The 72,089-nt window shown below is 36.3% G+C and overlaps 1 protein-coding gene across 1 annotated transcript; it reads left to right on the top strand.

Annotated features, from left to right (window-relative positions):
- The first annotated feature begins 16,585 nt into the window (after nucleotides 1-16,585).
- On the top strand, nucleotides 16,586-67,918 carry Ube2e3 (ubiquitin conjugating enzyme E2 E3). The gene is made up of 6 exons (XM_090342527.1): nucleotides 16,586-16,810; nucleotides 17,893-18,114; nucleotides 19,866-19,916; nucleotides 63,489-63,621; nucleotides 65,547-65,694; nucleotides 67,283-67,918. Exons 1-6 carry the CDS (start codon nucleotides 16,659-16,661, stop codon nucleotides 67,378-67,380), a joined length of 804 nt encoding a protein of 267 aa, XP_090198653.1. The 5' UTR covers nucleotides 16,586-16,658; the 3' UTR covers nucleotides 67,381-67,918.
- The last annotated feature ends 4,171 nt before the right edge of the window (nucleotides 67,919-72,089 follow it).

The following is a 72,089-nucleotide window of genomic DNA, read 5'->3' as shown; positions in this document are numbered from 1 at the left end:
TGTGAGCCTGGGAGACAATTAAGCTTAATGCTTAATGATCACTTCTTATTCTGACAGCAGCCGGGTTTCAATGGCGGGCCTGAGCCTTGACAGTAGACAAGAGGCTGGCTACTTCAAATATTTCATCATAGATTGCTCTTTGTGAAACTGTGATCAGCCTTGTGCATGTATAATGAGAAATCACAGGCAAAGCCAGCGACACATTGTAAGTGATCGACACAAAAACGGTAGTGTCTCCAAATAAAATGCTCATTTCTTATTAGCATTAAGTGTAAATGCTTTGTCCATAAGAACTTCCTGAAGAATCAAGGGACATTTGGAGCTGCAATGTTATCAGTATCATGAGAGTTCTGATGAATGTTGCTTTTCTCATACAACCACAGAAATTATTTGTTTCCTTTCTTTGAGGTAAGGAGATGGGAACAAAGAATAAAAACTGTGGAATACCAAGAAAATAGGTCATACAACTGAACATATGACCTCTGTGTAGAAAAATTAGAACTTTGGGATTATTGAAGACCTCCATTTACCCCCGGGAACTCTAATGCCTCATATAAACAAAAAAGCTTATCAACCCCCATTTAAAAAAAAGCAGGATTTCTTTACTGCAATATCACATTCAATATGAAAATGTTAACAAAATTTCTGGAAATGTGGATGTATAAGCTCATTAAGACAACTTCAAATTGTTTATCTTTATGAATACATAGTTTTTTCAAACTTAAAAATAGGTGTCTGAAATATTTAGGTTGCTCAAGAAACCTATGATAGAAACAAAAATATAGTTTTCACTAGGCAATACATGATTTTTCATAGAATCTTAAAATGTTACCTGAAAATACCTGGCACTAATCTACTTTAAAATGGGAACTAGCTAAGTTAACATTAAAATAATATCTATAAGGTATCGCTGCCACTTTGAAGTAGTTGCTGAATGTATGTATGCTGGTACACTCCTGTAAACCCAGCCCTTCAGTGGTTGTAGAAGGAGGATCTCAAGCTTGAGTTCATCTTGGGCTGTAACCTTCTATTGTAGAAATAAGATATCACACAAGAAATATAGTAGGGTGGTGTGAGGAACAGCAGGCAAGGCTAGACGATTGAACAGAACGATAGTCTTCTCAGTGTCTCACTTAAGAAGCTTCTTTCCTTGGAACTTGCTGCCAACCCTAAGTGTCCATATTTGCTTACAAGACATATTCCCTTAAAACTGTTGCTGAAGATTAATTTCACTTGTTAGATATAGATTATAGTAATTTATTTGTATAGTCATTTAAAGTCTTCACAATGTTTTCATATCTGGTTTCTCATTCTCCCTTCTGAATCACCCTGTGGAACAGGCAAAATAGACAAGACTGTACTTCTAAGAAGAGCTATACACAAACCCAAGTTTTGGAGTCAACAGTGCATCTTCCAACTAGGTTATCTGAGTACAATTGTTAGTAAGATTCATTCTTTTCATTTATTAATCAGTTGTGTTTCATCCTTTGTAAATTGTTTTCTCTTTGCTTGTGGCAACTTGCCTCTTGAATTGTAATTTCCTCATTGATTTCAATGAGAGTTTGATAATAGATGTGTTAGTCATTTTATATACCCACTACAGCATTGCATGTATGTCCTGTCCATGTTAATGCAGCTTTAGATAGTCTTGTTCTTTTTTTGTGGGTTATGGAGCTTGAACTCTAGACCAGGACACTATCCCTGGGCTCTTCAGCTCAAGGCTACCGCTCTATCTCTTGAGCCACAGCCCCACTTTTCCATTTTCTAGTGATTAATTGGAGATAAGAGTCTCACATTCTTCAGTGCCTGGGATGGCTTTGAACTGCGATCCTCAGATCTCAGCCTCTTGAGTAGCTAGGGTAACAGGTGAGAGCCATTGTGCCAGCTCAGCTTTAGATATTCTTCACTGAATGTCAAAATTTGCTTTTTTTCCAGCTTACATATTTAATCTATTTCTGATTTAATTTTGTGCATAGTGAGTAGGGTATCTACTTACATACATAGATACTTCATACATAGAAAGTATGAAATATCAACGTTGTAAGGTGCTACTATTCAACACAGCATCTGCTTGGCTGTTGCCCTTAAAGCCTACCCTTATGAAGTAAGTACAATCTGAATCTATTTATTGAAGTCCAGGGTTTCTCCTTGATGTGAACAGCTAGCTTGTTCATCCCTACTCTGTTTATGTGGAACAGGCCACTTTATCTATCCTTATATGACACCACATTGCCTTTATAGAGCTTTTAGACTATGTAATTGGCACAGCACATTTTTTCAACTTGCTCATTTTCAAAGTTGTCTTGGCTATTTCTAGTCTGTATAGAAGCAAGACATCGTTTGTCAAGTTACATACCAGGATTAAAGTCAGGATTTTTACTGGAATTGCAAAGAATTTATAGGATAATTCAGGGTAAATCTATATTTTTGCACTATTGAACCTAAAATCCATAAACACAATAAGCCATTTCATTTTACATCTTACTAGTTGTTTCTAGAAATACATACTACTTCCCATAAAGGTTATAAAACAAATTTTAATTTGTTGGTTTGTTTACATACTTCAAAGTATTTACATATTTAAACTAAATTTCCGTGTTGGTGATGCAGTTGTGGTAATAAAGGCCCTACTATTGCCTTTACTTTTCAACAGAAAAATTGAGGCAGAGAGAGTTTAAAAACTTGCCCTAAGTTAAACAGTGAGTTAAATGGCAGAATCACTATTTAAGGTTGAACTAATTGGCCTTGGAGTCTGTGCTCTCAATCTCTCAGTTACCTATGTGTAGTATTGTGGCATTTTTATGTTGATAATTATTGATGAACAAAAGTTATTCCTCCCTTTCATCTCTTTACAGCTTGTATTTCATCGTCTTATGCTTCCATTATCTTCAGCACAACATTCAAAACAAGCTATAATGGCTTGCCGACTTGTCTTGTTCCTGATTTTAAATGAATTAAGTTTTATTGATAAGAGGTCTTATTCCTTGCAAAATCTCTATGAGACAGCAGACAAATATTTTTATTGCCACTGTATAATTACAGGAATCATTGTGGACCTTAGTTAAAAACATCACATAATTCAAGGTGCAATGTCACACAACTCAAGTTTTAGTGCTGGAATTTTATCGAGTCTATTGATTCCAATGCCTGAATTTTAAACTACTATATTTCTGGTGTGCCTTTGCTGTATGCAGGAGTGCATCTGTTTATAAAACCAAGAGCTAAAGTAATTCACGTTCCTTTAGAATTGCTTTTCAGGGCCAGGAGTGTGGCTTAGTGGTAGCGTGCTCCCCTAGCATGTACAAAGCCCTGGGTTCGATTCCTTGGAACCATATACACAGAAAAACCCAGAAGGAGCACCATAGCTCAAGTGGCAGAGCACTAGCCTTGAGCAAAAAGTGTTCAATGACAATGCCCAGGCCCTGAGTTCAAGTCCCTAGACTGTCAAAAAAAAATAGAATAGCTTTTCACTTTTGAAAACAGTAGTTGAATTGTGCTTAAGAACAGAAATTCAGGGGCCAGGAGTTTGGCCTACAGTTCAACAGATCCTCTAGTTGTCTGGTATCAGTTTAGAAGAGGCCTTTCCAGCTCTCTTAAATTACATTTTTTTATGCCTCGGCAATAGCTAATCTCAGGAATAAGCTGCTGAAAAGGGAGGGGAGGGTGCCTGAGCATCTGTTGAGAGATCCTCTGTTGGCCACTCTGCTCTAGCGGTGTGAGTATCACTTCTGCACCAGAGTTTTCAGTGTATGTTTTAAAATTAATGTAGAATATTCAAATAGACTTTATACCATTTGGCCTTAGTCAAACCAATAAAGATAAAGTTTAGAGGGAAATTTTCATACAGAATTCCTCTTCCCCCTCCCTTTTTCCTCGAGGAATTAAAAACAACCATGTAGTGTTAAGAATTATTGAACATGTACTTAATTATCCACACAAACCTTCAGTTTTCTGATCTTTTTCATTTACTTGTAATATAGGAAAATTGACTTTGTATAAGGAAAGGAGAAAGAATGGACCAGAATCAACCTGTAAATACTTTTTAACCTGATGCCTTTTAAATTGAGGCAGAATGATATAGATAATATTCAATGAATTATTTGTGATGCATTTATAATACCACTGTAACTGACAGGGTAAAAGTGTAGATTAAAAAAAAAACTGTATGGGCTGGGTGCTGGTAGCTCACATCTGTATCCTAGTTACTGAGGAGGCTGAAGGATCAAGGTTCAAAGCCAGCCTGGCTCTTATCTTCAATTAACCTCTAGAAAATTGGAAGTAGGGCTTGGCTCAAGGGTAGGGCGATAGCCTTGAGCTGAAGAGCTCAAGGACAATGCCCATGTCGAGTTCAAGCCTCACAACCCATAAAAACAAAACAACAACAACAAAAAAACCCAAAAGCAACTTTATCGGAGATTATCTTTTCCAAATAAAAATTATTTCTTTTTTCTTTCAGTTTTGATTTTGTTTTTGGAACCCTGCAATCTTGTATAAACATTTATCTGATTTGGGGAAAGGAAGGGAATAAGAAACACAAAGAGTGAACCAATGTGGCAGTGATACTAACAAGATACTATGTTGGAAAGGAACTTTACAACTTGACGGGGGAGAGGGAAAGTAGGAGAAAACAAGGGCGTGATTAACACGATTCAAGAAAGAAATGTACTCCCTATCTAGCTTCTCTAACTGTGACCTCTTTCTATATCACCTTTACCATAAAGCAAAATTAAAATTTTAAAAATCCCACAAATAAACAATAGTTACTGTCAACTGAAACGTGGGGGGTAAGCTTATTCAACTAAATACACACTTCTATAATCTGAAAGTTTGCTGTCACACTATACAATGGAATTGAAGTTAGAATTTTTCATTTTTTTTTACTTTCTCCCATTTTTCCTTCTCTTTTTCTCCTTCCTTCCTTCCTTCCTTCCTTCCTTCCTTCCTTCCTTCCTTCCTTTCTTCCTTCCTTTCTTCCTTCCTTTCTTCCTTCCTTCTTTCTGTATCTCAACATGCATTTTTTTTTTGTTTGCTTGCTTGTTTTGGTCAGTGTTGGGGCTTGAACTCAGGGCGATGTCCTTGAGCTCTTTTGCTTAAAGTTAGTGCTCTACCACTTTGAGCCAAAGCACCACTTTCCCTACCTCACTCTATAGTCCAGGCTAACTTCAAATTTAGAATCTTCCTGCTTCAGCCTCCCAAGTGCTGGGATTACAGATGTGCACACATCAGGTTGAAGTCATCATTTTTCAAATGAATCAGAACAAAAGTCTAATAATGTCTTTCCACGTATCATTGCTGTACAGCAAGTTGAACACTCACTATTCCTCTTTAATGCAGCAAATAAATATTCTTTTCTTACTGTATCATTGTCCATTGATTTTTTTTTGGCATCTCTACCACTGAGCCAGATAAATCAGTGTTTCTCAAACTAGACAATTTTATTGGAATTACCTGTGAGAGTTTTCGTTTAAATGCCAATGCATGGATCTGCCCCAGAGTTTATGATTTAATTGATCTGGAGCATTGTCAGAACATAAGGAACTATTTAAAGCTCTCTGGTCATGCCTAGATGAGTCTTACATGTAGCCAGAGTTTAAAACCAATAATACAGTTAAAGACTAGAAAACGTGCTTCTTGGTTTGAGAAACAAGGCTGACTAAATATCTTGACAGTGATACTTTTGAATTAGCTACAGATTTTGATACATATACATATATATACATATATATATATATACTGCATCTTTTCTCTTAATACCATTGAAAATGGAAATGTTGAAAAATAAACAAAGGATTTAGTGATTTCATGAGCCAAAAATGTACAGCCCAATCATTATGTCATTCTAACTCTGCTCCTAAAATAAAATCTAATCCATTTCTGGAATTCTGTGACAAATTTGTGTTTGAAACATAATAGCTGAAAACCTATAAAACTACTCTCAAGGATGAGGAGTAGGAGTGTGTGGTAAAAGCATTTAAAATTTATAACTTGCCATCTTGGCCAGTAATTTTGGCCCAGTTGCTTAAAAGATAATTTGACACACTAATAAAATTTCTGCCAAAATAATCTTCTGCAGAGCCAAAGTAACTTTAGGTATGATAAACCGGTTCCAACAGTTGCATTTATGAAATGCACAATTGTAACAAGGCTAACTGTACTTCTGATGTTGCTAGAAAAATACTCAGCACGTGGTAAAGATGCAGGCAGGCTTCCAAATAGTGACTTCTATCCTTACAGAATTTTATAATTTTTAAGATATCTTCACAATATAGTTCTTTAGTTGGTTTCTATGGTGATTTAAAGTTACTGTACTTCTTGGTAATATACTTTCTTAAATAAATGTTTTCATAGTTCAAGCAATATACTAATATGGTAATTTAAAAGAAACTTAATTGGTTTGGAGAAATGATCATGATTCTATTAAGACAGATAAGGTAAAGCTCTACGATGTTTATATCTAGCATTACTACTGCTTCTAATTAGCATTTTTACATGTGGTTCAACTCTACATCATTTTCCATCTATGTTCCACTTTACAAAGCTCCTTAATGTTATGCCTTTTAAATAGACAATTGTCTATTGCAGGAGTAAACACTCTAAGAGGAAAATATGACCTCTTAAGAGGAAAGTGTCATCTACTGAGACTTGATGTTAGCAAATGAATATTCATTAAAATAAACATCTGCTACTTCTACATGCCACTGCAGTAAATCAGTTCTAAGAATCTGTACAAAGATGAATACCACATCACTTTCCTTCATCCCAAACCTATGTCTTTACAATGGCATCCTTTTGGTTTGTATTTTACTTCACACATATCATGAGCAAACATTTTGTAGCTACTTCACCTAGGCAACACAGAGTCTGTATATGTTGAAGATACAGTCCTTGCTGCTAGTTATGGGTAATATTATATTTGCAGGTCTCAAGTTAGGTTTTCTTATAAAGTTATGAAATTGGAAATATTGTAGTGATGGTTTCCATTTGCAGTTTATCAAGCCAATATTCTTGTAGAAAACTCAATCTGTGTGTATATATTCACATATACATGTTCATGGACAAATGTATTTATATATACATATACATTGCATATATATTTGTATATAGCATAGGTAGGTAGGTAGGTAGGTAGATAGATAGATAGATAGATAGATAGATAAAAATGTTCATATATATACACATACACATTTATTTGCACTTTCCTCCACACAAACACACTCAGATTCAAACATTATCTGCACCTAATTAGGCAAAAATTCCTATGGCTAAAAATTTTTCTTAAGCAACTCTTGACCACTTGTAAAAATGTATTTATACTAATAAATGCACAAATATAATCTATCAGTGTTTTAGTACTCTTCACAGGAACTGAAAAAATTTTCAGCCTTCTAAAAAATATTCTTTAGCCTACATAGATTTCTTGCACCTTATTATAATGTAAAAAAGTCTAATTAATGGTAAAAATGTTCCTAAATCTGAATTTGGAAGTGTTTTTTAAATTCAGAAGAAAGCAATGTTTTATTAAAGAATTCTTTGTATTTAATATTTGGCCAGACCTTCAAATACTGAAGTGATTACCAAAGTATTTTCACCTATTTTTATAGTTCTTTTCCCATATCTAAATAAAGCACTTTGAAAATATTCACACTCACTTACCCATTCACCTTCCTTCTCCTGATGGCTAGCTACTTCTTCATTATGTGTTATGCCTTATTTGGGACATAACCTCTAGCACTGTTTTGTGAGATTTGTTACGTTTTTAAATGGATAAAGTCTTAGATATGCAAATATTTCACAAGTAATTTCTGTATGTATGGATAAACAATAGCCATAAGGTAAATCATGACTATTTTTCCTTATTTTTTGACATAGTCACTTGCTATATAACCAGGGATAGTCTTGAACTCATGCCCAATGCTTCTGTCTCAGTCCCCTGAATTGTGGGTTTGGAGGTTTGTGCCACCGTGTCTGGCCATCAAACTTTTTAAAAGGTACATTTCAAAAAACATGTAGAACAATCACCTTTAGAATTATTCTATCCAGGAAGAAATAATCTCACAAGATACAATGTATTGCAAATGAAAAATGATTTCAATTATTTTCTTTACGATATTCTAAACAAGAATCCCTGGTATATTTTTTCCTATATAAATTGGCAGCTGATTTGGACACACATATTGTTACAGCCAAAGTAACAGAGGAAAGAGAACGGTTGCTTATTAAACTCTTTATAAAGGAAGACATTAAAAATTTTAGAAGGCAAATTGAATTTTATCAGTTAATCCACTCACGTGGATACATCTGGCTTTAAATCATAGCTAACATAAGCCTTGCTATTAAGCATTGTTAGCATGTTTTATAGAAAGCTACTAACCATGTTGGTTAAATCAGTTTATTCAACATCGATCATTTAAGCAAGCGCATGAATCACTGGGATTCCAGCACTTTACACTCCTTCATTTTACTGAGGAAGCAACCAACCTTAAACAAAACTAGCGAACAAGAGGAGGCTTTCTCTATTAGTGACTGGGATGTTTTGATGGAAAACCTAATCTGTCTCTGAAGACATTGTTTTATGCAGATTAGGAAAGTTTTGTTGTCTAGTTGTAGCTTCAGAAATTTTCACAGTCCTTGTTCTTTGATGATAGTGTTATCAGAAGGATGGTAGGAAAATATGTCATTGTTCTCCCTATTGTTAATTTCTGCGGCTAGGATCATATATTATACATTATCAATATACTTGAATCTATAAACCTATTGTTCCTCAATTTCTCTAAATACTTTTCTGGGTATGCTTGGCCTATTAATCTTTTGTCCCGTCCGGCGGGACGTCAACTAGGGCCAAGAACCTAGAGGGAGGAATGAAAGGGACAGGAGACATGAAGAAGGCAGCAAGACAAGTGTTCTGATCAAGCTGCGAATTTTATTTTTCACACAGGAGAGGCAGGAGGGGGTTGGGACACTGCTCAGGGTAGGAGGTCAGGTGGTAGGATGTTTACATATCAATATAAGCAGGCATGAGTTGCTTAGTGACCTTAGGGCAAGGAACTATGCAGGCACATTCTTACGCTAAGAATTCAGGGAGGGGGATTGTCTCCGACAATCTTGCATAAAACTATTTCCATAAATATATCCAGCAGTTTGAAAAGTTATTTTCTTTGCTGTTATTATTCTGTAACAGCTTATTATTGTATACCTTTCATTGGTATTAGTGAGGAGGTAGCACGATCAGTATTCAGGAATGATTATTGAACATTAGGTTCTAAGCACTGTTGTAAGCCCAAAAATGACATATAGAGCTTCTTCTCTGTAGGAGGGAAATCTTAAAGGAAAAAAAATCACACCGATATTTGCTTACCAACTGTGGTAAGAGTTATAAAAATATAATGGTATGATTTTAACAGGCTTACCAAATCAATGCTGGCATTTGAGAGATGGTGTTTCTCAAGTCCATAGGCATTGGTGAGAAAAGACTTAGACTTACAAGAAGTTTTATATAACAGGAACTGGTGATGAGAGATTGAACTCTATGTTAAGTATAAGGGAAAAGGGGAGAAGTCCCAAAATTCTGTCTAATGTTCTGTCAGAAGCTACTTTTATGACTTTAGGGACATCATTTATTGACTCGTATCATCAATTTTCTGGTTGAAAATGTCAAGCATTTCATATCAACTTGAAATCCATGTATTATACACAAAGGTATTTCATTGTCATTACTTTGTGAGCCCAATTTGGATATGTTCCTTACCGGTAGCCCTCACACACTGAATTTAACTTTTCTAAAAATTAGTTAGCATTTTTATTTTAGCCTATTTACAACTATCTGTGAGATTCACTTTTTATCTGAGTTATTTTGGACTATTTCTATTCATATAGAACAATATGCAATTCAGCATTTTAGTAAGCATACATTTGAAATCGTTCATAAGTTATGATGAGTCCCCAAAATGGACTTGAAAAAGATTATAGTATTATTTTATTTAGAACTATTTGGTTACCCCCTTTTTACATTACTATTACAATAAAAATTAAAGCAAAACTAGTTTTTCTATTATAAAGACATTGACAGAAATGTAAACATGTTTGTCCTATCAAAGTAAACTACTTTCTTTGCAGCCTCAAATAAAAGCATACAGTTTCTTATTCTTTCCCAGTTAGTCATTTGTTCAATATAGAAAGAGTAGCAAAAAATCACAGTATGCTCCTTAATATAAAAATATTGTTTGCATATTTCTTCCACATTTCTTTTATACATGTTTCTGGAAAATCATTGTCCTTAAATATTTGTCTACTGAGACAAAGCATATACTTAACCTGATTTTTACCTGAGACACTAGAAAATATCTCAGAAAAATATTTAAGTAAAATGTTAAGAATCAGCTGAACATGATATAGAACATGAGATGATTCTATAAAAAAGGGTTTATCTACAAGGAAGAATTAATGATGATTATAATTTTCACCATTTTATATTCATGTATCATGTCTGTCGAGTGAAAAAAAAACAATTTACAAAGCATGACCTTTATATGGGACAGTTTGAGTGGTTTATGTTTTCATATAATATAAATTACACTGGGATAAACATTGTCAGGTATATGGCATTTTAAAGTATTTTAGATTATTTCTTTAGGATAGATTCCCAGAAGTAGAATTACTAGGTTAAAGGGTATGAACATTTTTATGACTTTGGAAACTCATTGCCAAATTGCTTTCCAAAAGGGTTATATCAATTTACAGTGCCATCAGCAATATAGGAAAATGCCCTTCTCATAATACTCTTACAAGTATTTGCTATGACACAAGTTTTAGATTTTTGAATTTTGTGGCCTTAATATAAATATCTGGGTAAAAATGTGCTACTTCATTTTAATATGTTTCTTATATATTTTAAGGCAGGCATAAATAGCATTTTATTTGCAGTTTCATAAACCTGAAATCTTAACATGTTCCTTATCTATGATGCCTATATAAAACTTTGTGATATAGACTAATAATTTTGTGGTACAATCCCTTTTATCCAGTCTATCTTTTTAAATTTGGTAGTAGAGGAAAGGATTCAAGTTTCATACCTGAAGATTTACGTGCTTTCTTCTGTGATTTTTTTCCTGTTGATTACATTAAGTACCTACATTAAGTACTCAACTACAACTTATGTTGATGTATGGCATAAGGCATAATTCTGAATCTCTTTACACACTGGTGAATAATTACCTCAGAATGATTAATTGAACACTTTATTCTATATTTTAGATGCAGACTTATTGGTTATATGTTAAATTATTTAATTCTTATATAGCCTATTTTTTTTTTTACCATGGTGTTACCTCACGTGAATTTGTTAAGATTTTGGAAAGGTTCTTAACATTTTTTTCTTATATTGATGTTAACATTTTGACAAGTTAGAAAAGTTGGCTTGGATTTTCATCTCTCTCTTTCTCTCTCTTTTATTAGTACTGGAGCTTGAACTCAGGACTTGAATGTTCTTGGCTGACACATTATCACTTGAGCAAGCCATCAATGTATATTTTTCTTGCTGGTTACTTTGGAGATGGAGTCTTACGGCCTTTTTCTGCCTATGACTCACTGGCTTTGGGCTCTTCATTTTCCAGATGTCAGTCCCCTGAGTAACTAGGATTGAACACATGATCTATCAACATCTGGCAGAATTTTAATCTTTCCATTTAAAATTTAATTTAAAATTTGGTTAAAGTCAAGCAGCATTAATTTCCACCAAAGTTGATAGCTTTGTATTTATGCACATCTTTCAGCACTTTATGTATCCCCGTTTAGATATGTTTTGTCTTGCAAGTTGTGAATGTGCATTATCATTTGATAATGTTTGTTCAGCACTTGTGTTAGAGTCCTGATTTCACAGTGCATGAACTAGACAAAATTCTACATGTGATCAAAATTCATTCTTAGACTTTTGCCTCTATACTTGTATTAATTTACTGCGAATCTCATTGTATTAGTCAGTGTGAGTCTTTTCCTCTAGTTGGACATTTCCAACTTTCCCACATTTACAATGTTTCCTTGTGGTACAGTCTTAGCTGGAGGCAGCACAGTGATTCAGTACAATGACCTGAGCCTGTCATCTCAGTGATACAAAGGGATGGTAGTCCAGATCAATGCAGGCATATAAGGAGATGAAAAAAAAAAAAAACAATACAAAAAACGGCTGGTTGAAAGCTTTAGTGGTAGAATACCCTTGGCAAGTGAGAGGTGCTGAGTTCAATGGAGAAATTTGGTTGATAAAAGTTCCAAATTACCTTTCCAAAGGATTGTACTAACATTTACTATCCCTGAAATGGACAAAGGGAATCTGCTTGCAATGATTATAATCATTAAAAATGTTTTCTTTTAAATTGTGGTGGGTATTTCAATTTGGTTCCTTTCTTCTCTTTCTCCTTTTTTCTCTTTTCCCTTCCCTTCCTTTCTTCCTCTTTCTCCTTCTTTTTTCCCCTCCCTCCACCCTCTTCTCTACTCCTTCTCTGTTTCTTTTGTTTTGTTTATCCTGAAACTCTATATAGCATAGGCTATAAACTCTCAACCCTCCTGTTTGAGAATGCTGGGATTATAGAAATGAACCATTACATGTGACTTTCTTTTCTTTTCTTTTTTGTGCCTAGTCCTAGGGCTTGTACTCCAAGCCTGGGTGCTATATCTCAGCTGTTGTGCTTTACCACTTGAGCTACCACTCCACTTCTGGCTTTTTGGTTGGTAATTGAAGTCTCAGGGAGCTTCAGGCCCAGGATGGCTTTGAACATGGATCTTCAGATCTCAGTCTTCAGTCTAGCTGGGATTACAGGTGTCGGCCAGCAGCACCTGTCTTCTTTTTAATAAACATTTCTTTCACATTTCTCCTGATCATGTATTTTACACTTACTGCTCATTTCTATAAATTCTTTATTAAAAAACACATGAGCCTTTTTTCTTGTTCCTCAGCATTTCCTCTATCAAAGGTATGTCAAAGAAGAAATGCAAGAAGCGATTGCTGAGAGACCTGTTTTGAAGCTCATGATGTCAAACTAAGGGATTTGAATATTCCTAGTAAATGCCCATTTCTTTTCTGGCAGGGTATGCAGTGGAGCTTCACACAGGATGTAAAGAAGTTACACCTCAAGGGTAAGCAGCAGTATAATGGACTTTGGTGGAACAAAGCACTGGAGCCATGGCAAATATCAGCTTTATAATCTAACGTAGGGCTCAGAAATGGATTCTTAGTAAACCAGAAACAAACTAAAGCACCCTAAAAGCCACAAAAGAAATAACTTTTTATTCTACATCTATTACATGAGAGGTATGTTGCTAATCATGTGGGGTTTTGTAGCTTATGCAGTCACATATTACTTGTCATCTTCTTAGGCAATTCAAATTCTCTCTCGCTCCCTTTCTCTCCCTCCCTCCCCCCCCCCCCTCTCTCTCTCTCTCTCTCTCTCTCTCTCTCTCTCTCTCTCTCTCTCTCTTCTTAGGCAATTCAAATTCTCGCTCCCTTTCTCTCTCTCTCTCTCTCTCTCTCTCTCTCTCTCTCTCTCTCTCTCTCTCTCTCTCTCTCTCTCTCTCTCTCTCTCTCTCTTTCTCCCTCTCTCTTCCTCTCTCTGTATTCCTGTATAATTAACACCACGATGCACTGAAAGGCCTGTGGAAAAGCATCTCGTACACCATCCAGATGTAAAGGTCCGAAAGAACTGCTTCATCTCTATCTGCTTTTATTAAGTATAATTTTATTGTTAAGGTGAAGTACAGAAAGGCCACAGTTATATATGTAAGGTAATGAGTACATTTCTTGTCAAACATTGTTACCTCCTCCTTCCTTTTTCTGCCAATCTCTCCCCCCCCCCCAAGTTCCATCCCCTGCTGTTATAACACAATTCCTTTTGGTTACATTTGGCAGAAAAGCAGAATGGAGGGAATTGTGGCAATATCTGTTGCAATTGGATTTAGTATCTTTTCTCTTACTCTGGTCTCAAAATTGTGAGATGCTGGCAGACCTCATAGCAACAAGAGAAAAAGGAAAGATGGAAACAATATTCTTGTGGCAGCTGGTGTCTGTTTTGTTGTACTATTTTCAGATGTCTTTTGGGAAATTTTTTTGTTACATATTTTATGAAATAATTTGTATTGGGTTAAATTTTATATTCCTCTAGGAATGCCAATAAAACATAATTTTTAATTTCAAAGATAACAAAAAGCAAGAGATAAAATAATTATAAAACACAGTGTCCTATGAGAACTTCAATTCATAACCTGCAACTTGGTTCTGTCAAGACTTCGGTGTCACTTCCCCTTAAAGAAGAGGTGTGCACAGTGATCAGTCAGGTGAATCGAGGTGGAAATAGAGGCACCAAAAATTGTCAGGGAAGACCACTACTCTCCCTAAATTTACAAAGACATTTGTTCTCTTTCTGGTGACTTTGCCAGTATGTTAGGTCTGATACTTCATTACATTCCAGGTATTTTGCCAAGAACGTTATCTATGTTGTCTGCATTCCAACTAGGCCTATTGGTCTCTCCAGGCCTAGACCAGTGTTCCTTCTTTGCCCCCTGCCCACAACTCTAAGGTGAAGTAATAACACTATCACTGGTGATTAACCGATGGTTAATCATGCTTGGTTGCCATTTTGCTTCTCCTTCAATGCCTCACTACTTATTCCATAGCCTATTGGCTGACTGCCCCATCACATATTGTTTGGCAGTAGCATTTTCCATTTCTCAAGTATTAAGCACATCCTAAATATTTTGTTGAGTGGAACTGCATGATTCTCAACATCCCAAAGAATTGTGAAATTTTTGAGAGTGAGAGCAAGAGACTTAGAACTTGTGCTACCCTGTCCTTTCACAGAGAAAAATGATGCTGAAGGTGGGAGGTCATATTAGTTTGACAAATGATGCCAGAAAATAAATAAATCTCTCTCTCTCTCATCACCTGCTTATTCTATACTGCTTCTTCTGTAGAAGATTTGGTTGAATAACAACCAAGTGTCTTTATTTCCCCATCTTCTGGCCCTGTCCAAATCTTCCTAGCATCGGGGGATCCTGGGCTTTCAGGCTATTTTGCCTTATTACATGTCCTAAAAAGAACCCATCTTTTAACATATAGCCAGCTCAACATTCCAATCGGATCACTGCATGAATTTCAAATTAGCCAGCCATTGCTTTCCTATCACCTAAGTATAAAAGTGGGAGAGTTTTGTGTATATCTTCAGCAACAACTTCTCACATGCACCCTTTACCAAGCTAAAGCAACATGTATACAGGCATACACATTTTCTTTTTCTTGGGACGGGAGAGACCGACTTTCTGGTCATTCTGACAGACATGTCCTTCCTGCTCATCGGCCTGTCATTTGTGGACTGGGCTGTCACCGCAGGAAGTAGAGGCTTGGCTTTGGTCACACAGCAATTGCACAAATGAGTGTCTAGCGTCTGGTCCCCTTCGAAGTTCACTCAATGACCGTGTCTTTGGAAAGTTACAACTCGGTATCTCAGAACTGCAACCCAAACTTTTCTACGTGGAGGGAAAGTCATAGCTGCCTCACTGGGTCTTCTTTATGTGGTGGCTCCTCCAGTTCCCTCTCCCAGCACCCCTTCTCCTGGACACCTGCGGGAGCGGAAGTCACCGATTCCTGGGGCTCAGCCGCACCTCGGGACCAAGTTCCCAGCAGCCAGGGCAGGTCTTGGGCCGCGAACAGGAAGCAGTTTTTGTACTTTTATCTACTTTGAGCCGAGGACTGTGCGACGGGGCTGGCAGAAGCGCAGCCGCCCCGGGTGTTCTGACCCAGCTCCGTCAGCACTGGTGTGCGCCCCGCACCGCGGCACCCGCCGGGAGCGGAGTGGGGATGCTGACCCGCACCCCGTCCCGCAGCCCCCGCCTCCCCTGGACAGGCTCTCGGCGGGACGCTGGAGGAACGTGTTTGACTTTCAAAGCATCCCGGGCGGAGGCGGTGCGGCTCAGCCCCGCGGCGGCGCGTCCTCGGCGCGGGCTCCCTGGAGCCGCTTCCTCGAGCTCCCGCGCGGGGCCACGCGCAGCCCTCCGGGCCCGGGCCGGCGAGCGCCATGGGCGGCCTCGCCCCGGAGGCGGGCCCAGGCCCCGGCGCCCCGCCCGGGCCCGCCCAGGGCTCCGGCGCCCCGGGGTGCCGGGAGCAGCCCCGCCGGGTCCCCGTGGCGCTCTTTGTCCCGGCCGCGCGCGGGCGGACGCGTGCGCTTCCACCCCCCTCCCTCCCGCGGGGTGAAAGGAAGCTCAGAGAGAGAGGGAGAACCGGGGAGAGAGGACGAGAGCGAGAGGAGGGCAGAGCGCGCGAGCGCGGCCGCGCGCAGGAGCAGCGCGCTCCCGCGGGGCGTCGGCGACGCGCGCCCCTCGGCCGGGCGAGCAGCGAGCACGCGCGCCGCCGTCCCCGCCGTCCCCGCCGCCGCCGCCGCCGCGCCCGCCCCTCCCCCGCTCGGAACTTGCTGACTGCGCGGCCGGGAGGAGCCGAGCGGGGCGGCGGCGGCGGCGGCGGCGGCGGGAGCCACAGCGCGCGGGGGTCTCCCGCGTCCCTCCGCCTCGCCGGGAGCTCGCGCCCTCGCCCCAGCCGAGCTCCCACCCCCTGCCTGGCGGAGGCGCGGGCGGCGCCACCCTCCGGCCGGAGCCGGGCACTGCACAGCGCCCTCCGACTCTCGATGTTCCACGCTCCCCGGCCGGAGCCTCCTCGGCTTCTTTTTTTCCCTCCCCCCTCCCCCCCGGCTGCCTCCATTTCCTTGAGGAAGGGTTTTTTTCGCTCTCCCTCCCCCACAGCGGCGCGGCGCGCGAGCGGGCCGGGCGGGCGGCCGAGGTAAGCGGCGGGGCCGGGGGCCGCGTGTGCGGGGGGGGCGGCGGGGCGGCGGCGGCGGCGGGGGCCGCAGCTTTGTTCGCGCCGGGCGCTCGAGCGGCCGCCGGGGTCGGCCAGCCGGGGGCCGCGAGCCGGGGCCGGGGCGGGCCGGCTCCCCGCACCCCCGGGCCCCCGCGCGGCCCTCCCCACAAAGGGCCGCGGGGCTGCGTGGCCGCCGCCGGGCGCCGCTCGCCTCGCCGGCCGCGGAAATGGGTTGCACTTCTCGGGGCTTTTGTTTGTCTGTCCGTCTGTTCCCCCCGAGCTGCTTCTCCTCCTCTTTTTCTAATCTATTGCCCTTCCCTCCCGCTGCACCTTCTCCTCCTCTCCGTAGATTTTGGACAAAATGTCGGTGCGCGGTGTGGAATGGGCGCGGGGAGGCCGGGCGGCGCGGGGAGCCGCGCGGAGGGCGCAGTCGGCTGCCCGCCGTCCCCGGGGCGGCAGCTCGGGCTGGGCCGGGGGGCGGGAAGCGTCCTCGCCGCCGTGGAACACGGCCGAGGCGGCGGCCGAGTGGACGCGGGCGTCAGGATGGCCGTGCCCAGCGGCGTGCGCACGGCCGGGGCGCCCGCAGCGGGAACGGCACCGTCACCGCGTGCGGGCGGGAGCAGGGGGCGAGCGGGGTGCCCGGGGGTCGGGCGGCCCCGGCCCGCGCTGGGAACACCTAGACGCGGTCAGTGACTTCTCCTGAACGGCCCCCCCCCCCCGCGAGCCCGGCTGTGGACGGCGGGCCGCCTGTTACCCGTGCTGCTGCCCAAGTTCCCTGGCAGATCCGTGTCACGCCTTCGGAGAAAGTGGACGGCTGATAGATTGTCCCAGGGATGCGAGTGGGTTCTGCTGAGTTGCGTTGGGCAAATCGCAGCAGGCTGGAAACGTGGGGCAGACCGTCACCTCCCTCCGTCACCTTCCTTCCCAGGAGCTGGTGGGAGAGCCTCGGCCGAGCCTTCACAGTGGGGACTGCAGGGAAATAATGGCTCGGTTACTGTCAGGTAATAGGAGCCAGGCTGGTTTACTTCCTAGACTGAACACCTCCCCTCCCGCTGTCCCTTTAGAAGTTTTCCAAGAGATCACGTCGTCAAAATGTCCAGTGACAGGCCAAGGTCCGATGATGAGAGCCCCAGCACCAGCAGTGGCAGTTCAGATGCGGACCAGCGAGACCCAGCCGCCCCAGAGCCCGAGGAGCAGGAAGAGAGAAAACCTTCTGCCACCCAGCAGAAGAAAAACACCAAACTCTCCAGCAAAACCACGGCTAAGTTATCCACTAGTGCTAAAAGGTAATGTGTGAAGCGAGAGTTAAACACGTCTGCTGGGTTGTCTTCAACCCGTCGGTCCCTTTCCCTGACCTCACATTAGGAGCGGTCGTTCAGAAATACTTCTCCATTAATTTTATGTGTACTTGAGCGAGTTGTCATTCTTTAGGTGGCATATAGCGACCTCCATAGAACTCCACTTTCAAGAAACTTATTCTGTGCTTTGGTAACATGATAAAGAGTGTCTTCCAGTAGAGATTAAATTGACGTTCTGACAGATGAAGAATTGGCAAAGAAATTTCAGTCAACCCCAATTAGATGGGGCCATTGGAGATGTTTCTTTCTGTAACACTCCCCAAAGAAATGGTCACTTTTAGAGATCAGTAATATCTCTACATAAAACTTAATGCCTAGAAATTATTACGTTTGCCAGAAAATTTGTAAATGCCAAGCCCGTGAGTATATTTGAAAGCACACTTTCAACTGTGCTTGAAATTTGCCTACATTTCTACAAACAAGGTTTTAACTCCTGCAATACAGGCAGACCTTTCTGTACCTAATTTACAACTAACCTGTCTCATTGTTGGGAAAATAAAAGTGAAAAGTAGCCATTAATAATTTTAGATGTCACTTGATGATTGAAAACGTACATTGTCTTTATGCCTTCCTCTTTTCTCCCAAACTTGTGGATATGCTTGACACATTAATACTCGACAGCAGGGAAAACATATTTTGTTGGGTATAAGTGAAAGATCATTTGTTTCCGGTTGACTTACTCTGAGTGTTGACAAAAAAAAAGTGTCACTGGGACCCCTTCAGTGGTAGTGTTGAAGTGTCTAATAGCAGTGATTGTACATGAAGTATGTCTACAGCATTAACTACTGTCCACTTTTTGTGTTTTTTTTTTCTCCTGATAACTGAAAAGAAAATACAAAAACTGATCAGATAGCTCATTATACAGTGATTCAGAAATACTCTTGCTATTATTTTGTCCTTTTAATCAGTAATTAATACGAAATCCGTTGAGCAAGAGCAGTATTCAAAGTAGTTAAAGTCCTTAATTTATTGTAAATTTGTGCATGAATGAATTAAATGAGTCTTAAGTTTTTAAAGCATAGTAAGTTTGAATAAAACCAGAATAGCTTTTGCCCCTTAACTCAAGGCTGTATATCTTATTTCCTTCTCCCTCAAATTTATTACATTTGAATGGTGCACCCAAGGTCAAAGAAACAGTCATAGTGAAATAAGAGTACCAAATAGTCTGGCTTTTTTTTTTTAAATATTGGTAAAGATATTTATAAACTTCAAAGTTTTTTTGACAGATAAAATATTGTCAAAACCATTAGTATGTTCTCCAGTAGCTTGTTAATTTTTACCTCTGTAAAAGTGACTTGAAGTCATTGTCAAATACTGTAGTGTTTTCCCTCCTCCCTTTTTGTCTCATTTGCATATAAGCTTGAAAAGAGAATTTCTTTGGTAAAAAGTGTTTTAAAATAGATTTTATACCCTTTATTGAGTAGTGATGGTGGGCTATTTCTTAAATCAGGTGTAAATGACTTAGTTTTTTACAGTAGCAACTGAGAAAAAAGCTGTAAAGTTTCTGTTAAGGGATTTGGGTTATGCCTCTGAGAACAAAGAGGAAGCAGCCATGTTAGCATTACTGAAGGCAAAGCCAGCCTTGCATTTAACTGCTTGGTGGTAGAGGGCAGTGTGATTCTCCGGTTATTCTGTAGACTATCTCACATCCTTTTTGTCTGTTCTCATTTCACTAACAGAATTCAGAAGGAGCTAGCCGAAATAACCCTTGATCCTCCTCCTAACTGCAGGTAAAGAAATGGATCTTTTGTTTTGATTTCTAATTGTGAGAAAAATATTAAGAGATTGATTGCATGTGCATGTATGCATAGCAGGAAAAACTAGCTATGTTTGCTTCCTTACAGCTTTGCAAGTGCACTAAACAAAAACTGCTTAGGTGAATTAAATCAAACGGAAAGAAACATTCTTTAAGTCATGTGCTGTAGAGTTGTGAATATAAAGATTTTGTGTTTTTTAATGACAGTATGAAATGCTGCTGATTTTCTTTGTAGTTTTGTGGAACATGTATGTATGCTCACAAATGTATTGCAGTAACTTCCAAAATTTTAAGTTTTAAAGTAACTCGTGTGCAACTTTTAACTGAATTTCCAAATTTAGAAATTGCTGAATGTGATGTTATAAAATGTAAATGCAATGAACAGGAGTGTAGTTGTTTTACTTCGATTTATTCAGAAACTTGCCTTAAGGACAAATTCTATTTGCTAAGTTAATGGCGTTGTTTTCTGGAGTATGCAGTGTTGAAATTATTTAAATTTTCGACAATTATTATAATTACTTGAGAAAATTCTTAGTAAGCAGTAAGTAGATTGAAATTATAAGAAGGAGAGAATTCTATTGAAACTCGAGTAGAGTAATTGTAGATGGCTGACTGGCACTGGCATAAGATGCATTAAAATATTAGTTGTTTTTTTCTCAATATATTTTTTCATTGTTTCTTTATAGTACACTGGGTACTTTTGCATAGTGACCGTGTAACTTACAAAGCTACTCAAATTTAGAGCAATATGGTAAATAATTTGCCTAGAGACAGATACGCAAAAGTGAGAGTGGTTGCTAGTTAAGGCAGTGTTATGTTTGCTATCAGTAGTTTTTAGGTGTCTCAGGTTTTTCTACAAAAATGTGTTCACTTGTTGTTAATCAGACTCAGCTCTGAAGTCCACTTGAAGACATAATAGAGTGTAATCTATTTGTGTCTTACTATGTGTGGTAACCAGATCTTCAGATGGGGTGATCCAATCCTGAGTTCATAGGGAATTAGCAGCTTTGCTTATATTGTAGTCACAGCTCTTCAGCCCAGCAGACATGGTGGTGAACTAACTATAAACAGATCATGGTATGTCAGATCACAGTGTTACCTAGGAATGGTGTGAGTTCATGTCGCCTCTAGCCACATCTGGCTGTTGACCACTTCTGTTGCGGCTAGTCTGAAGTGATATGGGCTGAAAATAAGAAGTATGTGTTGGATTTTGAGAATTCAGTGCAATAAAAAGCAAGAAGAAATTTGGTTATATATTGAAATAATGATACCGTGGAATAAAATTGTGATCTTGTGTTTTTAAAATTGGTTTTTCCTATTTAACCATTTTAGTTTAGTGTCTAGAAAACTGAAGATCACGTGTGGCTGCATTCTATTTCATGTAAGAGTGCTGCTTTACAGGACAAGTAAATCAAAGTACTTTCTTTCAGTCTTCTAAATGATATGTCAAGTCTGTAGTCAAGGAGGTCAAGTTAAATTTGCTTTTTGGAAGAATCACTTACCTGCAAGGTGTATTCTGTTTCCCATTGTGAAAGATGTAAAGATATATCAGTTCAAAACTCTCAAATATTTTAAAATTGTGTGTGATGTCAAACATGTTTTTTTGGTTGATTTTTTAAAAAATGGTACAAATAATTGAATTGACAGAGCAAGGCGTATGTGAGTCCTGAGCCGCTGTCTTATGATACAGTTTGTGAAGAAATCTGCTCTTACTGTTTAGGAGCTTTTCCACAGTCACTGAGAATTATTTTTAGAGGAAGTAGAATCTTATTTTGTGATAGAAAGTTTCACTCATCCTGCACTTTTTACTTCATGTACCAAGTTGCATTTCTATCTGTGAAATAATGTGATTAGAATAGTGACATTATGAGACTGGGATTACTTCTGCACAATAACCTGGATCACTCTTCTCTTTTTCTTTGTCATACCTTTGAGGATTTTCAGCTGTTGCTGTTGATAACCTTTCCCTTCTGCAGTTCTTTAGTAACTGAGTTTCTTTGTTGCTGTCTAAGTGATTAAAAAACAAAATATAAATCTTAGTAAGGAATTAGAATTTCATATTATTTTTCTGGGAAGATAGGCTCTTTTGGGGAGGATACTTCACATGTAAATTTTTGGTAGAAGATTTGGTTCTTTTTCTGAAGAGTAATTTGTAATATCGGATGGGAAGCATTTTATCATTTTGACAGATACACTTTGTATTTTTGCCTTCACGTGAGATCTGTCATAGATTGTGGTCTATGTTCTTTTACTTGAATGAAAATTCTTAGTTTTATGGTGATCATATAGTTAAACTTATTTAGGCTGTAATTAAAATGGTATTTCACTTTTATAAGTGCATTTAAAAATATGAATTTATACTGTATATGATCTGTGAAATGTAAGACTTTTGATTTCTATGCAGTTATTAACCATAATTCCATTATGGTTTTGGATAGCAATTTTACAAGGTGGTTAAAGTACAGATGAACTTAATTTTTCCTTAGTGAACAAATGTAAAGTATATCTACATGTACAGGAAAGTATTGGATGATAGAGGAAACTAAGCAGAACTAATATTACTGGAGTAGAAAGATTTCTCTCAAATAACTTTGTTTTAATTAATGTTCTTTAGCTATATTGTTCTTATCAACTTGGGTGATCTTAGGATAGATTTGATCTTAAGATGAGTTTGTTGGGTTAACTATATGGCCTTAAATATTTTGATTATAATTTGATAGGATTATTTCTTTTCCTAGTAATAAAAAAAATGATAAAGACATTCCATCCAATTCTTTGATGCAATTTCATGTTTTATTGGAGAGCCATAGAGGCCATTGATCCTAAGCATAAGCATATAATGTCTGTCTGTCTATTTATATATTTATTGGGAGTGCTCACTAGTGCAGGCATGCCTGGAACTTGGAATCCTTCTGCTTCAGCCTCCCAAGTGTTAGAATTACAGACATGGGCCACAGTTCCTAAGCATAAATTTTACTTTTGTGGTCTTTCCACCTTGTGTGTTGGGTTAGGATATAGATGACTGGTCTACCATTGAGTGAAGGGAAGCACTGTTGTAGGCATTTCTCTGACAAACTTATTGATTACAATTGTTGAATAATGTATTTTAAGACATTTGTGTTATATCAGTTTCCTAAAGGATATCCTTGTCTCTTTTATCAGTGTGGAAACTGCAAAATTTTAGCAAAATGCTAGATTTCTAATTTGACCAGATTTTCTACGTATATGAAAAGCCACATGTGTAGTCCTAACGTATTCTTTAATGTGTTTTGATTGAATCTGTGGTAAGGTGTGGAGGTCCAAAAGTATTTAAAAACTGCTCTTGGATATGGGAGGTATTACCATTTTTAACTCTAGAATCAATAATACATAAACAAGTATATTTGCAAATTTTGTACTTAATCCTTTAAAGGAAAGTGTAAGTTGTAAACAAGAAGTTATCTGTACCATAATCTTAATTGAAAATGAACTCTCCTTTCTGAAAGTATCTTACAGTGTGATCTGAAGAACAGCTAGACCTGAATCACCATGAGAAAGAAATACAGTATAAAATTCCCCCTAACCAGTACTGAACTCTTGGATTTTACAAGACTCCCACTTATATAGTTTGTATATTAAGATTTGAATTTCCCGGAGCTGGAGCAGGACTGTCTGGGTTTATATACATATTTACTACTTAGTTATATGTTGCTTTACATAATTTGGGGGACACTTTAGCCCTTTAGTTTCCTTAGTTGTTAAATGAGGGTTAAAATGATAGCCGCAAAAAAAAAAAAAAATGATAGCCGCTTCCCCACAGGATTGTTGTGAAGTTGAAATGAATATATTTAATGTTTTCTGACTGTATAAATTGTTAGCAAAGTAACCATAGCAATATAAAAGGTGAAGAGGCAGTTTAGCAGCACGCTGTCCCTTTCTGGTTAGTAATTGGTTGATAGCCAGTATGATTTCGTCTAAAATCAATTCTTCACATGAAGTGAATATTTATCAAGGAGTTTGTTTTTTATATTAGTGAAGCTAGTTCCTTGTAACTAAAGTGAAAAAAAACAAAAGTGGCCAAAAATATTGGACATAGGTAACAAAAAGAAATAATCCCTTAAAATATGCATAACGTTGGCTGGTAGTGTACTTCTGTTACTCTAGCTCTTGGGAGGCAGAAGCAAGAAAATTATGAGTTTAAGGCTAATAAAGCAAAAAAATAAAAAGCTTATATGTGAGGTTAATGATAATTATTAAGGTATGCAAGGACTACCCAGTAAATACAACATAACATTTTTAGGTAGAGCTGATGGCTGTTTTCCTCTTTTAAATACCTATTGTTAGAATACCTGATTTTGCTGAGATTGGGATATATCAGTTTGTAAAATTTATCTGAGGATGTAGCTTTATGTTACCTTAAAGTATCGTGGAATTCCAGGTAAAACAATGACTATATTAGAGCAAATTTATTAAATACCCATATATTCTTCTGCATAATTGTACTATCTAATCTATCCTGCTATGCATATAAGAGAAAATTGATAACACTAATTCTGATTATTTTCCTCGTATGTACCAATGCAGCAGAAGGGCCCAGTACTTGTATCTAAAAACATTTTCCAAAGTAGTGACTGATTGAAAGTAATATTCTCTTCAGTGCAAAATGGTTACATTTCTGTTAACCATCTATTACATTCAATATAGCTAAAGAAAGTAGAAAATGAGTGATAATATGTGCTTTTAAAAATGTTATATGGTGGGCCGGGAGTTTAGCATAGTGGTAGAGTGCTTGCCTACCATGCACAAAGAGTTGGGTTTGATTCCTCGGTACCACATACAGAGAAAAAGCTGGAAGTGGTGAAGTGGCTCAAGTGGCAGAGTGCTAACCTTGAGAAAAGCCCAAGGACAGTGCTCAGGCCCTGAGTTCAAGCCCTGCGACTAGCAAAATGTTATGTAGCTATCTTGCAGCTACATGCTGCAAATTGTGTTCTTTACTGTAGGTAACTAGTTGGTATCTTATTCTCTCCTTGATTGCGCTGGTGTAACCACAGATGGATTCTGTTACCAACAGGAAAATCAGTATGTCTTGGTTAGAGTACAAGGGCAATCAGACTGGGAAGAGAGAAATTGCCAGGTGTGATGCTTTATGCCAGTGCATCTTGCTGCTCTGCAAACTGAAGAGGGATCATCAGTTTGAGTCCACCCTGGGCAAAGTTACTCAGAAGCGTGGATCAAGTGATAGTGGTTGGTAGAGAGCTTACCTCTTACGAATGAGGCCCTTGGTTCTGTCCCCTTTATCACAAGAAATTAAAAATAACACAAATGAGAATTTTATTTTTCTACAACTATGAGAGTTAAAAAAGTTACAGGTATAGAGAAGTAGAAAGTGACTTTTTCCATATCTTTTGAGGTTTATGTTTGGACACATTAGAATTTAGAAAATGGAATGTCTTTATACTTTCCGTTGTTCATTTGTATCTGGGTTAGTAGTTCTTAAGTAGGGTGATCCCCTTTCCCTCCTGTTAGCTAGCAGTGCGTGGAGACATTTTTGCTGTTCAGAACTGAGGGAGAAGTAGGCTACTGTGCTTGGTGGACTGAAGTGAGAAAGGCTTCTCTATGCCCTACAATATGTAGGTCAATCTCCTCCCATGACAAAGAAACTGACAACAGTAGTTTACTAGTACTGAGATTCGGAAATAATACTTCTGTACTTTGCCTCTTGAAGGTTTCCGTTGGCTCCTTTGCTGTTTAATTAGTGATGCCTAAAAACAATTTACACCTCTCTCAGCTGTAGTCTCCGCCCCCCACCAGACAAATGCTACACGTAATGTATGTCTTAAATTATCTGATGTATGCATTAATTTTGGGGTGAAAACATGGGTATATTGACTATGAGTACTTGCTAAAGATGATCCTCTGAGGCAGAAGTACTTAGTTTGGTATTTTTATTCCTTTTAAGTCTTCTATTTGTAGTACCTTTAGGATGATCTGTTTAGATTGATTGTATCTATTATGAATGCTGAAATGACATCCAAAAGAAATAGTATTGTAAGATAATCATCTGCATTGATTGAATTACATACTGACTAAAAAGCCATGCTCTTCATTTTTTACATTTTCATCAGTCAGTCAGGTGTGGTGTTGTATTCATCTAGCTACTTGGAATTTGAGGGCAGAAGGATTCTATGTTCGAGACCAGCCCAGGCAAAATTAGCTAAATAAAAGCAAAGTAAAAACAAAAGAGAGTCATAGTTCAAATACTAGAGAAGTTTATCCTTTAAACAAACAAAAAATACAGAGGTTTCTTTTTTCTTTCCCCACAGTTCTTTAATTCTTTATTTTAAACTTTTAGGGACAGATACATTTCAGAATATAGAAATTTTCAGATTTAATTTTCAAATGTGATTATTGTATTTTGTGTGGTACCTGCTGCTCCCAATTCCTGTTCCTAAATCGAGAATTTTTGACTGGTGTAGTGGCTCATGGCTGTAATCCTAGCTACTCAGGAGGCAAGATCAAAGTTATAGGCCAGTCTGGGGTAAAAAGTTACTGAGACCAAATCTAAGTTAATAATCTGAGTCTGGTAGCATGCACTTGTGATCCTTACTATGTGGGAAGCTGTAGGTAGGAAGATTGTAATCTGAGGCTGACCCCAGGCAAAAACCTTTAGAACCTTACTTGAAAAAAATGCTCCCGCCTCTCCCCCCCTAAAAAAGGCTAGGGAACATGTTTTAAGTGGCAGAGCTTCTGCCTACCAAGCTTGTGGTCAAACCTTACTACTGTCAAAAGATTCCGAGTATACATCTTAAATGAGACAGGCGGTACAAATAGTTTCAGTTCCGTTTAGTTTTGATATATTTTGTGTCAACATTAATTAAAAAATACCCTGATTCTTCAAGCTTTTGGGATTCCAACACTGTAGTGATATGGCAACTACTATTCAAGGTGAAAGGGCCTTTGTAGTCAGGCCCTGCTTTCCTTTTCACCTGTTTCCTAATAGCCAATTTCAGTTTCTCAGTTGTTATTTTTGGATCATTGCCATTTTGATTGTTTGAAAAAACTTTTTTGTCAAAAAAAGTTAAATTTTTGGTTTTCTAGTTCTTTTCTCTTAGGTGAAACTGTAGTATGAGTTTATTTTATTTTTGTTATTTTGGGGGGCGGTCAGTCGTGTGGGGCTTGAACTCTGGGCCTGGGCACTGTCCTTGAGTTCTTTAGCTCAAGGTTACTGCCTTACCCCTTGAGCCACAGAACCATTTCCGGTTTTCGAGTGATTAATTGGAGGTAAGAGTCTCACAGACTCTCTAAGCCCGGGCTGGCTTAGAACCTGGATCCTCAGATCTCAGCCTCCTGAGTAGTTAGGATTACTGGCATGAGCCACTGCACTAGGCACATCAGTTTATTTTTAATGTCTATAGATTGGATTACTATTCCACTCTGCCTTCGAAATGTTTCTTAACTCTCTTATTCTAGATACACAAAATTATAAAGAGCTTTTTAATACTTTGATATAAGATGTGTCATTCTATGTATGTAATATTTAAGGGCAATTAGGCTGTAAAAGGAGACATTTCTCTTTTTTTGAAACATGGTCTCTTTATGGAAGCCCAAACTGTCCTTGAACTCTAGATCCTCACAAACAGACATTAAATTTTGCTGAGCTATAGAATGACTTTCTGCCTAGAAGAATTAATGGCTAACATTTAAAGGTTTATTTTATTTTTTTCTTTATATGCCATCCCCTGTGAGTACAGGGACTCCTCTGGATAGCTGTTTACATAACAGAGCTCCATGCTGATTCTTTCTATTTTGTAGCTCAGACATTCTGAGCTAATACCCAGTCAGAGCTGAAGGTTCATGTGCCAATTTTAAGTGCTTTGGTCAGGAAGTAAGGTGTGAATTAGTCAAACAGCCTTGACAAACTACAAAGTGCCTAAAAACTGAAGGAGAGGGAGTGTATGAATATATTCAGCAAGAAAGCAAATTTTCTGCTACAAATAATATATATTTCCATGAATAGGTGACTATCTCTCTTTTCCATAGTAAAGAAAAAATTGAGTACCAGCCTGGCATTTATGCTAGGTTCCAAATATCGTAACCTGTTAATACAGTATTTTGTTTAATTCTCAGAACAAACCTATAAAGGGTATATATTTTGTTTAGATTTCAAAACTGAATTTGAGATTAGAGACTGGCTAAATATTCTCTGTAGTATCTATATGTGACAGATTTTATATTAGATGTGAAAGAATTACGTTTGGAAAACTGTTTGAAAAACCTGGTGAAAGTGTTAATTGTAGGTCTTTGGTATATGCTTAGTGTGTTCCATTAGTTTGCTTATCTCTGGAAGGATCCAAAATAATGTTCCTGGACAGATTTTAGAATCTGTCCAGTAAGAGTCTGTGGTGAATTGGAAGAGAAGAGAGTTCTTTTCTTTCTCCTTTTCCTCTCTGCCCTCCCTGCCCTCCCTGCCCTCCCTTTCCTCCCTTTCCTCCCTTTCCTCCCTTTCTTCCCTTTCTTCCCTCCCTCCCTCCCTCCCTCCCTCCCTTTCTTCCTTCCTTCCCTCCCTCTCCCTCCCCTCCTTCCCTTCCTTTCTTCCTACGTTGTTGTGTTTTGTTTTTGTTATTGAGAAGCTTTCTTTCTTTTTTTTTTTTTCAGTCAACATTTCTCAAGTTGTCCGTGCTTCTCTTTCATTATAAGGACAGAGTTAGGAAATTGAGTATGTTCACAATAGAAAAGTTTGCTTGATGCCTTGTTCTTTATGAGTAACTTTATTGTGCATAATTTGTGCTTTGAATAACTTGCATTTTCCTTTTTTTTTGGTTAGTCCTGGAGCTTGAACTCAGGGCTGAACTTTTGCTCAAGACTAGCACTCTGCTGCTTGAGCCACAGCACCACTTTGGGCTTTTTATATGTATGTAGTACCAAGGACTTGAACCCAGGGCTTCATGCATGGTAGGCAAACACTAGGCCATGCTCCTGGCCTATTGTTTACTGGATTTGACAAAAAAGGTTTATAGAGTTTTAGATTTAATTAACTAATGAATTTTACGACTAAAATCTGAACCTTGCATCTTATCTAAATTCAGCAGTAAAATTGCATTGCGCATCTTGTTTTTGTCTCTGTTAACATGTCATTGGCTTTATAACGGTATATGCTAATGCATAGAACTATGATAGTTGGTAGTGTGGTTAACTTTAAGGCTAAGGTCACTAGTAGAGGGTTGCCATTTCTTACTAAATTTTTAAATCAAGGGTCTGATGCTTAGTGTATGTACTACTTTTTTTTTTTTTTTTGGCCAGTCCTGGGCTTGAGCTTAGGGCCAGAGCACTGTCCTTGGACTTTCTCAAAGCGAGGACTCTACCACTTGAGCCACAGCACCACTTCCAGATTTTCTCTATGTATGTGGTACGGAAGAATTGAACCCGGGTCTTCGTGCATGCTAAGCAGTCAACCACTAGGGCAAACTGCCAGCCCTGTACTACATTTAAAAAAAAAAAAAATTGGCACTGGGGTTTGAACTCATGTTAGCTAGATTAGCTTTCTAACACTTGAACCAAGCTTTCAGTCTTTTGGCTGGTTATTTTGGAGGATGGAGTTTAGTGAACTTTTCTGCGTAAGACTTGCTTTAAACTGTGATCATTCAGGTCTTAGCCTTGTATGTAGCAAGAATTGCAGACTGAAACCCATGGATTCCCACAATAATTGTTTTTTTATAGTTACTTGCACTAAGCAAAACTTATACAAATTATATTTCAGTGCTTAGCAGCTGAGATTTAGCTAGCTAGTGTCGAGAGGATTGCATCCAGGTATGTCATTCCAAAATTTCTTGATTGTTTCAGTCCCAGAGCAAATGCAGTTTATCATTTAACTTCTGGCTGCCTGGGGAAAGATAAAGACATCTCTAGTCTGAAATTGCTTTGGGAAGTATAGCTTCACATCTTTTGGTGTGAATGAAAAGCCTTAGAAGACAAAAATTGTGTTACTTCTTTATTTTTCTTTATAAATTATCATGATTGTCTTCTCTTTACCTATGTCTCATTTTTTATGCACAACATTCCTTTCCTTTTTGAAGATTATTATTTGTAGTTTTTTTCATTTAAAATTTTACAAGTCCCTTAAAATGGGATCATTTTTTCATATTACTTTTAGTAAGTCAAGAAACTATTTATTTAGAGTTCCCAAGAGAATGGATTTCAGAAGGTTATGGCTACATATTTTTATGCCTTCCTATTGCTTTCTGCACACTTCCCACAAAAAAATTATAGAGGGCATTGTAAAGCATCAACATGATTTTCTTTTTGCTTTACAGCAGTTACCCAGAATGTTGTCATAGTTCCTGAATTTGTGATAATATATATGTACATATTAAATATGCATAAATATATATGCTTGTATATATATCAAGCATACTTGCACTAAGTTCATCTGCTACCACAGCAGGGTGAAATCTGGCATTTAACAACTTAATGTTGTGAGTGCCCCCCCCATCTCCAGTTGTTTGAGTCAGGATCCAAATAAAGTAGGCTTATTGTAATTGATTAATTTTCAACTCTCATAAATTGTAAGCTTCTCAATTATTTTTATTATTGAATGCATTTATTGAAGAAACCAGGCTAAGTTTCCTAGAGTCTATTTTTTGCTCATTGGATTGGATTCCTATGGTGTAGTTCAGTTTCTTTTCCCTCAGTATTTCTTGTAAATCTCAGAGTTAAGTCACCAAGCTTAATCAAATTCAAGGCAGACTTTAGGATAGCTACTTGCTTTCTACAGACCATGTACCTGAGCCACACATGCCTGCTAGGCTTCCAGTACTTTTGGGGAACACAGATGCATGCAGTGGCATCCAGTTTCTCTTCATGAAGATGAGTCTTGGAGACTTCTTGGCCTTGAAAGTAAGATTTTCCAGATCTACATCTCCTTTATATCACATATCACATAACCAGTGATGGATTGAGAAAGGGCCCTCAGAACTTCTCTGTCCACTGTAGCCTGGGATCACAGTCTTCCCTGCTCAGACTCCCAAGTAACTACTAGAATTGTATTATAAGAGTGAGTCATTGGCACCCGGCTTCCTTTTCTTTGTTGTGACAGAACTGCTTCCTAGGTGGGTCTAAGGACACTTCTGTGATGATACTAGTAAGTTTCTAAGGAGACCATATCTTTATCTTCTGTTTTGTTTCCCAGTCATGTAAATTACATAGTAATGTCAGTGTGAACATATTTTTCTTTTCTTTGTTTACTTGGTTTGTTTTTCCTTTAAAAATAATGAATTTTTATTTAATACCCTTTTTAGAACCTTCAACTCATACTCATACTTGTGTTTCAGTACATTTCAGTACTTCATTAGTTTATCAGTGTGTGTGTGTGTGTGTGTGTGTGTGTGTGTGTGTGTGTGTGTGTGTGTGTATGCATGAATGCAGATAGAATTAATTTTAACAGTGTGTGCATGCATACATGCAGATAACTATGTCTCTGTAATCATACTTTTTTTTAGACTTTTTTTTTTTGCCAGTTTTGGGGCTTGAACTCAGGGCCTGAGCACTGTTTTTGAGCTTTCTTAAGCCTAGAGCCCTACCACTTGAACCACAGCACCATTTCAGGATTTTTCCATGCATGCAGTACCAAAAATTTGAACCCAGGTCTTTGTGCATGCTAGGCAAGCACTCTACCACTAGGCCAAACTAGTGGCTCTAATCATAGTTTCTCATTTTCATTTATCTTAGAAAAGTCATTAATAGTCATAGATGCCACTATTTAGCTCATGTCACTTTTAATTTTTTTTATGTATCCACTTTCTTAAGCATTTTTAGTTTTAGCTTTTCTGATAATTCTGAAATCTTTATTCCTCATTGCTTTTTAATATTTACTGTTGCCCAAAATGTATAATATATATTCTATTTTCATTGTTGTATCTTTTATTTATCCCTTCTCAACTGTCAGCATTTACATCATGTTGTATCACAGTTGCCTTTGAGTGTGTAATTTCCTATTATCTCAGTGGTTATCCATTAAATTTTTCTGCATTTGGCCCTTCTCTTCCAGTTTATATAGAGATTGGTGCACTAACAAAAGTGTTTACCTTCTGGGAATAACTTGGGTTTTCTAAGCTCTGCATCTTTGCTTATCTTTTTTTTTTTATTATTGTTCAAAATAGCTTATAGCCTACAAACTAGTGATACTGCAAGGATTACTTCAGTCCTGTATTTTGTTATGAGCCTTTCCTCTTACATACATCTGATGAGACTATTGTCTGGTATTTGCTGTTGCTTATCATATTCCTGTTCTTTCCACCCAGATGAGGCCTTGTGTTCGTTGTTTTGTTTTTTTAATTGCTGTGAAAGCATGTATGGGAAAATAGCTTCAAGGAGGAAGGACTCATTTTAGTTCACAGCCTCCTAAGTTTCAGTCTGTGGTTGGCTGATGGCATTGCTTTGCACCTGAAGTGAAAAGGAACATCAGAAAGAGCATCATTGTGTTGGACAGCTGCTCACCTTATGACAGCTAGGAGGTAGAACGACAGGAAATGCCAGGGGTATCATTGCAGAGCATGTCCTCGGTGGTCTGTTCTTCCTATTAGGCTCACCTTGTTGTTTCCACTATCTTCCAATAATGCCATCAATAATTCGATTAGAGCCCCCAGGATGCAGTCTTTTCCCAGCAGCACATCAGGTAGCAACCTTTAAATAAAATCTTAGCCTTCAGCAGACATATCCATTTCACAGTATTACACACTAGAAATAGGTACAGATCTTCTATTTTTCTGTATTTATAGCTTTTCATGTTTTTTTTTAAGTAATGGCTTTATTTATTTATTTATTTATTTAGCCAGTCCTGGGCTTGAGCTCAGGGCCTGAGGACTGTCCTTGGATTTTTCTCAAGGCTAGAACTCTACCACTTGAGCCTCAACACTGCTTACAGCTTTTTGCTATGTATGTGGGGTACTGAGGAATAGAACCCAGGTCTTCTTGCATGCTGGGCAAGCACTCTACCACTAGGCCAAACTCCCAGCCCAGCTTTTCATGTTTTAAGTTTGCACTAATAGTTTAAAACTTAGTTGAAGGTAGTTCTGAAACAAGTACCAAGCGACCCTTGCTTCGACCTTAGTATGTATCTATTTTTCTTGGTGTAAATAATGCAATTTTTCTTACCTTCAGAAAATATCCAATGTGTGATAAATTTTAAAGTCCCGCTATCCTGGTGAGTAGTATTCTGGTTGGGCTTGTTGAACCAAGATTGTTGTAGTCAACAATTACCCCGAGCAGAGATTACGTCTTAGTAGGATAAGAGATTATGATTTAGTGTTTCCCTAAAAAAGTGTGGTTTAGTAAAGATTACTAAAGATATTTCTAAAGTACAAGTGACCCACTAATCATTCTTTTAAAAAGTAGTACTCTGAAGTTTGCAGGGTTAATTGAAATTAAAAAAATAGGAAGCCGGGCACAGTGGCTCACACCTGTCATCCTAGCTACTCAGGAGGCTAAGCTCTGAGGATCACAGTTCAAAGCCAGCTGGGGCACTAAAGTCCATAAGACTCTTATTTCCAGTAACCACTAGAAAACCGGAAGTGGTACTGTGGCTCAAGTGGTAGCCTTTAGTTGACGATCTTAGGAACAGTTTCCAGGCCCGGAGACCAAGCCCCACGACTGACAAAAAAAAAAGAAAGGGAAAGGACGGAGAATAATAATCAACCATTTATTTTCACTGAAAAGAACAGTTCTGATCATGTTTCTTATTTGATTTTAATGGCTAGCTATTTCTTAATCTATGCACCCCTAACTCTGTGTCATAATGCAGAAATCTGTTTGCCGGGCACATGAGGAAGAGGGGCAGAGCTTAATGTTCTCTGGAACATTAAAATTACATGTGTTTTCATGGAATGAAATTTAATATTGAACAACTGAAAAATGTCAGAACTTAAATGTAGCATTAGAAAAATGAATTCGAAGATCTAGAGTTTATATTCTTGTTATCTTCTATCCTAGAGTTTATAGAAAGATGGAATATTATGTTAAACTAATTTTGAAGTATTTATATTCCTAAGTATCATGCCAGTACTAAATGGCAGCTGTCTAATCTTACTGATGGATAAAAAAAGTTGTAAGTGCAAGTAGAATTCATCTATTGTAAGATAATAATTTATCTCCTCAAAGGAAGTTCATCACAAGGTTGCAGAGTATATCAATCTCTAATACTTGCACAAACCATAGCAATATGTAAAAAAAGAGAAATTGTTGAGCAATCCAACAAATACCCATAGCACCAAAAGCACTTGGTATATTATATCCATTCATCAATCTGATCATTTGTGCTATTTTTCACCTTTCGGCCGTTTCTACCATGTGGTTTTGGATATTTCTGTATGGATGTTTGAATATGTGTTTTTATTCTTTGGGGTCTTTTTCTAGGAGTAGAATGATTGCTGTATGCTAATTTCTTTAACCTAGTGAAGAATCACAGAAATAGTGCCATCTACTTAATATTTTGATAACTATAAAAATGTTTTTCTGCCTCTTTGTGTTTTAGTAATGGGAGTTTACTAAGAACCGGTTGCTTTTCCAGTGATTGTACTGCATTTAGAGACTTGAATGTCATACAGTATAAGAACTGGGTTGACATTAACTAGAAGTGCATGTGATGTTTTAGGCTTACCTCGCTAGCACTTGGCAAATTAAGTTCTAATGATTTAAGAAGGTCTACCAGTAGTCTCTTGGAATGGATTTAATGGATTTTTATTTTAATGAAAGTATGTTATTTAAATGTTGACTGTGTGATTAAAGCACTTAAACAGTCTTAATAACATAACCAACTTCTTATCTATTTTTAAGTATAATCAATACTTATTACTGTTTATTTTGTTTTTTTTTAACTGGTAGACTAGAAATTAAAATATATGGAAGGGTGACAGGCTATGTAGAAATACAGAAATTATTAAAACTGGCTGTTATATGTCAATTTGCAAAACTTTTTATTAGGAATTATTACAAGTGACAAAAACTCTCTAATGTCTTGTAGACCATGATTTTTAAGAATGCTTTCCAGAAGCCACATTAGGAAGAAGTAAGCTGGGTGTTTTTTGGCTAAGACCTATAATACTTAGGAGGCAGAAAAGTTTGAAAGATACCTTCTGAATCAAAACAGAGTGCCTGTTGTCCTTGCTAGGACAGAAAGTCTGACAGATTGAGCCAACATAGGAAATTATTTCAAAATCTACAAAAAGCAAAAAACAACAAACTACATTTGAGGTATGGCTCAGCAAGAGTACTTGCTTAGCCAAGTGTAAAGCTCTTAGTTCAAATCAGAGTACTGCTTACCCCCTTGTCAAATTAATTTCAGCATTTTAAGTCAAATATCCGGAATTATTTATTTGCTAATATTAAAGATTAGTGCCTTTTTTACTGTAAGTTGTACAATATTTCTGTCTTCCTTATAATTTACACTTAACTTAGGGCTTAAAATAGTCACAGGTATCTAGTAGCTACTCTTATTTGCATTTCTGCCCTGTGTTTTTCCACCTATCATGATTTGTCTTTTGTTCCCTTGTTGTTCTTTATTGGGCATAGAGTTGAAGAACTGGATGGCTCCCTGATTTGTAAAAGGAAAATTAATGACCCTTGACTAGAGATAATTAGATGTGAAATGTTCAAAGCTCAGTACCCAACACAGAAATGGAGGTTGTGAAAGTATTTTGTTTTGAAGCATGCATCCTTTGTCTGTGAGTCTATTATTTGTGTGTTTTGTTGTATGTACATACGTACATTTTGATTGTTTTGAAAGTTTCCTCTCCTTTTGGAATTGGAGGGTATATCTTAAGGTATCACTTCTGTGATAGGAAGTATATTTGGCTTCGGCAGATTTCTAGAATGGAAATTCATTTAAGAGCAAGAAGCTTATACTTCAAGTAAATACTTTTATTGGTATTCTCAGCTAAATGTCGTTTTATGAACTTAATTTTTATGGTAATACATTTTAAGTAAATGTGAGCTAATAATATATTTGTAACTGTTTTATTATAATCTGACCATTAGTGGTATTCTTGTTTCAGGCAACTAGTAACAAGTAGATGTGATCTCTCTGTGAACATTTCTAGAAGTACATTGTGAATAATTTTAAATCACATTATTTGTGTCTTTCTAAAAACTCATTTGCAGGACAAATGTTACTGCTTCAGCATGTGAAGTTAATAATCTAATTATAATTGGACTTTATCTGATATAACTAATAAATTAACTAATAAATATATTAGAAATGGTTTTGTTTTGGGGGTTTTTATTTTATCCATTACCTGAATACCATAAATCTGTTTATTATCCTTGAACACTAGTACCCTTAGAAAGTTCATAAAACAAAATTTGTTTGTATACATTATTAAGCCAGACTATACTTTCTAATTCTTTGTGTCTTTCAAATTTTTATTGCCATTTATATTTTTCTTCCTTTTTCTTTGTTCTTTCGGTTTTTGTTTTTGTTTTTGTTTTTTTAATGCTGGTCCTGGGGCTTGAACTCAGGGCCTGGGCAGTCAGCTTCTTTTTCTCAAAGGTAGTAGTTTACCACTTGAGCTACAGCTCTACTTCTGACTAGTAGGTTTTTTTTAGAAATGAGAGTCTCACAGACTTTTTGGCTTGGGCTGGCTTCAAACCTCAATCCTTGGGTTTCAGCCTCCTGAGTAGATGGAATTACAGCTATCAGCCAGCAGTGCCTGCCTTAAATTTTAATTATATCATGAACTTTGACAAGTGTCACTGAACTGTAGTAGTCTTTTTTTTTTTTTTTTTTTTTTTTTTTTTTGTGGCCAGTCCTGTGCTTGAGCTCAGAGCCTGAGCACTGTCCTTGGACTTTTTCAAGGCTAGAACTCTACCACTTGAGCCTCAGTACCACTTCCGGGTTTTTCTAAATATGTGGAACCGAGAAATTGAACCCTGGTCTTCATGTATGCTAGGCAAGCACTTTAACCACTAGGCCAAACTCCCGGCCCTTGTAGTAGTCTTTTTAAGGTAGTTTCAATTGTATTACTTATTGAGTTTGCTACATTCTAGTAATATACTCTCATTCAAGTTTTCTTTTTAGAAATGAGAAGAGTAAATCCTTGAGCAGTTATGAGACTTGTGTAAAGATATATACCAGTATGCAGTGAAACAAGATTTATAATAAAATCATTATAGTCCTTGATTACGAAGAAGGGAAGTGAGATATATAATATTGTAAGTGACAACTAAGGCCTTTGTTGCTGCTTGGTCTTTTGCCAAAGGTAGTTTTGAAGGCTAGTGTGCTTACATTAAATCTTAACGGCAGACTATATCTTACAAAAATTGTTTTGAAATGATTTTAAAATACAACTTAAGACAATATTTGCATGGAGTAGCATACCATATTTCAGAAAAACAGATCTAAAGCAAAACTACCTCACATAACTGAGAAGTTTAGGAAATTAGGCCTTATGCATTCCAGTCAGTGTCTTCCCTTATCATCTGCTACGTGTCCTTCATCTTAGTTAACTCTATTTAGACAGGCATTCTTTTTGCGTTAATAACTGTTAGTACTAGCTGTATCATTCAGAGTGAAATGCAGTAGTGTTAGTCTTGGCCTTAGGTTTTCCATCGGAAGTTCAGATTTCATTACACTGTTATTAAGTTCATCACTGACCATTTTCACTGGGTTTAGTGAGAATAGAATGTTTTGTACATGTGGCCCATACTTAATTTTTCTGTCCTTAACATTGAGATGGCATTATTTCTACTGATAGCATGTGGGTTATACGAAGAGGTTCAGTTGTGAAATGGGTTATCCACCAACTGAATAAAGCCAATGTAGCTATATATCTTTGTGTGTATGTCATTTCACTATAGTAAAATAAGAAACTTGTTTTTTATTTTGCTAAAATATTTATCACTTATTTAACCAATTTGCATTAGTATTACATACTTTGTGATTATATATTGTGATAGCTTGGTTTATAGCTTCCTGTTGGCAGAACTATGAAAGAATTTGTTATGATGCAATGTGCAGTTTTTCTATTTCATTTAATAAATCTTCCGTTTATAGGTTTAATAGTTTGGGGGGTTGAGTATTACGTGTTTTTGTGAATATGTTCGAGTTGTGAAATGCAAAGTTGTTTATAAAATGTCAGGTCTGGTTCTTTGATTTTTTTTTTTTTTCAGATGACTTTTCCAAAACAAGTTTACTTTCTGGTTAAACTGCAGCTGGAAGTCTGTAACTACTGTAGGAGAGCCTGAGGCTAAGATTATACCTCATGTATAAAACCCACTAAAACCAAGAGTAAAACCAACAGCTAAAATAAACAACCACTAATCTAAATACTAGAATGCTTAGGGATAGAATACTGCTATAGCTGGCACAGAGAAGGTAGGAAGTAGAGTTGAGCACTGTTGTAGGGAAAATTACTATAAGATTTTGCGCCGGCAGTAGATTTAAAGGCATAGGCTTTGCTCACTTATTTTACAGATATACCCCTCGCCTGATGATTTCAGAGTTTGTTTCCTTTCTCAGAGTTCATGAAAGCTACAATAATAGGTCTACAATAATATGACTACCTAAATATTAAGGGCCTATTAAATATTCCTTGCTGATTTGAAATTAAAATGTAACTATATTCTGGGTTTTTCTTTTGATTAAAGTTTTGAGGTAACTATAGATTGAAAAGCAATTGTAAGAATGAGTTCAAAGAGATTTTTCTGAACTTTTATTTATTGAATTTTGTAATTTTTGCTGGATCTTTTCATATAAGGCAGCCAACCCCAAAACAGTTTGTCTTACAATAATAAATGTAACTTTTTAGAAGCTTTCTGATACTTCAGAGAAGACTGATTTTACTATTTTTTATTATTCCTTTTTTATATTGGAACTAAGATATTACTAAATTAGTTGAGGATTTTAGAAATTTCAGTCCATGATTGTTTAACTTCTTTCAGGGCGCTAAGAAAAACTTGCTACTTCTTTGGGTCTGGAAGAAAGAGGAGATTATAAAAGGCAAGGGCAAACTATCCCCTTTAGTGGCATGCCCTTTGATGGCATAACTCCCACCAGTCCCATTTCCTTTAATTTCTATCATCTCGCAATATTGCCACCAGCTGATGACCAAACCTTTAATCAGTGGTTAGAGGCCCCTTAAAATCTAATCCATAACACAGGAATACCATTTAGAAAATATATATTTGAGTAGAGGATGTGTGTGTGTGTGTGTGTGTACTGTCATTCTTGGGTCTTGAATTTAGGGCTTGAGCACTATCCTCTGAGCATTCTATTACTTAAGCCACATTGGACTTCTTGATGGTTAATTAAAAATGAGAAGTTCATGGATTTTCTTGCCTGGATTGGCTTTGATGCTCAGATCTCAGGCTCCTAAATAGCTAGGATTATGAGTGTGAGCCACAAGTGCCTGGCTTGTAGTAGATTGCATTCCTTTTTGTTTTATCCTTCTTTATGTAGTTATTTTTATTGAGAGAAATTAATAGAAGACTTTATTTAAGGTATGTCAACATATTCCTGGCAAAATACATGTTTTCTTATACTATTCCTTGTTTGTTCCATAGTGAAGAGCTACTTGTTGACATGATTATTTTTAGCTAGCTTGCTTCCCTCCCTTACCTCTTCCTCTTCCTCTCCTCTCCTCTTCTCTCCTCTCTTCCCCTCCCCTCCCCTCCCCTTCCTTCCTCTCCCCTCCCCTTCCTTCCCCTCTCCTCTCCTCCCTTCCCCCTTCCTCTTCCCTCCCTCCTTCTTTCTCTTCTCTTCTGCCTTTACCTCCCTACCTCTCTCCCTACCTCCCTTTTTTTTTCTTTCTTGCCTCATTTCCTTTCCCTTCCATTCCTTCTTTCCCTTCTTATTTTTCTTGCATTCATTTTTTTCTTCTCTTCCCTCCCTCCCATTTTGCCTTCCTGCCTAATCTGTTTGTACTCTCCAGATGGGGAGGGGTGATCTTTAAAGAAAGTGACCTGTTTGAGACTATATTTCAAAGTTTTCCTATTTTTATCAGATTGGAAAATATTGTTGTGTTGTAAAAATTCTCGTAAAATTGGCAGTTTTAGTTACACTTTGGTAATGATTTTCTGGCAAAAACTGGTTTGAGAAGTTACATATGAAAGTGGTTTTATAATTTTATTTAAAAGAAAAACAGTATTTAATAGAAAAATTTTAAGTAATGTCATAAACTTTCCTTTTTCTTTATTAATATCAGGTATTTTCTAGAGGGATTTCAGAATAAATCTATGACTGATAAAACTCATTTGGGAGAGATTTGCTAAAACAGTTATGAAAATAAAGAAAATTGAAGAATAAATTTACTTCTAGTTGATTGTTTGACTTAGAGCTTTTTGTTCCTCTATTTTACATTCTCATGAATATGTATATTGGCAACATTCAGATCCATATTAATTTTTTATTTGAGACATGATCTCCCTTTGTAGCTAAGCTGACCTTGAACTTTGATACTTCTGCTTGTGGAGTGCTGGAATTACAGTATTCTACTAATACCCAGCTTTGTATTATAATTTTTGAATGTGTTTTGAATATTTCTATGTAAAAATGAAGATAATGATTTCTTATACTATGTGCCTTGAGTTAAAACTTTCTACTGATGACTTAAAGTTTCCAGCAACAGGCGGACACTTTAGAGAGTCATCTACTGTAAACCCAACAGTAAAAGTAACAACAAAATTAATGAGGTGGGTACATGGTCATTAACTCTATAAGAAAAAATCTATATGTCTACTAGTTCTTAGTCTACTTTGTACTAAACTATCTGAGGTCACCTAATTACTAATCAAAGAATTTATTGGCTCAAAGGTTTAGAGCCAGGACCATGGTGCTAGTCAGGATCTTACTTTTTTTTCTGATGAATGGGTATATGAGGGGATGGAAGTGGAGAGGGAAGAAGCATGAGAGAGATATTGGTAGACATAGTAGCATTGTGGAAAGAGCAGGACAGAGTATTTTATCAACAACCCACTTCGAGAATAATGACATTAACCCATTCTTGAGTGTAGTTTTCCACAGCAATCACTTCTCAAAACATACTAAGGCTTAGTACTGTGATTGAGTTAAGGGTCTTGTTATGTACCCTTGCTTTAGCACCAGATTTTTCTTTCCAGCAATGGATGACAGTTTTGAATGGTATAAGTAATACTTGCGTAATTAGTAGTAACATGGATAAGTTTTAAGATAATTTAGTTTAAAGAATGTAAAGGACCTTTGTGATGAAAACTTTAAAACCCTGAAAAAGGAAATTAAAGCAGAACTGAGGAAATGGAAAAACCTCCCATGTTCCTGGATTGGAAGAATCAACATCGTGAAAATGACAATCTTGCCAAGAGCTATCTACAAATTCTACACAATACCCATCAATTATTCCAATGTCATTCTTTAAAGAAATAGAAGAGGCCATCCAAAATTTCATATGGAATAATAGAAGACCCTGTATAGCAAAATGGAAAAAAGACAGCCTCTTCAACAAGTGGTGCTGGCAGAACTGGTTAAGCACCTGCATAAAACTAAAGTTGGATCCTTCGTCATCCTGCACCAGGATTAACTCCAAATGAATCAAAGACCTCGAGGTAAAAGCAGATACACTGAAAACTTTGCAAGAAAGAATAGGAGATACAGTAGGCCTCCTTGACACAGGTTGAAACTTTCTCACTAAAGACCCCAAAACACAACAAATCAAAGACAGTTTGGATAAGTGGGACTGCATTAAACTACAGAGCTTCTGTATGGCAAAGGACATAGCTAGTAAAGTAAATAGAATGCCCACAGAGTGGGAGACGATCTTCAGTAACCATACAGCAGACAAAGGCCTCATATCTAAAATATATCAACAGCTCAAAAAATTGAATCATTCCAAAACTAATCTCCAAAGAAACAACCATCCCATTAAAAGATGGGCCAAAGACCTAAAGAGGGTCTTCTCTGAAGAAGAAATAACAATGGCCTAGGAAGAAATGTTCAACATCTCTGGCCATAAATGAAATGCAAATCAAAACAACTCTAAGATTCCACTTTACTACAGTTAGAATGGCTATGATCAACAAATCTAATAACAACAGATGCTGGAGGGGATTCAGCCAGGAGGGATCACTACTGCACTGTTGGTGGAGTGCAAACTCGTTCAACCACTATGGAAAGCAGTATGGCAGTTCCTCAAAAGACTAAACATAGAGCTCCCCTACGACCCAGCAATTACACTACGTGGCATTTACCCACTTGTCCAGAAACAAGGACATACTAAATCCACTACCACAACAATGTTCATTGCAGCACTATTTACCATAGCAAAGATATGGAACCAACTCAGATGCCCCTCAGTTGATGAGTGGATCAACAAGATGTGGTATTTATACACAATGGAATTCTATGCTGCTGTCAGAAAGAATGACATCGCCCCATTTGTAAGGAAATGGAAAGACTTAGAAAAAAATAATATTAAATGAAGTAAGCCGGACTCAAAGGCACATAAGCTCAATGGTTTCCCTCATTTGTCATAATTAGTATAAATCTGGGGCTCTTCTAGCAGAAATTTAAAATAGAATAAACCCTAGATACATAAGGCCATACAGGATGAGAGGCTAAATGAAAGGACCTCCAAGATATAGAAACGAGAACCATATAATTTGTGACTGTTGTTCTTAATGTTATCTCTCATCTGTTTTGTTGTCCCTTGGCTATCTCATAGTTACAGTATCTTACCTTGTTATCTGGTAATATATATATATATATATGTATGTTTATTTGAAGTAGGATAGGGAAGGGGAAAACAAGATGAGGGAAGAGGGTGGGGGAGGGAAATGGGAACAAAAACATGAGAAGGGATAGCAATGATGGTTAAGGAATGCACCATCTATCTGGGGAATATAATGTAACCCTTCTATTAATTATAATAAAAAATTAAAAAATAAAATATAAACTAAAAATAAACTTGCAACTAAACCAAAAGAAGAATTGTGTGAGCCAGGCATTGGTGGCCCAAACGTGTAGTCCTAGCTACTCAGGAAAATGAGATTTGAGGATAGTAGTTTGAAGCCAGTAGGCACAGAAAAGCCTATGAAACGCTCATCTTCAGCAAACTACCAAAGTGCTGTAAGAGGTGCTGTGTCTCAAGTGATACAATGCTAAACCTTGAGCAAGAAGCTCAGAGACAGCGTCTAGGCCCTGACACGCATGCACACATTCACACGAAATGGTAAATAACATACAATCCTGGAGAAACAGTTGGGAGAGCTGGAGAGTCTTTCAAACTAGTGGTAGCATTAAGAGACAATGTCAGAATTGCTGAGTAAAAGAATTTCCATTAAATGATAAAGGCTAGACAATTTTTTCACTTATCATATCAGCAGATAATAATGGAATTAAAGCAGGTTAATTGGTTTAAGAAGTCCCCAGAAATAATAGACACCACAAAAAAAGATACTACAAAGTTTCATTGAAGTATAATTATAGCAATAAATTGAAATGCTTTAAACAATATGAGAACCAGGAATAAAGTATAATCACTTAGGAACACAGGATTTTGTCATGAGAACTTCAGTCATTAGTACAGTGATTTGTTGTTACATAAGAGCCTATGCTCATTACTTTTATTATTGTTACGATCAAATGCCTGACAGAAACTTAGAGAACTAGTTTCAGATATATGAGTTCATCATGGCAGGGAAGATACGTTGAGTAGAGAATTTCACATCATGGTTATAGAAAATGGGGAAAGGGATTACAAGATGGGTCCCAGCAAGATACACCCCTCAGGGCATGCTCCCAGTGACCCATTTCCTCCAACTGGGACCCATGTCCTACCTTTCACCACCTCTCAGTAATGCCATTGCATTATGAATCCATCAAAGGATTAGTTCACCCACTAGGTCAGAGTTCTCAGGATCCAATTACTTCCCAGAAGCCCATCATCTGGCAACAAAGCCTTCAATATATGAAGTAATGGTAGGCAATTCATATTGAAACCACAACAGACCCCTAAGACCCTAGCTAGAAATTCTCTTGCACTGTTACCAGCCAGTATGTTCCTGTTGTACACATTTGAGTATGTTAGAGCTGTGAGGCAAAAGGCTGAGTAATTATCAAGGAATATTACAGTTTGACTAAATTATTGGGAAAGTTTACAAAGGTTAAAAAAAAATGTTGTCTCCAGCATCTCTAGTGTAGATTTTGAAGTGTTAGTAAAGAGTGTAGTGTTCTTGATATTGAAGTGATTGAGGGATTTGTATTATTTTATTTTCTGCCAGATCTGGGGCTTGAACTCAAGGCCTGGGCACTATCCCTTAGCTTTATTGCTCAAGGCTTGTGTGTAGCACTTAAGCCACAACTTAACTTTTGGCTTTTTGTGGTTAATTGGAGGTAAGAGTTACAGACATTCTGCCCAGACTGTCTTACAACCATGATCCTCAAATGAGCTCTGCCTCCTGAGTAGCTAGTGTGAGTTACTACTACCTAGGGGGACTTAAGCATTGGTCTCAAATCTTTCACAATATATATTTGACAATTTAGACAAGGCCTATAGCTTCTCTTTTTTGCGTCTTATCAATAAAAAATGATGAATTTAGAGTCAGACTTTTTTTTTCTTAGTCCCATCTGTGTAGTAGGTTGTATCTTTTTGCATTTAATTTACAATTTAATTTTCACATTTAATTTACAAGTACCCTTTGAGTGATTAAAGCCCAATTAACTGTTTACTTAGGCTAGGTAATTTGAAATATTACCTGGCTAGTAAGCGATTAAGAGATAAAGGTATAATTCTAACTCTTACTTGTTGATATATAGCAGCAATAGTGTCTGAAACCTCACTGTTTGTACCATTTCAACTGTATTCATATACTTAAATCTATGTCAGAAAGAAGGAAATTAAGATCAAGAAAAGTCAAGATCCTCCCTCACCCCCCAAAAAAAAATAAAAGAGGATATGAAAATTTGGAAAACCCAAAAGCCCAAAGAGAAAATATAAACTTGTTGAGCTAGCGATCAGAGCCTGGAAATGCTGTAGCAGTTCATGGCTGTGGGCTTAGTATTTACACTCTGTCTGGATCTCTTCAGATCAAGGCATAACTGTGTTGTTGTTGTTTTAATGTTTAAATGAATTATTGACTACATCCTCCCTCTCCCATTTCTCTTCATTTGTCTACCTTTTTCCTCTTGACCCTACACTACTCCTTTCAATTTACCTGTTTCCTGGTGTTGATTTTGTTGAACTTTGACTTGGTCTTTTTAAGGAATTAAACTATTTGAGATCTCTTTTCAATCTAAGATCACGGCATTTGTATAGTAACTATTGTAGACAAGGAAATGAGGCATAGATCTGATCTAGAAGAGAAAGCTAGGTGTGGGAGATAATTGGGACTGATGAAACCCGTATTAATAGAGGAATCTGAGATTGTTCAACTGCTGCTCAGAATTTACTGTCTAACGAAATGTCATTCAGGAGCATACTACTGTTGCATTAACCTCTTTTTTTCTTATGGTGTAAAGTTTTCAACTTTAAAAATAGAGTATTCAGTGTATTTTTCTTTCATATATTTTTGTTTCAAGTATAAATGGGTTGGCTTTGAGCATTAATTTCTTGCTTGATAGAAGGATCTGAAGACAAGCCATTCTCCATTGAAAGATGTGGGCAAGGTCAGGCTTCCTCTGCACTTTAATTATTTGGTTCGTATAATTGTGATATTTTTAGGCAATATTTGGCATTTCTCTTTTTTTTTTTTTCTTCTCTCTCAGTTCTAGGCTTAGCCTTAGGCACTGAGCACAGTCCTCGGGTTTTCTTAAAGCTATAGCGACCTCTACCGCTTCAGCCACAGCACCACTTCTAGCTTTTTTTTTTTTTTGATATTTTTTTTATTGTAATTAGTAAAAGGGTTACATGATATTTGCCAGATAGAAGGTGCATTAATTCACATACATTGATACCCTTTCACATGTCTTGGTCCCCATTACCCTCCCCCCCACCCCATCTTGTTTTCCCCCCTTCCCTATCCAGCCATATAATGAATGATTGTTGTCCTTAAGGTACTATGTTATCTCTCAGCTCTTTTGCTGTCCCTTGGTTATCTCATATTGTTACAGTATCTCACTTTGTTATCTGATATATCGGATATATTTGTATTTGGTTACTTCTAGCTTTTTTCTATGTATGTAGCACTAAGGACTTGAACCTGGGTCTTCATCATGCTAGGCAAGCACTCTACCATTGGGCCAAACTCCTGGCCCCAATATTTGGCACTTTTTTTACTTAAAGATGCATCATTCCAGTGTGTGTTTTTAGATACAAATCTGTTTTCAGAGATGAGTGTCTTTGTGTATCATCCTAAAAGGATCCAAGCCCTAAAGGATCAATGGACTATTACCTTTTAATTATGTCTGCAAGGGCTGTTTTCTTGTCTGTTTATATTTGAGCTTCTAGAGGTTAGGTAGCCCAGTTTAACCTGTTAAAGTTAATGAAAAGATTTGGATTGTAAATTATACTATACTAAAACTTGAGTCATTGCCTGCCTCTTGCTTCATAGATCTTTCAGCACAGCCACTACCTTTCTACCTATTGAAAAGATACCTCTCCTAGCCGAGAATTATAATAGCTCAAAACCTAGATACATTAGGCCATATAGGATTAGGCTAAATGAAAGGACCTCCAGGATATGGAAATAAGAGCCATATAATGTGTGGGATTGTTGTTCTTAATGTACTATGTTATTTCTCATCTCTTTTGTTGTTCCTTGGTTATTCTCATATTGTTACAGTATCTTATCTTGTTATCTGATATATTGTACATATATTTGTTTATTTGAAATAGGAAAGGGAAGAGGGAAAATAAGATGAGGGGAGGGTGGGGAGAGGGAAATGGGGACAAAAACTTGAGAAGGGGTATCAATGTGTGTGAAATAATGCACCTTCTATCTGGCAAATATAACAGCTCTATTAATTACATAAAAAATTTTTAGAAAAGAAATCCATCTCTCCATTGTTCTGTGTGTCAGGCATTAAAAAACAAAATCTAGAAAACAAAACAAAACAAAAAACCAACTTAGTATAGATCCAATGGGAATGCCGTAGACTTCATACAGAGCTAAGAAAAAAGGTGAACAGTTAAAGTGATCTGCATATGCAGTGAATTAAAAGATAAAACTACATTGGTATAGAAAGTGGACAACTTTGACTTCATCTTTTTTTGCTTCATTTTAATAATCTGTGGATTTCTCTGATAGGAATGTAAAATCTAATGATATAGATGACTAGGTAAACTTTTTAATTTTCATATTTAAGAAAACAGGGGACATTTCTTTTGTGCAAATGTTTTGAAATGCTTCAGTATTTATGTGCTAGGAACTAATAGAAGCATTATTGAATACTTTGTCAGTAGTTTCATATAATATGAATATACTTGAAAAACAGTTTTTTCAGGAAAAGTAGTGTACAGAAATAGTGGTGGAAGTAATTGCTACAACTGTATGCCAATTATCGTGAATTGTACATATAACATAACTGATGGCTAAATATCATAAGATTAGTCAGGATTATGATATTCTAGCAAGCAAAATATTAATCTCAAGAGTAGTATTTTCCTCCTGAACTTATGTATTCATTTAAATTACATTTTTTCATTCCTTATGTTTAAAAATTATCCAATGTTATAAGCCTCCCCTACTCCCACTCAAATTTTACTTTTAAATTTATGATAATGATTATAGTTATGAAAACAAGTACAGTAATTCGGTAGTGTTTGACTAGTGGAGTTCTGAGTGTAATTGCAGGCTAGTTTGTTTCTGCTAGTTTTTTCATCTTTTTCAAGAATGACATGCAGGTTGGAAAAGTGTTTCTCGGTTTTAATTCTTAAATTTAAATGATTTATAAGTGCATCTGGAAATTTTACATTCTTAGAATCTATGACCTTAGTTTTTCTAAATGTATGAAGCCATTGATTTTTCCCCTATTTGAAGTGTTTTTTTTTTTAATACTGTTGAGTAAAAAATAATTATCCTGCCTTTTGATTGAAAATATAAATTTGAAATTTAAAAAAATGAAAGACAAGCTGGGCACAGTGGCTCTCTCCTGTAATCCTCGGTACTTAGGAGGCTGAGATCTGAGGTTCAAAGCCAGCGCAGGCAATAAAGACCTTGGGATTCTTATCTCCAATTCATCACTAGAAAAAGGGAAGTGGGGCTCTGACTCCAGTGGTCGGGCGGTAGCCTTGAGCTGAAGAGCTCAGGGACAGTGCTCCAGCTCAGAGTTCAAGCCCCATGACCCACAAAAAAAGAAAGGAAGGAAGGAAGGAAAGAAGGAAGGAAGGAAGGACCATTAATTGTATATTAGAATTTGAATATTAAATTTAGGTGTCCTTTAATTAAGATTGTTTACTATGATAACTGTAATTCTAGGAACCTTAGATTTCTACTTATCAGATGTTTAGGAAAAGAAAGTTGATTGTTATTATTTTCCCACACAATGAATTATACCACTGAACCATTTTAGATGAACTACAGAGGATTCCTTTGAGCTTATATTTAGGTACCTTGTTTTATATGTATTGCAGATTCATAATACTGAATTATATTCCACTCCACTGTTTTATGGAGGGATAATGTTTATCTAATGTATGCTTTTAAAAATAAGGCACATCATAATCTTGCACTAACAATAGATAGTACAGTAGCAATGTATTGGAGGGTGTTTCACATTTCAGGTGAGAATTGAACCTCAGCTGGGACTTAAGTCTTTTCCGTCCTCTCTGAATATGTATGTGCATGACTGTAAAAGCTGTTTTGGAAATGAGCTAGGTTCCATCCAATTATGCAGTCCCAGCTTGTGTGTCTACTGTCTCTGTCTCTGTCTGTCTCGCTCTCTCTTTCACACACACACATACACACACACAGTTTTCAGTAAAATTTAAATGTTTTGGAAACTGAATTACCCTTACCATAGAGTAAACAAGCAGTAACCAGATTTTATAAGGCTTAAATAAAATAGAATTATAGGAAAACTATATCTTATACCCTATTTTTGTTGTTTCTAGATTTATTTTCAAAATAAAATTGATATTTTCAATAACAGTACTGTAATGATTGAATATACATAACTGCATATACATATACATGTATACATGTATGATATGTAATGATAAGTAATGTTACAGTGATCTATTATACTTTATATTTTACTATGAGTATTTTTTTGAGATTTTACAACAGTATTAAAACTGAAACTGTTTACATACCTACATTTCATTAAATGATCTATTTTTATAAAGTAAGGATGTTTTATTTTTATAATACTGCTTGAATGGTAGTATTTTACATGTAATACTTTCTTTTTTGATGCCTCATGATACTGTTTTACATAGCTTTATTAATTAAAAAAACACAATAAAATAATTCTGATTACTTTAACATGTTAGAAAATTCTAAGTAACATTTTAATAAAGGTTTTTTATATCAGCAAAGATTTTCTTATGGCTTTAGTCCCTTCTCTCATATGGGTGGATTCTGGGCCAAAGTTGGAAAAACCAGGCTTAGTGTCTTCTCTAACAATCTAAAATCCAGGATCTAAGCATCTACAGTCTCCAATATGCAAATATGTATACATACATATGCATGTATGTATTATATGTATATATATATGCTATGCATGCACCTATATGAATATATGTCTGTATGCATGTTATGTATATTTATATATACACATATACTATAAGTGAACTAAGAATTTATTTTGTGCATTTTGGGAATAGTTATTTAGGGTGAGGTGTATCAAATAAACTCAAAAAGTTCATTTGGCATATTTTCATTTATTGTATATGTGCATATGTTTATGTATTGCAAGTACATTTGCACTTTTACTTCTTTATATGATAGGATTCCAGAATTTCAAATCCAAAACAGTTCTGATTCTAAGCATCTTAGATAGAGCGTTCTGCATCTGTATTGTGAAAGAGCTAAGTTAAATCATTTCCAGAAGCACTAGTGTTTTGAGGCATGCATTAGAATTTAGGGTGGATTTGGCATTTGTCCAGAAACCAGATACTTTGGCCAATGTTCTTAAATTTCTAAATGTGTTTATTTAGCCTAGTCACTGTTTTAAGTCCTGAAACCCTTCTCTTACTAATGCATGACATAGCAAAGTGGTCCTGCTTTCAGTTTTGCTATCAATATTTTATTTGCAATAAATATGATTTTCAGTGTTATAAAGTTGATTTTGTCATTAAAAATATTGCCAGGTACAGTCAAGAAAGGCAAAGCAGAGCTAAGGAAAAAGGTACATCCTGCAGTGGTAATTCGACAACGAAAGTCATACAGGAGAAAAGATGTTGTATTCCTTTATTTTGAAGATAATGCCGGTGTCATAGTAAACAATAAAGGGGAGATGAAAGGTTCTGCCATCACAGGACCTGTTGCAAAGGAATGTGCAGACCTGTGGCCCAGGATTGCGTCTAATGCAGGCAGCATTGCATGATCCTTCAGTGCATTTGTAAAAAGTCAATACCCTATTAAAAATTATTTGTTCTCAAAAAAAAGTGCCAGGATTTTTTTGTCTAATAGTCATGTTGAAATATATTTGTCATTCTTATACAAGGTAACTGATTATTTTTCCTTCTGAATTTATTGTGGAAGCAGTTAAATTACCTGAGACATGCCATTTAAGAATAGTCTTCATTAGAATATTGTTTGAAATGTATTTAATCATAGTTTGTAAGTACCATGTCACTTTTTTCTTTAGATAAGTATTATTGAACCTTATCTCTATAGGGAATCAGTAGCTAATAGTAATCTTTGGTAGTCATTAATATACTAGCAGAAGAGATTTGTTTCAGTGGCAATTAGATAGGCTTAAAAGGAAAAAAATGAAAGTTTCCCATCTAAAAACATTTTAGAAGTCTTTTGCATTCTGGACATAAATCTTTCTGGCAGTATGGCATATATGATACAAATTTTATAATGGGGTGTCCATAATTGTGGATACTGGAGCTTAACTTACAGCCTGGGCATTATCTGTACTTTTTTGCTCAAGGCTATCGCATTACCTGTTAAGCCACAGCTATATTTCATCCAACTTTTTTTTGTGTGTAGTTAGATAAGTGTCTCACAGACTTTCTTACCCTGGCTTACTTCAGATTGCAGTCTCAAATCTCAGCCTCTTGACATAGAAGGTTATATGCATGAGCCAGCTTCTGGCTCAAATTATTATTATTATTATTATTATTATTATTATTATTATTATTGTTATTATTATTATTTTGTGGTTCATGGGGCTTGAACTGGACACTGGTCCTGAGCTCTTCAGCTCAAGGCTGCCACCCTACCCTTGGAGCCACAGCCCCACTTCCTGTTTTCTAGTGATTAATTGGAGATAAGAATCTCTTGATTTTTTTTAGTGCCCTTGGCTGGTTTTGAACCTGGATCCTCAGATCTCAGCCTCCTAAGTAGATAGGATCATAGGCATGAGCCACTGTGCCCATGTCAAATTGATTTGTAATGATAATTAGTGCCAGTAACATCACTTACTAGTTATATTACTCATGATATATACTGATATATTGTCATATGTAATCTATTGCAGTATATTGCCCTTTTAGCAATATTACGTAGTCCCTCTCTGTATGTTCCCAGGGTTGTGCTGTTACATAAGAGTTCAAGATTTGGGGCTGGGAGTTTGGCCTAGTGGTAGCGTGCTTGCCTAGCATGCACAAAGATCCAGGCTCAATTCCTTGGTACCACATACATAGAAAAAAGCCAGAAGTGGTGCTGAGGCTCAAGTGGTAGAGCTCTAGCCTTGAGAAAGTCCAAGGACAGTGCTCAGACCCTGAGCTCAAGCCCAGGACTGGCAAAAAAAAAAAAAAAAAAAAAAGTTCAAGATTTATGTGATCTTGAACTCTGTAGGTATTTATTAAAGTGAGCTTTCAATGGGGTTGTACATTTTTAAAGCAGTAGTAATTTAATCCTGATATTTCTGGAATGATATCTGGGAAATGTTTCTCACTGAAATGGACAGAGTGAAGGAAATGTATTATTGCACTTAACACATTCACCATTATAAGTTTGGAATAAAAAGAATGAAATTGGAGGACTCATATTACCTGATTCAAAGACAGATCACATGAAGCAAATTAATCATCCTTGTGTGGTTATTAACATAATGCTGGATATGGAGATTTGGGGAAAGAATAAAGACACTAGTAATAGATACATACACATTTTGTCAATTGGTTTTTCCTTCATGGAAGTATTAAGGCATTTCAGTACCATAAAGAAAAGGTTTTGGAATAACTGAGTGTCCCTATACAAAATATTGTACCATGATTGTTTATTCACATGCATAGGCCATCATGGCATATATGTCCCATATTTTTAAATCCATTCATCCAGTTGTTGGGCACTTCCTCTGACTTCAGAGTTGGCCATTTTGAAAAGAGTATAGTAATAAACATGGATGTCTGGTATTTTTTTGTACATTGATTCACTGTCCTGTGTCCAGCAAGTAATATGGTGGGGTGTTTTTAGGTTCCTTTTTTTCTGCATCCCCAGTCAGCATTTGTCATTTACATTCTTGACCGTTGCCCTTCTGACTAACGTGAGATGGCGTCTTAATGTAGTTTCTGTTTGCATAGTAATAAACATGGATATCTGATAATTTTTTTGTACATTGATTCACTGTCCTGTGTCCAGCAAGTAATACGGTGGGGTGTTTTTAGATTCCTTTTTTTCTGCATCCCCTGTCAGCATTTATTGTTTACATTCTTGACCATTGCCCTTCTGATTAACGTGAGATGGCATCTTAGTGTAGTTTCTGTTTGCATGTTTCCATTTCCTTTATGATTAAAGATATTAGCATTTTATCCTGAATTTGTATTTGTATTTATTCCAATATGTAAGAACTGTCTTTTCAGTTCATTCGCTTATTTATTCTCATATGTTCTTTTGTTGTATTTTTTGTTCTTTCTATATTTTGGTTATGAATTTTATTTTTCTTGAATAGCTGGCACAGATTTTCTCCATTGCTGTAGGTTGTTTCTTGTTTTTGACATTTGTTTCCTTGAATGTGCAGAAACTTTTCAACTTGATACAATTTCATTGTCACTTTTTGTTCTTATTTTTTATCAATTTGTTTTATTTAGAAAATAATTATCTGATAATATCTTCAAAAGTATTCCCTAATTTTTTAATAAATTTTGAAGTTTTAGATTTTATATTAAGATTTTTGATCCATTTGGAGTTTATTTTTTGAATTTATTTATTGTTATTGTGAACATAGTGTACAGAGAAGTTATAGTTAGATAAAGAGTACATTTCCTGGAGCCTGGTTTCAATCTTGTGTTGCAGGTAATCAGATTTCCATTTCTTGAAAAGGACTTCTCCCGTATATATTTTGGTTGTGATTTTATTTCTGAGTCTTCTGTTCTTCTGGTCTTCATTTTGTTTTTTGGATTGAATTAGTACATTTTAGAAATGAAATTATTGAAGCATTTTTTTCTTTTACCTAAAAAATAGGAAAGTAAGTAAAATTCATATGATTTTCACCTGAATAACATACATCACAAAATATTTTATGTAGCCATATGTGTGCCTATGACATTCCATTGAGTTTTTTTTCTGACTTACATTTTTGCCTTTTCTAGAATGTCCTATTAGTTTAAACTTTTAGTATATGTATGTGATTGTGACTGGTGGGTTTACTCAGAGTAATACTTTTTAACTTTCCCATTTCTTTAATATTCCTAAAATTTTATAGGATTGGCAGATGCTTATTGTTTTGTTTCGTATATTTGAAGTGGAAGAATTGAGATTGGCTAACAGTAACATATTCACAGAGCTTCCTGTTTTACCTACTTAAGCAATAGTGGTGCTTTTTTTTTTTTTTTTTTTGCCAGTCCTGGGTTTGAGCTCAGGGCCTGAGCACTGTCCTTGGACTTTCTCAAGGCTAGAGCTCTACCACTTGAGCCTCAGCACCACTTCCGACTTTTTTTTTCTATGTATGTGGTACCGAGGTGTCGAACCCAGGTCTTTGTGCATGCTAGGCAAGTACTCTACCAGTAGGCCAAACTCCCGGCCCTAGTGATGCATTCTTCATGGGACATTGAATTGACTTTAGTTCTGTAAATGTAATGCTATTCTCCATTGCATTTAACCATTTTGACTTAATCAACTGAGGTTTATCCCTTTATCCTCACAACAGTTACAATATTTTGATGTGCAGACAATAAACATTAGTGGGCAGGAAATTTTTTTATGAAGTCAATTTTGTGTCATGATGCATTTTATTGCATTTGACATTTATTCAGCAAGCATTTATTGAGCAACTGGTTAACTTGGTAAGCATTAACTGATTTGAGGGGTATTAAATGCTGTAATGTACAAACCTTTCATTTAGATTAAAATGTAATTTCTATTTAGTGTAAAATGTATTATAAACTATGAGAACAAGTAGCCATCATAGATTTCAGGTGGATTACAGGTTAAAAATATTGGGAAAACTGCTTAGTCTGATGATGTACTTCTTAGTAGCAATTATAATAAAAAGAATCATAATTTCAAGTCATCTATCACAACAGTTCCTAAGATTTTTATATATTGCTAGGCTCATTAAGAGAAACTAGTAAATGAAGTTACTTTATACATTAGAAGAACAGAAGACTTGGATTTTGCACTTAGAGGGTTTTTTCTGTTGCATCAGCAAATTTTTTCTCTGAAGACATGAAATGAAGACTAAGAATTCAAAGATTCACCGAGCTTAGTTTTCTTTTTCTTTTTCTTTTTTTCCCCTAGAGTAGATTTTAGCCTTCATGGGCTGTCAAGTAGCACTTGAACCTTATAAAGACATTGAACAGTAATAAAAGCTTTGACTGCAATGTTTATGTTCACTCTAGCTATATACTAATTATTAGATTGGTTATCAGGTTGTTTCTTTAACTGCTATGCAACAGAAGGATTATTGATGCTGCATTTGTTTTTTGGGGGGAGTCAGTCCTGGGCCTTGAACTCTGGGCCTGAGCCCTGCTTCCGAACTCTTCAGTTCAAGATTATCACCCTGCTCCTTGCCCCACTTCCCATTTTCTGTTGAGTCTTACGTTACATAGTGCCTGGGCTGGCTTTGATCCTTAGATCTCAGCTGCCGAGTATCTAGGATTATAGGCATGAGCAACCAGGCCCGGCTAATGCTACAAATTTTAGTAAAGTTTGTGAAATAGAATTGTATCAATGATCTGTGCCTTTGAATGATAGTACACAAGGTTCAAAGGACAGTATGATATGGAAGACTACTAGTATGTGAATAAGAGACCTCTCTTCCACTGTCATGAAGTGCTAAGTATTTGCAGACTTCTGGTTTATAAACTAGTGTTGTCTTTCCTTCAGAAAATAAGAGGTAAGTGTAGATGATGAATAAGTTGTGAAATCTTCGGCAGCATTTGTCAAAACGAAGAAAATAATGTTGGCAAATTACTGTTAACTAGACTACTTGTTATTTAAATCTTACCGTTGTTTTCACTAATATTTCTTTTTCCGAGATCCATTCTGGGGGTTACATTGCAATTTAATCATCTCATTTCTTTAGTCTAACACATTAATTTTCAGTCTTACTCTAACTTTATAATTTTTTTTAAATTAATTTGTCTTAGTAAGTAGGAATATGTGTTGAACATGGCTCAGTCTTTTTCTGTTAACTCGGATTTTCTGTGAAAATTCCATCATTGTCTTATGCTTTCTGAGGCTGTTTTTTATATGCTTCATGTCTTCTGACTTGACTGTAAGCTTCTGTGGTCTCTAGCTGGCTTTCTACCAATGAAATCTTCTCAAATAATGAATACTGGAAGAGGCAGGAGAAAGAAACATAACAGAAAAGACTCAAGGAAATTTTCAAAGATACTGGTAAACAGTTATGACTCGAGTCAAAAAGCAGATCCGAATTCATGTCCTGTCATGGCTTTGAGCAAGTTCTGGAGATGAGTTTCTGAGTTTATAAAACCATGGACTTAACACTAAATGGTTTCCAAAGAACTTCCCATTCTATAACCTAATCCTAGATCCTGGTTGGAAGCTGAGCTGCTTTCTTGTAATCATACCAGACAAGGGAACAGTTGTCTAATTTGCCTGTGTCACAGGTATGGTAAATGTAACCACATTTTAGGATTTATGTGATTTCCAAGCTTTTCTGGTACAGTTGATTCCTTACCTTCTTATGTTACAAGGTTATTCAGAGAGTATCAGCAAGATTATTCAGAGATTAGGGGAGGCAGCAAAGAAGAAATATTAAAACTCATTTTTTATGCCTGAACAACTGGAACAAATGAAGTTATCACATAAAAATGTTTATTGTTCTAATGTGCAAATATCATGGGATATCTGATGCTACAGAAGAGCAAAAAAATAAAATCAGTTATATCAAAATAAAAACATAGCCACTGTTAACATTTCCCCTTTAAAACATGATATACAGAAATATTTTTAATAACTATGATATAAATTTTTTTGCCAGTCCTGGGCTTAAAGCTCAGGGTCTTAACACTGTCCTTTGATTTTTCTCAAGCCTCAGCAGCACTTCCAGCTTTTTTGTATGTATATGATACCGAGGCATCGAACCCAGGTCTTTGTGCATGATAGGCAAGCACTGTACCACTAGGCCAAGCTCCCAGCCCCACTATGATATTAATTTTATAATCTGCTTTCCTCCTTTAGACTACATGAAAATTTTTCATATTATTAACTGAAACACTCCATTTTTAGTGGGTTCATCATAGTTGGTTGAAAACTCATGGTTTAATGATTTGTTGGACATTTGAGTTACTTAAAAGTTTCTCCGTTGTTGGTTTGCATTGAGCCTCCCAGTGTAAAACTCAGGCCACATCTGTCTATTCCCTTAGGACAGGTTCTTGGAACTGAAATTACTTGAGCCAATTGTTGTAAATCCATGTGGCTAGACATCTCTCAGAAAAATGCATTATTTTCTCCACCCACCAATAATTGGAGTGTAACTGTCCTTCCCCACTTTTGCCTTCATTAAGTCCTACAATTTTTTGGCTTGGGGAAAGACAAGTTTTCATGTTCAAGAGTATTTTGATTTGGTTGACTTTGGACAGACAAGTATGCTGTCCAATGAGTACCAAAAAAATTAAATTAATAATGGATAATATGTAAAGCTACAACTGAAGATTTAGAAATTTACCTATATGTAGATTTTGTAAAACAAAATGAAATGTCTTAACACACCTAAAGACTTATGTGTGACGGTGTCCCTGGCATCATATATAGCAAATTGTAATGTGCTGAAATCTCAACTTAAGGGGAAATCTAAAACATAGGGTAGAAGTGGAGAAAGTACAATGTTCAGAGATGCTACTAAAGGTGATAAATGAGCCCTTATTGACAAAATTAGTTTCTCTTCTATGATAACAGTTGTAGAATTGTGTTCACCTGAAGGTATACTTGCAGTGAGTAGTGTCTACTGTTTATGAAGGGTTTCTCATGATTACACAGCAGTAGATCTGTGTTTCCATGACGAGTGTTACAATAAGCTGTGAAGTACTGATAGTTCTGAAGAAGACTGCAGTAGTGATGAACATCAGAAACCTTGCATCATCTACTGCAAATAGAAGAAACGTCTCTCAGATCATTTCTGTCCTTCTCTCCTGCCTTTTCCTTCCTACTCTCTTTCCTTCCTACTCTCCTTCCTTTTTCATTTTCCATTTCTTGCTGTTTCTATTTATTTCCCTCCCTCTCTTCTTTCTTTCATACCAGTGTTTAAACTCAGGACCTTGAACTTGCTAGGCCAGTGCCCAAGAACTTTAGCCACATCTACAACCCTTTTGTTTTGCTCAGATTATTTTTTAGATAGCTTCTTGGGACTTTGCCAGGGATGGCCTCCACCATCCTCTTTACCACTGACCTCTTATGTCGTAGTTGGAATTACAGGTATGAATCACCAGACTCAGCTTATTTGCTGAGATGGGGTCATGTTAACTTTTGCCCTGGCTGACTTCAAACTACCACCCTTACAATCTTTACTTCCCAGATAGCTGAGATTCTAGGCATGAGCTACTCTCCCTGTCCCAGAGAAACCTATTCTGTCATGTCTAATAAATTTTTTGAGTTCATCCTTTTGATAAGGATATTCATTAACATTCTTGCTGACATTTTGTAAACTGATTTATGTATACATGTCACATTATCACATGCTGCTTTTTTAGGAATATGTTCTGTCTAACATATTAAGCAAGTTAATGATGGTTCAAGAATTTTTTAAAGGGACATAGACTATTTTTTTAACACAAATCTTACTGAAGAATGTACTCTTTTACAGGACAGTATTCTTAATCATAGTTTTCTGGAAATGATTAAAAATGTTCCAGAAAAGAATTACAAACCAGTATGGATTTTTTTAAATAGATAAATTGCTTTTGTTTGGAAGGTGTTGTATATTTTTTCCTTGTCCCCTAAGCTCTTGAATTTAACCATTTAGTAGTTTTCCCTCTCCCTTGTATTCTAGGCAGTGAATATGAGAGTCTAACACTCATCTTGGTATTGTCAGCAGGTTTTTTTCAAAAACATCTCCAGTGTGGGGAGGCAATTAAATAAAACTGAGATGGAATTAGATTATGTAATGTTTAATGTAGAATTATTAAATAGTCCTTACACAAGGTGCTGCTACATAGCCACTTTGATATATGTTATACTTTTACAAACAATAGATATTTTGACATCATCTGTCATAATGTAAAACCTATGTGACTTTAGATAATTCTAACTATAGAACTGAAATTGACCATTTCACAGAGTTGAGAGGTCTGTATTTTAACTTCTTTATTAATTATCTTAATTAATTTTACCTAGCTATAGAAAGTATAGAGAAAAAAATGATAGCTGGGACCCAGTCACATCCTGTATGAACTATGAAATGAGTGTCGTGGATAGGTGTGCTCTTGTACAATGGGAGATTCTTTTTCTTGTGTCTTTGCTTTGTATCTTCTGTTCAGAGCAAACCCCTTTCTCCATTTTCGTACTTGCTTCCTGGTCACTGTCCTTCCTTCTCTTCTGTGTTAGGCAGAAAGGCGGTTCATAGGCCTCCAAGTGCATAGTATACCTATCCACCATTTCAATAGTCCTGTTTCCTCTGTCCTCCCTCTTTCAGTCATTTTGCCTCCCTAAGTCTCCAACAGTAATCTTTTCTCTTTTCTCTTGGCCTCTTACCCTTTTTTTTGGCCCCTCATTTTTCATCTTTTGTGACCAGAATTTTACTTTCACCCCTCTTTTTCACTTTGAATAGGAAAGATCATAGGTCAGAGTGATTACCTGCCAACTTACTGAATTTGGGGTCAGACTGATGAAGCCAAAGACACTGTTTGTTATTATTTTTAGAAAATACATATCAGGATTAATCTGATAACATAATAAATAGAATATAGCATTACTTTTTAGTACTTTTACTGGGAAAAAAATTGAGTTTCCATTCATATACTTAAACCTTATGAAGAAAATTGGTTTAACATTTGTGTGCCAGTATTGAAATCACTATTTGTATTACAATGATTAGAATGTGTTACATGTTCTACCTATAATGTTGTCACTATCCCTAATAACATCTAAGTTTTCTTTTATTTCCTAGGAGCTTTCCAGTTTTTCACTTTTACTCAGGTTTATGACTCATTAACTTGTAAAGAATGTAAGCTTGGTGTTGAGATTATTGTTTTGTATGTTACTATCCAGTTCTTAAACTGTATATGTCATTGTATTGTTTTGCTTTCCTGTGAAAGATTAGTTCATTGTACTCACATTTGTCTTTTTTGGACTATCTGTTCTGTTTCCCGACCTGTCAGGCTTTTTCAGCAGTTTCACTCTGTGGTGACTTTAGTAAGTCCTAAGGTTTTGACTGCTGTAACTTTGTCCTCTCCTTCCTGATTTAGCTATTCTGAGGTATTTTCTTGTCTATATAAACTGTTAAATTAGTTTGTTGATAACCATAAAGTAATTTCCTGGGTTCCTTCTTGGAATTAAATTGAATCTAGATGAAGTTGGACGAATTGGCATCTTAGTTGTTAGTGTGCCTTTGCATAGACCTGTGAAATAGGTTTTTTTAATTCTTTTATTTTATTTTCATTGTCAGTAAACTTAATGCTTTAAAATTTAGTAAAAAGGGCCGGGAGTTTGGCCTAATGGTAGAGTGCTTGCCTAGCATGCACAAAGACCCAGGTCCAATTCCTTGGTACCACAAAATAAAAAAAAAAAAAAAAAAAAAAAAACTGGAAATGATGCTGAGGCTCAAGTGGTACAGCTCTAGCCTTGAGAAAGTCCAAGGACAGTGCGCAGGCCCTGAGCTCAAGCCTAAGACTGCTGATTATTTTTTAGGCCATTCAAGAAATTTCTCTTGGGGTAAACCTTGAAACACAATAAGGTCTCAGCTATTCTGTAACACCCTGCTAAGGTTTATTTGATTCTTAGTAAAAGATATGCTCTAGATGACTGATAGTAGGTAACTTGAGGATTTGATTTCTTTGAGGAAGAATTTCCAATTACTAGTGGGCTACAGGCAGATATTTACAAAAATTGGGAGATTGGAGAATTATAAGAGGAAATTCAAGGAAAATCCTTGAAAAGCCTTACGTTTGAACAAAGTAACATACATAGTTCATTTAAGTTATTTTCTTATTTTGTAATTCTGGAACATAAGAAAAGTTATTTAATTTTGTGCCTTAGTTTACTCATCTAAAAATGGAAAGATAGCATTATTATTCACTTCAGATGTGTCTTAGGAGAATTAAGTGTATTGTATACTATGGTAAAAGTGCTTGGCTTATCATAATTTATATAGACCATAGCTAACATTGCTATTATTTTTACTGGTATATAGAATGTATAGTTTAGAAACACTGTGTATATATGTGTACATGTGCATGTGTGTGTGTGTGTGTGTGTGCGCACACACACACACACACACACACACACAGGTCCTGGGGCTTGACCTCAAGGCCTAGGTGCTGTCCCTGCATTGATTTGGTCATGGCTTAGCATTTTTCTGCTGAAGTTTCAAGCTCCACTTCAAGCTTTTTGGTGATTCATGGGAGATAATAGTCTCATAGAACTCCCTGCCCCAGCTAGCTGGAATGGGTGACCTTCAGATCTCAGCTTCCCAAGTATCTAGGATTATGAGCATGAACCACGGGCGCCTGGTTTAGCTTAGAAACATTTTACAAGAGCAACTATAACTATCAAAACTTGATATTATAATTTTATAATGATTAATTTGAACAAGTGGAAACATGGGAAAGGAATGCAGTTCAATCAGGTTGAAGTTTGTTTTTATAAAACTAACATTTAATTTTCTAGGCTGGGAGCGTAGCCTAGTGGTAGAGTGCAGAGTGCTTGCCTAGCATGCATAAGACCTGGATTTGATTCCTCGGTACCACATACACGAAAAAGCTGGAAGCGGCAGAGCACTAGCCTTGAGCAAAAGTGTCCAAGGACAGTGCCCAGGGTCTTAATTCAAGCTCCAGGACTGGCAAGAAAAACAAAACAAACAAACAAACAGAAAACTAACATTTATTTTCTTTGTGTTACAATGAATTTCACTTACAGAATACGCCTAATTCTTAAATGATGAACATAGGAAGTATTTTAAAATTTATTTTAAAATAGTTCCCTAAATAGGCCAAAAGATTAAGATGTAGTGGGGGAAGAAGGAGTACATGTACATGCACCTGTGTGCCTTTAAGATAAATCAACACAATCTGCAACTACTTTTATTGTATTACTAAGTTTTCTATACTCTTTTTGTATGAATCATGCTTTAGTTCTTCAGATTCTTTAGATATATTTGATAATGGATACTATCATTTATTTGAATTTTACTTACAGTATGTTTTACAAAAGTAATACTATGTGCATAAGTTATATTAACTAATGCTTCATTATTTAAAAAAGCTGGTTTATTACATACTGTTGTTTATTTTAAGTAATACCTATAGATTATTTCTAAGATGATGGACACTAAAAAAACAGAAAAAAAGGCAAATGTACTAGCCTTTTACACCCATTTGTTCAGAAAGCCAAGATAATCTGTGATAGAAAAATTAGAATAAAGTAGAAGTCTTTGAAGAGATGTTTGAAGAGAGTGTCAGGTAGGAAAGTTGCTTACAAGTATATAAGTTTACATTTTATTGAATCATTTAGTATGTAATTTATAAGTCAGATGTGATATTGAGCACATTACAACTTCAGTTACATTACAATTACTTTAAGTATGACTTTGCAGCAACTAACACTTAGATCTTGGTTTCTGACAACATTCTCCTAAAGGACCCAAGTGTATACAGGCTATATAAGCTTATTGGCAGAGATAGTCACTAGCCAAATATGGCATAATTTGATCATCAAATAATTAAATGTAGTAGTGAATGTAAAGCATTAGGGAAAACTAGGAATTAATGAGCCCATGCAAATAATGCTAGGTGTACATAAACACAAGCAGAAGACAGGACCCAAGGGGCTCAGGTGTGGAAGAAGTACTGGACTTGAAAATCATGACTGTGATAGCATTGTAGTTCAATTCAAAGAATCACAAATGGAGGTTAGATCTGGGGAGGAGAAATTTTGATGAACAAGATATTTACATGATCTTAAAGTATATTCCTAAAGATTAACTTAGTGGTTTCACAGGGGAAAAAAAAAAGATAGCAACTACCCATGAGGAAAACTGGGCAATATTTTGTCTGGGTGGTGAAACTTAATATCACAAGAACATGTGGACCGTGGTACCTCCAGATGTAATATCCTGAGAAGGGCTTATCTCTTACCTATTGGAATGGCCAGAAATTCAGTCCGTGAATCTAATCATATGCAAACTCAAGAAAAGCTCAAAGTAAAACCCATTCTTTTTTTTCCCTTAACAATGCAATCTGTAAAAATGTTAGTGTTACAACTGTTGAATGCTGAAAGGACCACTATTAAAGTAAAGACAAGACATTGCTGGACATGGTACCAGGTACCTGAAATCTTACCCATTACAGAAATCAAAGCAGGGTTGATAAGTTTTGAGACCAGTCTGTTAGAGTAAAATTCTTCCTCTCTGGTCTTAGAGAAAGGTACAAGGAGCAGAATGGAGAAGTGAGAGGAACAGGGGAAGGAAAGAAAAGAGATTTTCTTGATTTCAAGAAGGTCTTTTTGTCCAATGGGAGAGAAATACTTTTATGCGTATGTTTCTGTATTAGTCAACTTTATCAGGAAAATTGTAGATTGAAAGTATTGTATTTACAAAAACTGTTTTGAAATTATAAGTGTTAAGATGTGTAAAATATGGAAATTATTTTATAGAAAGATCCAAAATGTGTTCATATATTGTCATGTGTGTGAGTGTGTGTATGTGTAGAAAATGAGCTCAAATGCTACTAGGAGGTTCTGGGTTAACCTATGTAGGTTTTCTTACAGTTTTTTGAAGTTTGAAGTATTTCTGCATTTATATGTACATGCATGACATATTGGGGCTTCATTATATTATGCTTTTCCTTTGTTGTCTTAGGTTGCTGATTTATCATTGCTATAAGGATTGGCACTCAGTGCTTATAGACATACATACTGATTCTTAATTTCTTCTAAATAGTGCTGGGCCTAAAGGAGATAACATTTATGAATGGAGATCAACTATACTTGGTCCGCCAGGCTCTGTGTATGAAGGTGGTGTGTTTTTTCTGGATATCACATTTTCATCAGATTATCCATTTAAGCCACCAAAGGTAAGAAACTAAAAGTAAATTTGTTAATATTTATCCTTCTTTTAAATCAGATATTCTAGAGCTTAAATATGTATTAATGTGCTCATTATTATTTCATTGAATTCATGAACTCTGAACCAAGGATTTTGATACAGAAAGTAATTTAATTGACTTTTGCTTCTTACAATAACTCATTCAACAAAAGGGTTAATTGTTCATTATAACCAAACTATTCTTTATTCATCATTAAAATATTTTAGATTTAGGATGCAAAATATCCTATGAACCTTAAGTAATAGAATAGAAAGCAAACCTGTTTGACAACTTCTAGAAACAGCAATTTAATAATACAAATTTGATCTTTATCATTACAGATAAGCAAAATGAGAAAACTCACATGTAAAAATGAATAATATTTAGTAGATTAACTTGGTGTGGCTTCTGTGGGTATTCTGTTCATTTGTTTAATAGCTGAGGTAACTTTGAATATTGTATCTATAAACTATTTCTATACCTATTGAATTGATCTAGGTGCACAAAATGCTTGATCTAGGTGCACAAAATGCTCCTATATTTTGGAACGAAATTTGCTATCAGAAATATTGTGCAAAGTTTATTTCAAAATTTTCCAGTAGCTATATTTAAAAAGGTAAAAACTAACCTAGTATATCTAAAACTGCATTTTAAATATTTAATCAATATAAGAATACTACTGGGGGGCCAGGAGTTTGGCCTAGTGGTTAAAGTGCTTGCCTAGCATGCACGAAGACCTGGGTTTGATTCCTTGGTACCACATACATAGAAAAAAGCTGGAAGTGGTGCTGAGGCTCAAGTGGTAGAGCTCTAGCCTTGAGAAAGTCCAAGGACAGTGCTCAGGCCCTGAGCTCAAGCCCAGGACTGGCAAAAAAAAAAAAAAAAATACTACTACTGGGATTTATTTTACATTTTGATTTTGACAAGACTAAAATCTGTTTTACACTTTTAACTCTATTTGAATAGTTATAAATAAGACTGCTTATTCATATCGTAGCTATATTTTTAACTAGCAAATGATTGTAAGGGAGTATGTTTGTGTGTTGTTTCTCCTTTAACCTTTCTTCCTCTTTCTTTCCTCTTTCTCCTCCTTTTTTTGTGTGTTCACCTATCATTTTGCAGAAAGACATTCTGAAAACTTTTATTTTCTTAGATTTTGCTTGTAGTACCTTTGTTGATTGTAAAAGATAGGATTTTTTTTCACTACAATTCCAAATTGTGCATTAACTGCCTAATTTTATTGCTGTAGTAGTTTCAAAGCTTGCATGTTTGTTGCCCTTTTTTCTCATACATGTAGAGGTAGGCCAGTTTTCTTTTTCCAGTAGTGAGAAAAACATTGCATGTTTCATTTTGTTGTTTTAGTTTAGCAAGGCATTAAACTAACAGTGGAAATAAATAGCTGAGAAGTTGAAAGCAGGTAGTGCAGATAATTTTATCAATCTTCCTCCATACTTCTGTTTCCTGAGATAGCAAGAAACTGAGTTACTTCTGTGATTCTTTATATTGAGAAACTAATACAACTTTACTGCTAAGAAAAATTTATCCTTTCCTCCTAACATTTGACATCAAATAATTTTTCCTTCACTTTGTCTGTATATGTGCATACATGGATATAAAAGATCTGTGTGTGCCTGTGAACCACCTGTTTGCATATTATATTATTTGTGTGGACTTATCACCAGTCACTTTGTCTCAGAACCAATGTAATTATTCCTATGCCAAGTGAAAATAGTGTTTTTTTTTCATTTAAATCATATAAAGCCTTTTAATGTTCTTGTTAAACTGTTAAAACTGTAAGTAAATTATTTATTGTTTAGTATCGGCAATCATTGTAGGTTACTGAGAGTTGTAGTTTCTAATAAAGCACTGGTTTCATTTCTTTTTATTTCCTTTTTTACTTTCACTCTACTTAGGTTACTTTCCGCACCAGAATCTACCATTGCAACATCAACAGTCAGGGAGTCATCTGCCTGGACATCCTTAAAGACAACTGGAGTCCTGCTTTGACTATTTCAAAGGTTTTGCTGTCTATTTGTTCTCTTTTGACAGATTGCAACCCTGGTAAGCATATCTTTAAATACATACAGAATAAGGCTACCTAAGCAGTAAATTTCTTCATTAACTTAGCTATTGATTGAAAAATATTATAGGAAGATCAAATTTATAATCCCAGCAGAACCCTTTCATGCTGCCATATACTTTAAGGCAGTCTCTGAGTAATGAAGTAGTTCCCCCTTTTTGCAGTGGCATTAGATGTAATAGCACTGGGACATCAAATGATGGGTTGATGAAAGAGTTGCTTTGGTGTATAATTCATAACTTTTTCTGAAACACCTTCTCACCACATTAGAAGTTGAACGTGGGTAGTACATTTGATAAAAGTCTTGTTTAGACATAAGAGTTTCCAATTTGCTACCTTACTATGTAGTCATTTTTTTAAACTCAATTTTTCCATAAAACTTTTAAGTCAGTAAATATCACTATTACTTAGGATTGACAAGTTATAGGATAAATAAATATATACATAAACACATGATACAAACAAAAGATTGAGTATTCATTACTAGAGGATACAGCTGTAAAAAAGGATGAGGCAGCTCCATGTGAACTGACAGGTAAAGACTTCCAGTACACTAGGCGAAAGGCAAGGAACTGTGACATTTTCTCACTGGATAGGCTAAATGCTTGTCAATGTCTATAAATTTCTAAAGAGAAATGCTCTGAGGGAATAACAATTGGTTATTGCCATGGAAAGAAAATTTGAGTAGCTGGGTTAAGAAAAAAGAGAGCTAAAGCTTTTTGTATTTTTTTTTAAAAAAAAAACTATCATGTAGAGCACTTCAAATTATGTGGCAAATAAAGAATATTGAATTAGCACAGGAGGAAAAAAGATTCAGGGACTGGGAATTTGGCCTAATGGTAGAGTGCTTGCCTAGCATGCACAAAAACCCGGGTTCGATTCCCTGGTACCACATGCATAGAAAAAAAAGGTGGAAGTGGTGCTGTGGTTCAAGTGGTAGTGAGTTAGCCTTGACAAAGCACAATGACAGTGCTAGGTCCTGAGTTCAAGCCCCAGGAGTGGCAAAATAATAATAATAATAATTCAATGTAAAACTTTTTTTTTTTTTCCACCAGTCCTGGGCTTGAGCTCAGGGCCTGAGCAGTCATTGTGCTTTGTCAAGGCTAGAGCTCTACCACTTGAACTACAGCACCACTTCCATCTTTTTTTTTCTATGCATGTGGTACCAGGGAATCAAACCCAGGTTTTCGTGCATGCTAGGCAAGCACTCTACCATTAGACCAAACTCGCAGCCTCAAAGTAAAACTTTTTAATCTCAATAATTTCTGTTTTAAAACCACCTTTTTCTTTTGACACAGTAATCCAAAACTACTCATAGTTTTCTTGTTTGGTTAAAATGGACATTTTTATAATAATTTTTGTATATTAAAGGCAGAATTTAATATTGAGTTTGCCTGGTCAAGATTAACTCAGTATTGTTCAATATTATTTATTCCTAATTTGAATATTAAAAAATATAAATGGTTGTAAATGTTGCTGAATTATAAGTGTTTTAATTTAATAGAGTTTTAAAACTAACTGTATGTTTAAGGCACCACAAATATCTTACTCTTGTTTTCACTTTTCCAGCGGATCCTCTGGTTGGAAGCATAGCCACTCAGTATTTGACCAACAGAGCAGAACATGACAGGATAGCCAGACAGTGGACCAAGAGATATGCAACATAATTCACTAATTTGTATGCAGTGTGAAGGAGCAGAAGGCATCTTCTCACTGTGCTGCAAATCTTTATAGCCTTTACAATACGGACTTCTGTGTATATGTTATACTGATTCTACTCTCTGCTTTTATCCTTTGGAGACTGGGAGACTCCTTAAAAAGGTAATTGCTGTCAAGAGTAGAACTTTGTAGCTGTAGATTAGTTATGTTTAAAACGCCTCTTGCAAGTCTTGCTTCTTTGGGATATCAAAATGTATTTTGTGATGTACTAAGGATACTGGTCCTGAAGTCTACCAAATATTATAGTGCATTTTAGCCTAATTCATTATCTGTATGAAGTTATAAAAGTAGATGTAGATGACTAGGAATTATGTCATTTGTATTAAGCCCAGACCTATTTCTCGAGTACGTGGTTCATGCTGTTGTGAAAATGTTTTACCTTTTACCTTTGTCAGTTTGTAATGAGAGGATTTCCTTTTACCCTTTGTAGCTCAGAGAGCACTGGTGTATCATCTCAAACACAATAAATATGCTCCTGAAGGCATAGTTTCCTGTCGTAATGTTTCAAGCAGTCTTGTCAGAAGGTGTATCTGAGATGATTGTTGATGAAATAAAGTTGTGGAGATGAAGACTGACTACTAAGGACTAGTACAAATGAAAAGTTTATTAAATTGAAAAATCTTGTCAAATGTGAACTTTTTTCCCTTTAAATCTGAGTGGGAGAATACAATGGGCTTAAATACACAAACTGGATTTAAATTATTTATCTCAAAAAGCCATAAAGTTTTTCTTTGGTGTAATGCTAGAAAGAATATAAAATGCTGGCTCATTCAGGAGTCTGGAAATGTCTTACAGAACATTTTGCTTCTAAATTGGTGAATTCTTTTTAGCACTGGGCAGCATTGACAAATACCAACTTTTATTCCATGGTGCTTTTTTTTCCTCCCTCTTAGTCCTAATCTTGAATTTTGATGGTGCATTCCAATTCTTAATTGTGACATATGACCAGCCAGTATCAATCACCAAAGGCAGAGTTCATCACAAGACCTTTGTCAGCCCTTCAGATAGAATGGTGTATTACTGTGCGTATGTGATATTATTTCTCAAATAAAAACAACAGTTGTACTGTTTTATAGGTTAAATTGTTTTTTGTTTTTGTAATTGTTATTATTGAATATGTTAAGATTCTATGGGAGTTTGCAAACAGTATAATTATGTCATTTTTCTTTCCATTGACTGGAATAATTATCTTTGGTTTTGCAGTCAAAGTTGTAGGTTCTAGCATCAGGAGTATATTTCTTCTCTAAAATAGAAGACTAGCTAAATATGTAGAGTGGAATTATTAAATGAAAATACATTGCTTCAAGATAACTAAATCACATATTGCCTGTACTGTCATTAAAATAGAAGACACTTACTTGAATATTTGTCATTAAAAATTTTGTTGGACTAAAAATTAAATTAACCTCCACTTTTCCCTCATACTCTATACACCTGTGACTCCCCATTACAAAGGAACACTAAACAAAATGTTTCAAGCAAAAATGAATAATCTTCTGTTTAAGTTAGTGTAATGAGAGTGCAAGCCATTTGTGGGAGTTAGAAAGTAGTTTTTTCATTACGGATGGTCCATTTTACATCTTAGAATTTATTCATACATAAAACTTGAGAGTTAAATTATTTCCTTTTTTTTCTTCTTTTCCTCAAACTCAGTAATTATAACCTGAGACGTTTTTGTTATACTTGTTTTGCCTTTTTCGGGAACTGACTGTACTTTTCAAATGGGCAAATTAGTATCTAGGTGTTCTAACTCATCTACAGATAAATAGCAACTTTCTCCTAGAAGAGGATAATCAAAAGGGTGGTTTCTTTTTTTTTTTTTTTTAAATAAGTGTTGTGTGGTTTCATACAGTAGGTCTCTAATGTTTTTGTTTTTATTTTACTATTTTTGAAAAACTAGCTCATTTTTTAAGTCCTGTAAAAGTATTAATCTGTATTTTTGGTCAGGAAATTTTGTTCCTCTATGAAGATTTTAATGGTGACATTTCAAATAAAAGCAGACTTTACAGCAGAAACAAATTTTGCAAGTTATAATTCCAAATGTAATTAATTTTACAAGTGTTTGAAAATGGCCATACCATCAAGCCTGGTTCTAATCATAATCATGTGCCCTCAGGTGCTCAGCAGGCATTGGTTATCTGCTCATATGCTTTAACTCTTTAGTATCTGGGAAGGGCTTTTAGGAGAGGACTTAGTTAGAAATGATAGGTTAATTTATAACCTGGAGATAGCATATTAGAATGCCAGAATATTCTTTCAGTTTGCTACCTGTTAGGCTGTTTCTGGTCTAAGATGAATTAAATGACAATATCCAGTATGTTAATATGTACAAACTCTCAGCTTTGGATGAAAAAAAATTAAGTAGATGATCCAGATATGGGTACAAGGACAATGTTAATATGCCTTTAATTTAAATCTATACATATAAGAAAGACTTAACTATGCTTAGGCAATAGAATTATACTCCTGGGTAAGATCTAAAATAATGCAGTTGTGACATAAAAAAATGGAATTACTTAACAAATCTTAAGTATTATTAATAGCATTTATTTAGACAAATTTAAATTACTTAAAAATCTTATACTTCGGTGAACCTAAACCCAATCATGCAAGTATGTGTCCCTTAAAAGAACTCACATTTTTACCTTTGTCTCCCTTGAATTTATCTTGTCTACCCCTTTTCATGAAAACTTTTTATACTATTGTCACTTATCTGTTAGTGTTTTTCTGAGATACCAGCTATACAAACATCAGAACTTGGAGAAGGAAATGAAGTCTGCATACTTCTGAGCACCACCAACAAGCAAGGTACCCTCTGCAGGCAATAACCCTAAAGGGAGGGTAGAACATGTTTCTACTGTACAACCTTTTACTTGATCACATCTTAAATTGCTTACAAATTTTAAGTGCTTACTAACTAAAGGTTTCTTCTAAATTGTATGAAACATAGAGATTAATACATTGTCCCATCCTTTTGTGGTTGATCATTTTCCTGTCTTGATAGATTTTCTTTTCCCTGTTAGCAAAGAGGACCTATCTTTTGTCAAATGTATCCATTTTCCTTTGGATTATAAATTGAACAGATGTCTCTGATGATTTAACAGTAAAAATACTAGATAATGTATTCCCCTAACTGAAGAAGAGAACAAATCTGGGAGAAGAGTGTTGGTATTTCAACAGAGCACTGATGTTTCCAACATCCCAGGGGGCCAACAAGACCATGTGCAGGAAAGGCTCTCAGGTTCCTTTGGGAGCCAGGTCCTACTGGAGAGAACCCAAGATGAACAGATGTACAAAGCAGGCCACTGTCTTCATGCTCTGGAGTTGAAGTCACAGTCCTGGCTCTTCAAGAACTTTATAAAATAAGCTGGGGGAGGAAGAGGCGACAGACCTGTATGGGAAGAGCCTTCATAGTATGTGGGGCAAGGATGGGAAATCCAGTCAGTTTACACACTGTATAAAATATTAAACATACTTTTACTAGCTAACATTCTTGAAGTATACTTGTCTTTCAAACTACTCTTAGTACTGTAATGTCCCAAGTTTGGATTTTGACATTCAGCTTAGCACCTTATTCCTACTTTTTGGAGGATAATATGTACTCCTTGTTTCTCAGTACCTGGTTGTCAGCATAATATCTTATATTTGTTTGAGCACATTACTAGCATAATAAGCTTTGGGGGGATGGATATTTAGGTAGAGGACCCAGATGTAGGAACGAGGACAGTGTTAACATATAGTAATAAATGAAATAAACAAAGGGGGTCCATTATGATTTCATGAGAATCTTCTACAGAAAGCTGTCCCAGATCATATCATATGAACTCTGTTGTACCAAATCAAGCTTTGTAATAAGTGCTGTTTATACTCTTAAATTGAAATATGAGAAATTAGCAATAGCTTCGTAGGTACTCCACTTAATATCTACTTACTTAGAGTGAATGAATGAATCTTACAATTTAAGAAGTCTGTAAATATACCAACATATTTTCTCTCCTTAAAGTTTGACATTTTTGTATTTTTTTTCTTTCTTGCTGTATAGCATGGGCTGAACTCATACTTGCTTTGTAGCCTAAGCAGGTGTAAAACTGAAAAATCCTTCCTCAGCCTCCCAATTGCTGAATTTTAAAAGTGTGTGCCACCATATCCAACTTCATTGGTATCTTCTTAATGTTTCTTGTGTCTTTTAATAGGCTAAAAAGGAGAATAACAAAAGAAATTATTATACGTACAGTTCTGTGCCCCATATTGACCATTTTGGTCACGATCAACCAACATTGATGATCCTTTTACATTTATATTATCTAGCATTGCTGTCTTACCTGGCTTTAGTACACTGTGATGTTCATAAAATAATGAAAGTGGGTAACACATTTCTCAAAACATAGAACAGCATTTGACTAAAGAGTATTTTTTTAGAAAAATGACAAAATAGCTGATGACTTTGGAGGAAGTTCTTTTAAGAAATACTTTATGGAAAGAGACCTGGTATACAATATAATATAGTATTGAAAGTCATTTATTAAAGGATCCATTATCCTCACCCACCCCCTTCTCACTTAGAGGATGATAAATAAAACAGCACAAGAAGAAGCAAAGGTAACTTGTTAGGGCTAATATTACTCTTGTGCTAGTAGTTCACATTGTAAGGTCTACC

This window comes from Megascapheus bottae, chromosome 12 (genome assembly GCF_031878675.1).
Source record: "Megascapheus bottae isolate mThoBot1 chromosome 12, mThoBot2.hap1, whole genome shotgun sequence".
Classification (NCBI taxonomy): Eukaryota; Metazoa; Chordata; class Mammalia; order Rodentia; family Geomyidae; genus Megascapheus; species Megascapheus bottae.
The sequence above is the reverse complement of the archived record's forward strand: the minus strand, read 5'-3'. Positions and strand labels throughout refer to the sequence as shown.

What these genes read in the sequence shown, in the direction of transcription:
- Ube2e3 (XM_090342527.1), top strand. Translation starts at nt 16,659, where the DNA reads ATGTTCCACGCTCCCCGGCCGGAGCCTCCTCGGCTTCTTTTTTTCCCT. An exon ending in GGGCCGGGCGGGCGGCCGAG is followed by an intron (nt 16,811 to 17,892) that starts GTAAGCGGCGGG and finishes CTGTCCCTTTAG; the next exon opens with AAGTTTTCCAAGAGATCACG. An exon ending in GATCCTCCTCCTAACTGCAG is followed by an intron (nt 19,917 to 63,488) that starts GTAAAGAAATGG and finishes TCTTCTAAATAG; the next exon opens with TGCTGGGCCTAAAGGAGATA.